Below are 72089 nucleotides of genomic sequence, written 5' to 3'. Positions count from 1 at the left end.
GTATTGATTATCGCAGGTTGAATTTGGTAACTGTGAAGAATAAGTACCCCTTGCCCAGGATTGATGATCTGTTTGATCAGTTGAAGGGGGCACGGTACTTTTCGAAGGTTGATCTGCAGTCAGGGTATCATCAGTTGCGCGTCAAGGATGGGGACGTGCAGAAGACCGCTTTCAGGACCAGCTTCGGTCATTATGAGTTCCTTGTGATGTCGTTCGGTCTGACGAACGCACCGGCCGTGTTCATGGATCTGATGAACAGGGTATTTCGGCCTTTCCTGTTTCGATTCGTCATTGTCTTTATTGATGACATTTTGATTTATTCGGCGAGCCGGGCAGAGCACGAGGAGCACTTAAGAGCGGTTTTGGGTACTCTTAGGAAGCATCAGCTCTTCGCACAGTTCAAGAAGTGTGATTTCTGGAAAGAGGAAGTCAAGTTCCTGGGACATGTGGTGTCCAAGGAAGGTATAGCCGTCGACCTTGCCAAGGTAGCTGCAGTGCAGGACTGCAGCCCGGTTCGGTTATCGAGGTGAGGAGTTTTCTTGGCCTTGCAGATATTATCGACGCTTTATTCAGACTTCTCGAAGATTGCCGACCGTTGTCGCAGGTGACACGGAAGGATTTGAAGTTTGCTTGGAGTGAGCAGCGGAGTTAGCTTTTCAGATCGAAGGACAAGTTGACGTCCCGCCCTGTGCTAGTATTGCCGAGCAAGGGGTTAAGTATATTATATATACCGACGCCTCTCGTGTGGTCCGGGTTGTGTCCTTATGCAGATGGACAGGGTGATTGCTTATGCTTCGCGCACTTAAGGAAACACGAAGAGAATTACCCTACGCACGACTTGGAATGGCAGCTGCCATCTTCGCATTACAGCTTTGGAGACATTACCTCTATGGTGAGGAGTTCGAACTCTTTTGCGACCACAAGAGCCTTAAGTATATTTTCATGCAGCGTGATTTGAATATGAGGCAGCGCAGGTGGATGGAAACATTGAAGGACTTCAAGTTCGATGTTTCTTACCATCCTGGTAAGGCGAACCTTGTGGCAGATGTGTTGAGTCGCAAGAAGGCTTTGGAGTTTGCGGCTCCGCCGATGATAGCAGAGTGGGAGATGTTGGAGTTCGTGCGCGATTTTGAGCGAAGCTTACGGTGGTTGAGCCGTATGAGGTTATCGCACACATTCGTGTACCCCGCTATCGACGAGAGGATCGTTGCGGCTCGGCAGATGATGAGCTTTTGGTGAAGATGAGGCAAGGGTTGGTACAGATGAGAACTCCGACCGGAGTGTTAGTTCTGATGGGGGCCTTCGTGGCCGGTTATGTGTTCCCGACATCCCTGACTTGAGACGTGAGGTTCTCGAGTTAGCCCATAGTTCTAAGCTTGCGATGCATCCAGTAGCACGAAGATGTATCAGGATATGAGGAGATCATATTGGTGGGACAATATGAAGGTCCAGATTGCTGAATTTGTTTCTCGTTGTCTCACGTGCCAGCAGGTCAAGGTAGAGCATCGCCGACCTCCTGGGTTGCTGCAGCCCATGCCCATAGCTGAATGGTAGTGGGATTTCATCTCTATGGATTTTATTTCTGGGTTGCCGAGGATGAGAAAGGGATTTGACTCTATTTGGGTGATCGTCGATCAATTAACGAAGTCGGCGCATTTCTTACCGATCGAGTCACTTACTCGCAGACGAGTTGGCTAGGTTGTATATCAAGGAGATAGTGCGTCGACATGGATCCCCTGGAGATTGTGTCCGATAGAGACACGCGTTTTACATCTATCTTCCGGACTCGTATCCAGGAAGCGATGGGTGTGAATTGAAGTTCAGCACCACTTTCATCCGCAAACAGATGGGCAGACGGAGCGCGTGAATCAAGTCCTGGAGGATATGTTGCGAGCTTGTGTTTTGGATTTCAAAGATAGTTGGGATGATTGTCTTCAGTATGCAGAGTTCGCGTATAATAATAGTTTCCAGGCGAGTATCGGCATGGCTCCCTATGAGGCGTTGTATGGTCGCCCGTGCAGAGCACCACATTGTTGGGCAGAAATTGGTGAGCGTAGTTTGCTTGGCCCAGAGTTGGTGCAGGTGACTTCAGAGAAGGTTGACATCATTCGACGTCGACTTCTAGCAGCGCAGAGCAGGCAGAAGAGTTATGCGGATACGAGGCGTCGACCGCTTGAGTTCATAGTGGGAGATCATGTGTTTCTGAAGGTCTCTCCTATGAAGGGAGTTCTGCGGTTCTGTAAGAAGGGGAAGCTGACGCCGAGATTTATTGGTCCATTTCAAGTTCTGGATCGAGTGGGAGCGGTAGCTTACCGCCTTGCTTTGCCCACACCTCTTGCGGGCGTGCATAACGTATTTCATGTTTCTATGCTGAAGAAGTACGTTCCTGATCCTTCGCATATTATCAGTTGGGAGCAAGTGCAGTTAAGTGAGGATGCCACTTATGTACTGCAACCGACACGTATTCTGGATAGAAAGGAGCAGGTACTGCGTAGCAAGGTTATCCCTCTCGTGAAGGTGCTATGGACGCATCATGGCGTAGAAGAGGCTACTTGGGAATCTGAAGCTGAGGTCAGGAAGACCTACCCTCTGATCCTCGAGGATTATATGAAGGTATGAATTTCGAGGATGAAATTTTCTTTAAGGGGGGTAGATTGTAACGACCTTGGAATTTTTGTGCTAATCTTTCCTTAAGTAGTTGTTTTTGGGGTAATTAGCGCTTTACTTGATTGCTTGTGAAATTCGCATCAATCACTTTAAATTGTATCTCGCATGGCTCTAAACGTGTAGATTAGTGAGCGCTATGTTACTCTGAATCCGGGATCCATCGCTAAATCCAGGTGTTCGGGAATTTTTGGAAGATCCGGATCGGACCTGGACCGTGCGCCGAAAGTCCGATAGCCGATGATCTTAGTCATGGTCCATCTAAGTTGGGCTTGGTCTTCACCTCAAAAATCAAGTCGATCCGATGTTCGGGTCGATTTGGTTGAGTTCGAGTGAAGAGTGTGAGAACGGTTGGAATTTAATAAGCTTTTTATGAAATTGAGTCGTGTCGCTTGCGACGATTTTAAGCATTCTCACCGTTGGATTTCGACCCAATTTCACCCTCTGATCAGGATGGTTGGCCCTGGCATATCCTAGTGCTTGTGGACTCGATCGAGTTTCCGTGACCGCTTGAATTGAGTGTGGTCCGCCACGGCTGATCCAAAGAGCCAATACGAAAACTCAGCTGACCTAGATCCATGGTCGGTGAGCTTAAGTCCGACCTTTCGTGGTTATAGGCCCACCGAAGTGCTTCGTTGGATCGAGAAAGGCGTGCTTTGGTTATAACCTAAGTATACCTTGACCCGGGTTATTTCCATCATTTTAAGGCCTATATATAGTCCTTAAACCCTAGCTCTCATTTCCATACGAATTTTCTCTAACCCTAGCTTGGAGAGAGAGTGGAAAAGAGAGAGTTAGTGAGAGAGATTGGTTGGTGAATCATCTTGATTCTTCCTTGTTCTTCTTCACCTTTGAACCTTCACTTTGAATCGTTCCTCTGACGATTCTGAGTTCTTTTGGGGTAAGTTAACCTAACCCTAACCTGTGTTAGAGCTTAGATTAGACTTGGTGTTGTTGTATCTCATTTCTATCTTTATTTTAGGGTATTCTAGCGCCGTTGACGAAGACAACTCGTCTAAATCAGTTCGACGGTTCTTTCTTCGCTTAAGGTGCGGACTTTAAGTGTATAGGTTATGGTTTTCAAGGCTTTCAATCCCAGTTAGTGATTTATTCTTGTTATGGATGAGATTTCACATGTCAAATGTTATGTTTGCATTGCTTTCCTGATATGCATGTGCTATATTGAGATTTGTGTATTCTAAGTGTATTTATAAAGTACCGTATACGTATAAAATACGCACTTGTGCTTGCCATGATTATTGGTCATGTATGTATGCTAGATGCATGTATGACAACTCCTTGGTAAAAGGAAATGTCTAAGTGCATGTGTTTCAACATACGTCATGTATGTTGTTCCATGAATGCTAAGTGTTTGTAGAAATGCATGAATGACCTAAGTGTAACTGATTACACTAAGTGTGGGCGTTGAGAAGTGATTCTCAATACTCCCATTGATGCGCATGTTTTCCTTTATGCAGAGTTACATTCCAAGTTATTTAAATTCAAGCAACTCCTATGCTTACATTTATGTTAAGTTGATATTATTCAGATGTGTATGTAACATGATTTGAGTTATTGTTCCATTACTGTTTTACATTCCATATGAATATCTGTAGTAGTGTAGGATATTTGGGACTATGCCTTAGTCCAGGAGATCGGTAATTGACCCTATATTCGTGGTTGAGATTGCTTTCGCCACGTAGGACGTATTAGACGAACCCGAGCCGTATTAGAGTTGGCGGCAGTGGTTTGGCCACGCGGAGTGTTTGCGCACTCTATGTCGCTCAATTCAACGTGCGCTCGTGCTAGTCGAGTTCGTCAAGTAACCCGATTGTCCGATGTATGTTCACCATGTATGGATGCTACTGCTTGAATCTAGGGTACCGAACTTACCAGTGAAATCCTAATAACTATGGTACCTGATCCGCTAAGACTCATGAGCCGGACATGGTGGTATGGGACACCGTGGTCGAGCTGTCGGCCTACGCTGGGGTGACGAGCCTCCCCGTAGTGACCAGTGAGCAACTTAACTCGTGAGCCGATTATGGTGGTATGGGACACTATATTCGTGCTGTCGGCCTACATTGATTGGTGACGAGCCCTTTGTAGTGACCTCGAGCATACCTGGATACCGCAAGGAGGTGACGAGCCGATCTGTGGTAGTAAGGGCATGAAAGGCGTACATTGATTGGTGACGAGCCCTTTGCTACGACCTTAAATATAAAATCGTATGAAATGTCTAGGATTGACGACCCTAATATGGATCACTGTTTGGATGGTGATATGAGGAAGGTATCTTAGCTTCCCAATCCTGTTGTGTGAAATGGACTAATAACAACTTGGTAATCATATCCATGCACCGCATTTGCATGTGCTTTGTAGATGTGGCGCACTTTGAGGCAATGTCATGCGTAACGTAAGATGAAGACGCTGAGGGTGTACGCGTGAGGGCACGCATCATACCGCATTCATACTTGCATTAATAAGAGTACTTAGGATTTATTTAATTGTCCTGCTTTATCATTACTGTTTGATTGAACCGATAACATGTTAACCAGTGCCTTATTGTTCCACTGAGTTGATCACTCACTCCCACGTTTGGGCGGTGTTACACACCCACCGGACTCTCTTAGGCCCCGATGTTGCAGATGTGGATGCGACGCCTCGAGGCAGAGCGAGGCCGGATGACGACGAGGCCGCTTCTCCTATATGCGTTCTGGGACGGGTTCTAGCGAGCCTCGATCTTGCGCGGGATCTATGGGATTACTATTTTGGGAACCGAAATGATGTAATTTGATACTTATAATTTTGTTAAATAACACTTTCAAATGATCTGGCTTGTATATGTAATTCAGGGATTTACACATGTACACATATTTTCCTATAAGTCTTCCGCTTGCTTTATTCACTTATCCCTGAATCATATCTGCGTTTTGGCTTAATCTATCCCATGTTTATGTGCTAATACAGTCAACATACATCATTCATTAATTATGTTGCATAAGTGATGTTTTGGAACTCGGGAGCTGAGTTATTCTCGACCCCCGAATTTCAGGGCGTTACACCTGGTGGCACACATGATGATCAAGAGTGAAAGATGCTTGAGGATGTGTCAGCATTCGACTTCGAGATTGGCTTGCAGTCTTCTATTATGCAGTTATCGAGCCTGTTGATTCAACCCTCTCTTGTCACAAGGGTGATCGAGGCTCAACAGGCAGATGAGTCGTTATAGAGTTTTCGGGCAGGGGCAGCATCTGACAGTAGTCAGATTGGCATATTGGTTCTGATGGTAGACTTCGCTTCAGAGGCCGATTATGTGTCCTGGATATTCCTGAGTTTTGTAGAGATCTTATTACCGAGGCACATCGATCGCGGTTTTCTATCCACCCTGGCTCGACGAAGAAGTACCGTGATATGAGGTGACAATATTTTTGGGCAAGGATGAAGCTCCAGATCACTAGTTTTGTGGCCAAGTGTGACACATGCCAGCGTGTCAAGGTTGATCATCAGAGACCCCCTTGTCTATTTCAGTTGATGAGCATCCCGACGTCGAAGCGGGAGCACGTGTCAACAAATTTTATTATGGACTTACTAAGGACTCACAACAGTCATGATGTCATCTAGGTTGCCATGGATCATCTGACGTAGTCGGTGCATTTTCTCACGATTCGTGCTACTTGGTCTTTGGACTGACTTGCCAGATTATTCATTGAGAAGATTATGAGACTGCATGGCATTCCAGTTTCAATCATTTCTGACCAAGACCCGAGGTTTATGTCTTAGTTTTGGGGGAGCTTTCAAAGAACGATGGGGTCTTTTCTGTAGCTCACCATTGCGTATCATCCGCAGACCGATGGGCAGACCGAGAGGGTCAACCAGATCCTTGAGGATATGCTTCGGGCCTACGTGATTGACCTCAGGGGTAGCTGGTATGAGCATATGTGATTAGCTGAGTTCACGTATAACAATAGCTATCAAGCGACCATTGGCATGGCTCCTTTTGAGGCACTATATGACAGACCGTGCAGATCTCCTAGTTGTTGGACCGAGGTTAGAGAGCGGTGTCTCCTAGGTCCTGAGCTCGTGCAGTAGACGTTAAAGGCTATCAATATCATCAGACAGAGGATGCCCACAACTTAGAGCCGATAAAAGAGTTTTGCTAATTATCAGCGTCGTCCCTTGGAGTTCGCTGTTGGGGACAGTGTATCTCAAGGTCTCACCCATGAAGGGCGTAGTTCGATTTGGAGCAAAGGGTAAGCTTGCCCCGAGATTTATTGAACCTTTCGAGATCACTAAGCGTGTTGGCGTCGTGGGCTATCGGCTTACCTTACCATCTCAGTTGTCTGGCGTCCACAACATTTTCCATGTCTTTATATTGAGAAAGTGTTGGTCAGACACCATTCCAGTGATTGATTGGCAGCCGCAGGAGATTCGTGAGGATGTTTCTTACATTGAACAGCTAGTTCATATCCATGATTGGAAGGAGCAGGTCCTCCGAACTAATGTCATTCCCTTGGTGAAGGTGCAGTAGGGTCACCATTCTATTGATGAGGTGTCTTGGGAGCATGAGGTCGAGATTCGAGAGCGTTATCCCCATCTCTTTGATGATTAATTATATGCTGTATCTTGTTTACTGTCTTCGACTTAATGTGATGATGTTATGTTTCCTCTTTCCTTATGAGTTATGTCTTGTTGCGCGATAATGTAAATTTCGAGGATGAAATTTTTATTAGGTGGGGAGAGCAGTAAGGTCCGTATCATAGTCCGTACCATTCATTAACCCACAATGCGTAGACAGTATTTGTGTGTGACCGTGAGTCGCACCCTATCAACCTAAATCAGCTTGACTCGAAACTTATACCCTAGTGACCGCGCTGTCGCGGCGGTTCCAACGCCGCATCTCGCGCACCAATGCGATACCCAAGTCAGGAGTTATGGGCCTGCGTTTATTTCAAGAAAAACGCCGCGTGTTGCGAATTCTGAGACAATCTCTACAAGCTATCACATCAATCAATCAAGTACACATCCCATCACAAGTCAAGTACCAACCCATCTCTCTCCCATTCCCAAAGTCAACTCTCTCTCTCTCTCCATCCATCCCTTTCTTACAACATACATTCCTCCCATCCCATCTCTCTTACAAGACCCTCTCCCCTCTCATTCTCTCCACCATTTCCCAAGCCTCCATGAGAGAAAAGCTCCAAGGAGAGTAAGGATCAAGGCCCACTTCCTACCACCCAATCTCCCATCCTAGCCATCCATACTTCATCACTTACCCTTAAAGAGTTAGCTTAGGAGCCAAGGAGTCTAAGGAGCTAAAGAAGAAGGTAATTGGTGGGTGATCCTAGAATTTTCACCATTAATTTTATTTGAGGGCCCACTAGTGATGGGACCCATTTTGATGTATGTGTTGTAAATAAAGAGGGGCCCATAGTGGCGGGGTACCTCCACTACATCGTCTCTCTCTCTCTCCCTCTCTCCTTCTCTCTCTCTATTTTCCCTTTTGTATGGTGATGATGATGAAGTGTATGGCCCACCTGATGTGTGTATGTGTGTCCCACTAGGATGTGTTATATCCATGTCATCTAACCGTGAAGCCCACCTTGCTAGATTGTCTAGCAAACGGGCTTGCTGCCTGTCTGTCTGGACAGTCCCATGCGAAGGGAAAATCAAATATCAGCTTTTTCCAAAGCTGGTGGGGCCCACACGTGTGGACCCACCTTAATGTATGTGTCATATCTAAGTTTTCCATCTACTAGATGCTATTGTGATGGCATCTGCAGGTCCTGTGGGCCCCACTGTGGCATGTGTTATATCCGATGGTCCATCTAGCAAGTGGGTCCCATGCACCCATATAGTTGTTGTTTGAAGACAACAAGCTCCATGGGCCTACCGTTGATGTATGTGGGTGTCCACACCGTCCATTACATGGACAATGGGCCACCTTAATTCATGTATTTTATCCAAACCATCCGTTCACCTGGACGTGGCCCCTACTCCAGTCGTATAGTTGTTGTTGATGTTAGCAGTATTGTGGGTTTGATCATGAGACATGTGTTATGGACAATCCATCTGCTAGACGGTCAGCCACCTTAGCTACTGTACTGCATGTTAGCAAGCTATGTGGGTCCCACCTAAAATTTGGTTCTATCCCATTCTCTTTGTAATGTGTACGTGGGGCCCACCACGATGGATGTGGGTATCAACACCATCCAATCTGTGGATGGGGGGAGCTGATTGGCTAGTGTACCTTACATAGCTATATAGCTACTATATTGAAATTAGCAAATTCTATTGGGCCCAGTAGCTGTTAGTTGCAGTTTACGTCAGTGAATTCTGTGGGCTCACTAGCTACCTGGCTGATGTACTGACATTAGCAAGTTTTATGGGTCCCACGCATGAGGTATGTGTTATATCCACACCGTCCAGTTGTCTGGACGGTGGGAACTACTTGATGTACGTGTTTTACTCTCACCGTCCATCTGAGCAAAGGGTGGGCCACGCATGTGAGGCCCACTTGCTGCTGGCACGTGGCCCTTGTGTTGTGGCCCATTTAACGTATATGAGACCCATGTATTGCGACCCATTTGATATATATGAGACCCATGTATTGCGGCCCATTTAATGTATATGAGGCCCATGTATTGCGACCCATTTGATGTTTATGAGGCCCATGTATTGCGGCCCATTTGATGTATGTGAGACCCTTATATTGTGGCCCATTTGATGTATGTGAGACCCTTATATTGTGGCCCATTTGATGTATATAAGGCCCATGTGTTGGGGCCCATTGTGATGTATATGAGGCTCATATGAGAGAGGCCCAATATGATGTATATGTGGCCCATGAGTGAGGCTCATTGTGAAGTAAATTTGGCCCTTGTGTGAGGTCATGGGCTCACTATTTGGCCCTATGTGGGCCAATCCTTAGGAGCAATGTTGGTTAAATGTCTACTTTGATGGGCAATGATGGTTAAATGTCCACATTGTAACCTTCCCTTAAGCCTTGTTAGGCCCATTCTCATCATTCTCTAAGTGGGTTAGCCCAAATCATTGGGTTCGATTGATGTCGCATGGTCCATCATTGTCGTAGACGGATGACTCCGTACTATCGAATTTGTCATATCCATGGTTGAGGGCCGATCTTTATATTATGGTTTAGATCGGTTGTTCATCTATGGACCTCGCCTTACTTATAGGCCGATTATCGATGCCGATTATGAGTATACAGCATAGCATCATGATACATGCCCATACATATTATCTACATGTTTTCTATGAGATGTGGTTGACCATTACATATGCCATAGGCAGGTTGTTCATTGGACTCCCTGATAGGTGGAGTCGTCCCACATGAGCGCATGGTATGCATAGGATTGATGCATTATTGTACTGTGTGACTCATGCATCTTGCATTATGTGTTGTGATTGTTGTACACCCTAGCACCATCAGGGCCATAGCCTCCACAGGCATATCATGGATGGCAGGTTTGGACATCAAAAATCTCCTCTTTACATGGGGCGCCATAGATGTCCCTGGGTTAAAGTCCCTAAACCTGACAGTACCGGAAGACGCTCCAACGTCGAAACTGAGTGGATACATGAGTGCACGAGGGCCGTATACCAGTAGGTCACGTATCCCACTATGTCGTGATTGGTTGGAAAGGGGTGTGGCCTTACCCACCCAACGGTAGGGGTAATTGATAGGCTGAGTATGACCAGCTCGTAAATGGGTCCACTATCGACGTGTCGAATTGGTATTGGCAGGCTATTGGCTAGGCGGATAGTGAGATTTCTTATGCACACTTGGACTAGGCGCATGGGAAAGGGGCAGTGTCATTTGGAGTGTACTAAACCCTGGTGATTATTTAGAGTGATAACTGTCCTGATATTTGATGCTCTAATGATGAGTTGCATTGATATGTGGATTCGGATGAGGATTGGTATGCTTAAGTGGCACCTCACATTGCATGGCCTTTATGTGGCCAATAGCATTCATGTCTTGCATCGCATAGCCTTGGTACGGCTGATATCATTCATGGACTTACCAGTATATTCCGCATTACTCTGATATTGCATTCTGAGTACACTTATATTGTGCACACACTCTCACCACCCTCTAAGCTTTCTATAAACTTATGCACGATTGATGCGTGTATGTGATGCCATAATGCAGTCATAGCTTAGTAGGAGCAGGAGCATGCATTCAAGCTTTAGGAGTTTTCGTGTCACGCCCCAAACTAAAAAACCGGGCTCACAAAATTCCCGATTGCTGAATCCTGCGTCGACAGCTTCCGTAGAACCCCATTCTCGGCTCCCGACACCCATTTACCAGGTTCCGATCTTGGGATCCTATAAGCAGGATTTTTAATATCAATTTAATTCATAATGAGCATAACCAAAAGCATAACCCACGAACCATAACCACAAGAACACCATCACAAAATCCACTATGATCAAAAACTTTTGAGTACAATGCGTATGAAAGGGAAATACAATATAGCGAAAGTAACAAAACTCCAGAAGCTTGGCTGCACGCTCCAACTGCGGCGAGACTATGACTGCGACTACGTCCTGGCGTCACCTACATGCATAGATTGTGCATAAGCTTATAGAAAGCTTAGAGGGTGGTGTAAGTGTGTGCGCAATATAAGCATGCTCAGAATGCAAGGTTAGATTAATGCGAAATCATGGTGATGAGTACATGAATGCATTCAGCCATACCAAGGCTATACAGTGCAAGATATGAATGCTATCGGTCATAACACGGACATGCGATGCGAGATACAACTCAAGCATGTCAATCCTCATCATGTATCAGTACAGTTCTCATTCTAGATAATCATCAAGGTTCAATACACTCCAAATGGCACTGCCACTCTCCTAGCCGCATAGTCCAAGTGAGCGTAAGAAACCTCACTATCCGCCTGGCCAATAGTCTGCCAATACCTATCCGGCACGTCGATAGCGGACCCATTCACGAGCTGGTCAAACTCAGCCTAGTATTGCCCCCTACCCTCGGGCGAGTAAGGCCACACCCCTTTCCAACCGACCATGACATAGTGGGAGACGCGGCCTCCTGATATTCGGCCCTCGTGTGCTCATATATCCACTCGGTCTCGATGTTGGAGTCATCCTCTAGTACCATCGGGTTTAGGATTTTTCACCCAGGGACATCTATGGCGCCCCGATCCTTCGTAACAATATTTTCGGTATCCAATCCATACAGTAATCACAATCACACTAATACAAGTGCATGAATCATACTATCAGACATACAACAATCCTGCGTATACCGAGCGCTCATGTGGGGCAGCTCCGCCTGTCAGGGAGCCCATAAAGGATCTGCCCGAAGGCATACGCTATGATCAGTCACTTCTCATATCAGGCATACATATGATGTGTATGATCATGAATCATGGATCTATACTATACATGTTACGTGGTGATGGGCTCTGATCAAAATGAAGATGGGCCTAGATGGCCTATATGCTACAGGTATGGGCTTATTAATGGGCCCTAGGGAGAGAGTGACAATGCAGACATTTAACCAACATCATCCTTACAATGTGGACATCAAACCATCATTGTTCCCAAGGTATAGCCCACTATAAAATCAACACATATACCAAGTAGGACCCACCATAATGTTTATTTCCCACCTAACCTGGGGCCCACCGAAATGTTTATTTTCCACCCAACCTAGGGCCCAACATAATGTTTATTTTCCAACCAACCTAAGGCCCAACATAATGTTTATTTTGCAATCCAACTGTTCATAAGGTCACGTGGACCAGGGTAGGGCCCACTGTAATATTTATTTATCATCCAATCTATTCATAAGGTCACGTGGACCAGGGTAGGGCCCACTATATTGTTTATTTGCATCCAATCTGTTCATAAGGTCACGTGGACCTGGGGGCCCACTATGATATTTATCTGCCATCCAACAGTTCATAAGGTCACGTGGACCTGGGTGGGACTAGGGCCCACCGTAACGTTTATTTGCCATACAACTTGTTGATAGGGTCACATGGTCAGGGAGCCCACCGTGATATTTTTTTTCATTTATTATAAATATATATATATATATATATATATATTTATCACGTGGACAGGGAGTCCACCCTGATGTGGTTCACAAATCTAGCCCACCCATTATGTGTATCCCACTTGGCTGAGGGTTCAGACCAAGTTTCAGCCACATCCAAATTTCAGGTAGGCCCCACCAAGTGATTTTACATGTTTTAGGCATGTCTTCACATGATTTTAGATGGTGTGGTCCACCTGAGTTCCGTATACGGTTGATTTTTGGGGTGGCCTCCTGGTCCGAGGGAACCCATCAAATGCATGGTGTTGATGTTTGAAACGCATCACGGTGGGGCCCACAACTGGGGCCGTGAGGGCCCTGCCAGGCCGTCCGCCCACCCACTGATAGCGGCAGCAACTGGTGCTGCTGCCCTTTATTTTTTTTTGAAATCATAATTCTTGTGGTTTTTGGTAGGTGGGGCCCACCTCAGACAAATCCAACCCAGCCAATGGTCCCTGTGGCTCGATACAAACCCATCAAGACCAATATTGGATGGTTTTTGATATACAGGAACATCAGGGAGGTATTTTAATGGTGAGAGTTCTTTTGTCCATATTATGGCCCATTAGGAAGTCAGATTGACCTCAAATTTTGGCCCAACGCCAAAAATGGCCTGAAGAAAAGGATGGACGGCTTGGATTGATTACATACATCAAGGTGGGGCCTGCATAAGTGGCCCACCACTGCTTTCTCTCTTTTTTTAGCCGATAGTACACATCCATGTCAGTATACACACTCCACATTAGCCACACCCGTCCAGTGTCCAAGGACGCTGGACAACATGGATAAGCACATGCATTGTGGGGGGTCCCACATGGACATGGCCCACCATCTATATATATATATGTATATTTATATATTAGCATAATATAAATATAATATATTGTGTATATATATATATATATATATATATATATATATATATATATATTGCAGGTGGGAATTCCCACCGGATGGTGGATTTTGCCTAAAATGTGGTGGGCCACACCATTGATGAATGGAGTGGATTTAACATGATTTGGTGGGGCCCACTTCATTCTAGGGAAAGGAGAGAGAGAGAGAGGGAGAGAGAGAGAGAGATACGGTGATAGAGAGGAGGGACCCCGCCACTATGGGCCCTCCATGATACAACACATACATCAAGTGGGTCCCACAACAAGTGGGTCCCACAACAAGTGGGCCCTTAAGGTTGAAATAAATGATGGATCACCCACCTATTGGCCTCCTCCTTACTCCCTTAGCCTTCTATGCTCCTTGCCTTTACTTTTAATGGTGGTTGATGGGATTTTGATGGTGTGGATGAGAGATGAGAGGGTGGGCCACACTTGGCTTTGGGGAGAGTTGGGGAGGCTTGGACGTTTGGGGTTCTTAGTTGCTTGGAAGTGAAGAGATGGAATGAGAGAGGAAAAATAATAAAAGAGATGGGATGATGTAAGGAAGGGGATGGGAGGTACGGTTGAGTTTGATTTTTTTGTAAAAAGGGGATGGGTTTGTTTGAAAATTGTAAGAGAGGAATGGTGAGGTGGAGAGAGAGTGGACTTTTGAAAAAAGTAGGGATGGGTTGTTGTACTTGGGGTAAGGCTTGTACTTGACATTGATTGATGGGACATATCATAGAGATTCCCTCGATATTCACAACGCGCGGTATTTCTTTGGAATGAACGCAGGCCCACATCTCCTGGACTGGGTATCGGTTCGGTGCGCGAGTTGCGGCGTTGGAACCACAGTGACGGTGCGATCGCTAAGATACAAGTTTTGGGTCGAGCCATCTTCGGTATACAGGACTCAGCTTAGGATTGCGTGCAATTGTTGGATACGGTGCGAAGGTTGCCGGAATTCGACTGAAAGGACCGCGGATGCCAACGAAACGGTATGGACTAAGACATAGGTCTTATAGCTCTCCCCTCCAAATAAAAATTTCATCCTCAAAATTTACACAATCATTGCAAGTAAGCATAACTCATAAGGATGAGGAAACATAGCATCATCATATAAAATCGGAGGCATCATACAAGATATAACATACAATCAATCATCAAAGAGATAGAGATAACGCTCTCGAATCTCGGCCTCGGGGTCCCAAGACTCCTCATCAATGGAATGGTGATCCCACTGAACCTTCACCAAGGGGATGACCTTGGTTCGGAGGACCTGCTCCTTCCGATCAAGGATATGAACTGGCTGCTCAATGTAAGAAGCGTCCTCACGAACCTTCAACGGCTACCAATCGATAACAGGAACTATGTCTGACCCACACTTCCTCAACATAGAGATGTGGAAAACATTGTGAACGTCAGACAACTGAGATGGTAAGGCAAACCGATAGGCCACGATGCCAATGCGCTCAGTGATCTCAAAAGATCCTATGAATCTCGGGGCAAGCTTGCCCTTCGCTCCAAATCGAACAATGCCCTTCATGGGCGAGACCTTGAGATACATATGGTCCCCTACATAAAACTTTAAGGGACAGCGTTGACGATCAGCAAAACTCTTCTACCGACTCTGAGCTGTACGCATCCTCTACCTGATGATATCGATAACCTCTGACATCTGCTGCACAAGCTCGGGACCTAAGAGATGCTTCTCTCCAACCTTAGTCCAACAACTCGGAGACCTGCACGGTCTGCCATACAATGCCTCAAAAGGAGCCATGCTAATGGTCGCCTGATAGTTGTTGTTATATGCAAACTCAGCCAATCGCAGATGCTCATCCCAGCTACCCTCGAAGTCAATCACACAGGCCCGAAGGATATCCTCAAGGATCTGGTTGACCCTCTCGGTCTGGCCATCGGTCCATGGATGATACGTGGTGCTGAGCTGCAAATCAGTGCCCATAGCTCTCTGAAAACTACTCCAGAACCGAGACGTGAACCTTGGATCTTGGTCAGAAACGATCGAGACTGGTACGCCGTGCAGTCTCACAATCTCCTCGATGAATAACCTCACAAGCTGGTCCAGAGGCCAAGTTGCACGAATCGCAAGAAAATGTGCCGACTTCATCAGACGATCGACGACAACCCAGATGACGTCATGACCTCGCTGAGTTCTCGACAAACCCATAATGAAATCTATAGATACGTGTTCCTACTTCCATGTCTGGATGCTCAATGGCTGCAATAGACCAGGGGGTCTCTGGTGATCGGCCTTGACATGCTGGTATGTGTCACACTCGGCCACAAAATTGGCGATCTGGTGCTTCATCCCTGCCCAAAAATACCATCGCCTCATATCACGGTACATCTTCGTTGAGCTAGGGTGGATAAAAAACCGCGATCGATGTGCCTCGGTTATAAGATCTCTGCACAACTTAGGAATATCTGGGACACATAATCGACCTCTGAAGCGAAGTCCACCATCAGCACCAATTTGCCAATCTATCTGACTCTCAGATGTTGCCTCTCTCGATAATCTTGTAACGACTCATCTATCTGCTGAGCCTCGATTACCCTTGTGACAAGAGAGGGTTGAATCGACAGGCTCGATAGCTGAACGATAGAAGACTGCAGACCAAACTCAAAGTCATACTCTGATATGTCCTCGATCATCCTCCACTCCTGAATCATCATATGTGCCACCAGGCCTCGTGGCTGACGGCTGAGGGCATCCTCCACCATGTTTGCCTTACCTGTGTGGTACTGGAGGTCGAAATCATAATCCTTTAGGAGCTCCATCCAGCGTCTCTGCCTCATGTTCAGCTCGGACTGAGAGAATAGATACTTCAAGCTCTTGTGGTTAGAGAAGAGCTCGAACCTGACCCCATAAAGATAATGTCTCCACACCTTTAATGCGAAGATGACTGCTGCCAGCTCCAAATCATGCGTGTGTTAGTTCAGCTCATGGATCTTGAGCTGATGAGATGCATAAGCCACAGGCCTCCCGTGCTGCATTAGGACAACACCTAAACCAATACGTGAGGCATCGGTAAATACAATAAATCCATCACTCCTAGGGGGGAGAGTGAGGACAGGAGCGGATGTCAAACGGATCTTCAGCTCCACAAATGCTCACTCACAGGTGTCACTCCAAATACACTCTGTGCCCTTCTGAGTTAACCTGGTCAGTGGGGCTGCGATACGGGAGAAGCCCTCAATGAAACATCGATAGTATCCCGCTAAACTAAGGAAACTGTGAATCTCGGACGCAGTTGTGGGCTAACCCCACTGATGCACTGCCTCAACCTTCGAGGGGTCCACTGCGACACCCTCCCTCGTCACTACTTGAATCTCACCTCCTCCTACCAGAACTCGCACTTCTATAGCTTCGCATATAGCTGGTGGGTGCGAAGGGTCTGCAAAGCGATCTTGTAATGACCCTGAAAATTTTGTGCTAATCTTTCCTTAGTAGTTTTTTTAGGGTAATTAGCGCTTAACTCGATTGCTTGTGAAATCTGCATCAATCACTTTAAATTGTATCTGCATGACTCAAAACTTGTAGAATGGTTAGCGCTATGTTACTCTGAAATCTAGGATCCATCGCTAAAGCCAGCTACTCTTGGGATTTTTTGGAAGTTCTGGGTCGGACTTGGACCGCGCGTCGAAAGTCCGATAGTGATGATCTTAGGCTGTCGCGGTCACCATGTTGGACTTGACCATCACCTCAAAATTTAAGTCCAGATGATGTTCTGGGTCGATTTGATTGAGTTCGGAGTGAAGAGTGTGAGAACGGTTGGAAATTTAGTAAGATTTTATGAAAGCTGAGTCGTGTCGCTTGCGTGACGATTTTAAGTAATCTGACCATTGGATTCTGACCCAATTTCACCCTCTAATCAGGGAAGATGGCCCAGGCATGTCCTTATGCTTGTGGACCTGATCGAGATTCGATGACCGTTGAATTGAGTGTGGTCCGCCATGGCTGATCTGAAGATCTGGTCGGTACGAAAACTCAGCTTGACCTAGATCCATGGTCAGTGAGCTTAAGTCCGACCTTTCGTGGTAATAGGCCCACCGAAACTGATTCGTTGGATCGCGAGAGGCCGGTTTTGGTTATACCCTAAGTATACCTTGGCCCTGGGGTTATTTTCATCAATATTAGGCCTATTTATAGACCTTAAAACCTAGCTCTCTTTTCCATACGAATTTCCTAACCCTACCTAAGAAAGAGAAAGGAAAAGAGAGAGAAAGTGAGAGAGAAGTTGGTGAATCATCTTAGATTCTTTCCTGTTCTTCTTCTTCCTTGAACCTTCACTTTTGAATCATTATTCCAGCGATTCTGAGTTCTTCTTTGGGTAAGTTAACCTAACCCTAATCTGTGTTAGAGCTTAGAATAGTCTTGGTGTTGTTGTATCTCATTTCTATTCTTGTCTTAGGTTATCTTGTCGCCGTTGACGAAGACATATCGTCTGAAATCAGTTCGGTGTTCTTTTCTGGCTTAAGGTGCGGACTTTAATCGTATAGGTTATGGTTTTCAAGGCTTTCAATGCCAGTTCATGGTTTATTCTTGCTATGGATGAGATTTCACATGCTAAATGTTATGTTTATGATGTGTTCCTGATATGCATGTGTTATATTGAGATTTGTGTATTTTATGTGTATGTATAAAGTACTGTATACGTATAAAATATGCACTTGTGTTTGCCATGATTATTTGTCATGTGTATGCTAATGGTATGTGCGGCAACTCCTTGGCAAAAGGAATTATCCAAATGTGTGTATTTCAACATACGTCATGTATGTTGTATTATGTATTCTAAGTGTTTGTAGAAATGTCTGAATGATCTAAAGTGTGATATTTCAACCTAGTATGGGCGTTGAGAAGTGATTCTCAACTCTCCCACTAGTGTGTATGATTTCCTTCATGCAAGTTACATTCCTTGTTGTTTAAGTTCAAGCATTACTTATGCTTTCATTCATGTTAAGTAGATATTCTTCAAATGCTTGTGTACCACATGATTTGAGTTATTGTTCCTTTACTGTTCTACATTCAATACGAATATCTGTTGTAGTGTAATGTGTGTGGGACTATGCATTAGTCCAGAAAATCGGTAATCGACCTTAAGATCGTGGCTGAGGTTGCTTTCGCCACATAGGACGTATTAGACGAACCCGAGTTGTATTAGAGTTGTCGGCAGTGGTTTGGCCACACGGAGTGTTTGCGCACTCTATATCGTTCAACCCAACGTGCGCTCGTGCTAGTCGAGTTCGTCAAGTAACCCGATTGTCTGATGTATGTTCACCATGTATGGACGCTAGTGTTTGAATCTAGGGTACCCAACTTACCAATGAAATCCTATTAACCATGGTACCTTGATCCGCTAAGATTCATAAGCCGGACATGGTGGTATGGGACACTGTGGTCGAGCTGTCGGCCTACGCTGGGGTGACGAGCCTCCCCGTAGTGACCAGTGAGCAACCAAACTCGTGAGCCGATTATGGTGGTATGGGACACTATATTCGTGCTGTCGGCCTACATTGATTGGTGACGAGCCCTTTGTAGTGACCTCGAGCATGCCCGGATACCGCATTGAGGTGACAAGCCTTAGTGTAGTAACGAAGGTGTGATAGGCGTGCATTGATTGGTGATGAGCCCTTTGCAACGACCTCAAACCATATGATCGTATGAGATGTCTAGGACTGACGACCCTAGAATGGATCACTGTTTGGATGGTGACATAAGGTATCTTAGCTTCCCAATCCTACTGTATGAAAAAGATTAATAACAACTTGGTAATCATGTTCATGCACCGCATTTGCATTTGCTTTGTAGACGTGGCGCACTTTGAGGCGATGTCATGCGTAACGTAAGATGAAGACGCTGAGGGTGTACGCGTGAGGGCACGTATCATTCTGGATACATCCTTGCATTAATAAGAGTACTTAGGACATGTTTAATTGTTCTGCTTTACCATTACTGCTTGATTGAACTGATAACATGTTAACCTGTGCTTTATTGTTCCACTGAGTTGATCACTCACTCCCACGTCTGGGATGATGTTTAAACACCCACCAGACCTTGTCTTAGATGTCTGAGGCAGGGCGGGAGATGGATGATGATGAGGCCGCTTTCTCTTTGCAGTTTTCTGACGGGTTCTAGTGAGCCTCGTTCATATGATGGGATTTCTTTTGGAAAATTAAATGATGTAATCTAATACTTGTAATTTTGATAGTAACACTTGTCAGGACGACCTGGTATGTATATGTACTTCAGGGATTTGCACTTGTACACATATATTTCTATAAGTCTTCCGCTTGCTTTCTTCACTTATCCTTGAATTATATTTGCTATTTGGCTTAATCTATTCCATGTTTTATGCACTAATACAGACAACATACATCCATCATTAAATATGTTGCATAAGTGATGTTTTAGAACTCGGGAGCTGAGTTATGCTCGACCCCCGAATTTCAGGGCATTACATATCTCTAGATGCTGCATATGGTCCTCACGGGTCCTTGAATATATTAGAATGTCGTCAATGGAGACCACCACAAACTGATCGAGATATGGACGGAAGCCTCGTTCATCAACTGTATGAAGACCGCGGGTACATTGGTCAGCCCGAAGGACATGACCTGAAACTCAAAATGACAGTAACGCGTCCTGAAAGCCGTCTTCGAGATGTCCTCCTCTCAGATACGAATCTGATGATAACCGGAACGTAGGTCAATCTTCGAAAAGAATTATGCACCCAACAGCTGATCAAATAAGTCATCTATTTTCGGGAGTGGGTACTTGTTCTTAATCGTGACCCTGTTGAGCTCACAGTAATCCACGTAGAACCTCAACGAGCCATCCTTCTTCCTGACGAAGAGTGCTGGCACTCCCTAAGGTGAACTGCTCGGGCGAATGAATCCCAACTCACGCAACTCGTCCAACTACCGCTGCAGCTCATGCAACTCCATCGGTGCCATACGGTACGGGGCCTTCGAGATAGGCGCGGTACCAGGCACAAGGTCTATCTGGAACTCAATATGACGGCGCGACGGCAATCCCAGAATCTCCTAGAACACATCGGGGAAATCACAAACAACCAGCCACTGATCAATACAAATGGCAACAGGCTCCTCAACTACGCAGGACATGAGGCAAGATAGCGACTCTCCTCTAGGCTCGGTAATGAACTGGAACTGTAGCAAGCCGGGTATAAAGAATGTGACAGTCCTCACGGAACAATCCAACATTGCATGGTACTCGGCAAGCCAATCTATGCCCAAGATAATGTCGAAGTCTGACATCGGCAACACAAATAGATCGGCGGGAAAAAAGATATCACCGACCAGGACCAGGCAAGATGAACAGAAGCGACCTAACACTATAGTCTTCCCCAAGGGCGTCAACACGGTCAACCCTTCGCGAGCAGACTCTGTCAACAATCCAGTCGAATGACAAAAATCCTCGGATAAGAATGAATGCGATGCACCATAATCAAACAGTACACGTGCGATACAAGCGAAGATGGAGAGAATATCCTCAATGGCTCCTCCAGATGATTGCGGATCCTGCTGAGCCACGTAAAACCTAGCCTGAGCTGGCTGGGGAGGTGCCTATCCCCTCTGAGGTCCCTGGTGTTACTGCTACCTCTACGGTGGCCTATACTGCTATCTCTGCTGCCGTTGGGGCCTCGATGGCTGAGGTGGTTGTGGTCACTGCTGATGGGGTCGCTGCTGTGCTGGAGGCTGCTGCGGTGCTCTCGGCTACTACTGTGAAGGCTGTTGTGGTGCTCTCGGCGGCTGTAGATGAGGGTGAGGGCACTCAGACAGGAGGTGCCCTGTCCCACCGCATCCAAAACAGGTCCCTATAAATGGCTGCTGGGGTGGCGCTGGAAGTGTTGCTGGTGCTCTAGCAGGTGGGTGGTTCTTATACCTATGTGACCGTCGATGCTGTTGGGAACTATTGGAGGGGGCCTACCTCTTCCGATTCTGACCCCTCCTCTGATCTCGGTCACTCTGCGAGCCGGCCCACTCAGTCTCGTAAATCTGAGCCCTCCGCACTACTGCATGAAAAGTCAAGAGCTCGTACCCAATCACACGGCCTCGAAGACCGTAACATAAGCCGTTCTCAAAACGGCGGGCCTTCCGCCCCTCATCATCAACCATATATGGTGCGAACCTTGATAGCACCATAAAACGGGCCGCGTACTACGCCATGGTCATGTCCCCCTGCACTAAAGTCTTGAACTCCAGTGGTCTCTGACGTCGAATGTGGTTAGGGTAGTACTGCTCCTCAAATCGGTCGATAAAGTCCTCCCATGTCCAGACATAGTCAGGTCTTGTGACATGGGTAACGGAGGTCCCCCAGTGCTCGGCCTCTCCCTGGAGAAGAAATACAACCAACCGGACTCGCTGCTCGGTCATACATGACATGGTAACAAAGATCTTCTCCACATCGGACCGCCATCTCACAGCTGCAGTCGGATCTGGCTCACCCTGGAAACGCAGAGGATCAAGCTATCTGAATTCTCGAAGAAGGGCACTCGCGCGCTCCTGCTCGGCCTGGGCTGGAGAAACAACTGGGCGCCTGCCCTACCCCTGAAGCACAGCAATCACAGCCTGCAACATCTGCTGTAACTGCGAGGCACTCACAGGCACAGTCGGATCCGCACCGGCATCAGGTGGAGGAATGTCATCCTCAAGCAGGGGAGTAGGGATCTCTGGCGGTAGAATGGGAGGCGCAAGTGGTAAAGCTGGAGCCTCAAGTGGTGGAGCGGGGTGCACTCGGGTCTCTCTCCTGGGTGACATGTCCTATAGGAAAGAACAATGGCACCAATCACCCTTAAGAATCACACGTTAGGGAATTTAATTAGGAGGTTTCGCACTCGGAACTTAATTGTCCTAAACTCATAGCAAACATGTGATGTTGTTCTCGGTTATTCCCAAGTTATGCTCTGATACCAACTTTTGTCACGCCGTGAACTCGAAAACCGGGCTCACAAAATTTTTGATCGCTGAATCTGGCGCCGACAGCCTTCGTAGAACCCCATTCTCGGCTCCCAGCACCCATTTACTAGGTTCTGATCCTAGGATCCTATAAGGAGGATTTCTAATATCAATTTAATTCATAATGAGCATAACCAAAAGCATAACCCACGAACAATAACCACAAGAACACCATAACAAAATCTACTATGATAAAAAAACTTTTGAGTACAATGCGTATGAAAAGGAAATACAATATAGTGAAAGTAACAAACCACCAGAAGCTCGGTTGCACGCTCCAACTACGGCGAGACTATAGCTGCGACTGCGTCCTGACGTCACCTGCACGCATCGATTGTGCATAAGTTATAGAAAGCTTAGAGGGTGGTGTAAGTGTGTGCGCAATATAAGCGTGCTCAGAATGCAAGGTCAGGGTAATGCTGAATCATGGTGATGAGTACATGAATGCAATCAGTCGTACCAAGGCTATGCGGTGCAAGATATGAATGCTATCGGCCATAACACGGCCATGCAATGCGAGATACCACTCAAGCATGCCAATCCTCATCATGTATCAATACAGTTCTCATTCTGGATAATCATCGGGGTTCAGTACACTCCAAATGGCACTGCTGCTCTCTTAGCCGCACAGTCCAAGTGAGCGTAAGAAACCTCATCATCTGCCTGGCCAATAGTCTGCCAATACCTATCCGGCACGTCGATAGCGGACCCATTCACGAGCTGGTCAAACTCAGCCTAGTATTGACCCTACCCTCGGGCGAGTGTAACGCCCTGAAATTTAGGGGTCGAGCATAACTCAGCTCTCGAGTTTCAGAAACATCACTTATGCAACATATGAAATGATGAATGTATGTTGTCTGTATTAGTGCATAAAACATGGAGTAGATTAAGCCAAACTGTAAACATAATCCAGGGATAGGTGAAATGTGCAAGTGGAAGACTAAAGAAACACATATGTAGCTATATAAGTCCCTGAGATATGTATGCTCTGCCAGGTCATAATTACAAGTGTTTGTTTGAAAATATAAGTATCAAAATGAAATCACCCATTACAAAATAAACCTTGAATCCCCGTAGCTCAGGACACGGCTCACATGAACCCGCCTGAGAACTGCATAAAGGAAAACGCCTCCTCGTCATCCTCATACTCCTGCTCTGTCTCGCGGGTCGCATCATCATCTGCATCTAAGACAGAGTCTGGTTGGTGTTGAAACACCGTCTCAGAATGTGGGAGTGAGTGATCAAATCAGTGGAACTATACAGTAAAAGTTAACATATTATCAATCCAATCAAGTAGTAATGATAAGGCAATATAATCAAACATGTCCTAATTTCTCTTGTAATGCAAGGATGTATGTAGAAATGATGCATGCTCACGCCTACACTCCCTCAGCGTCTTCATCTTACGGTACGCATGACAACCTCCCGCAGTGCTCCACGATGCCAAGGCACATGCAACGCGGTGCATGAACATGATTACCAAGTTGTTATTAGTCCTTTTCATATAGTAAAATTAGGAAGCTAAGGTACCTTCCTCATATCAATTTCCAAACGATGATCCATTCTAGGGTCATCAGTCCTAGACAATCTCATATGATATTATGGTTCTAGGTCACTGCAAAGGGCTTGTTACCATTCAATGCATGCCTATCATACCTTAGTTACTACCCTAAGGCTTATCGCCTCAACGCAGTATCAAGCTATGTCGAGGTCACTACAAAGGGCTCGTCACCAATCAATGTAGGCCGACAGCACGAATATAGTGTCCCATACCACCATAATCGGCTCACGAGTCTGAATTGCTCACTAGTCACTATGGGGAGGCTCGTCACCCCAGCATAGGCTGACAGCTCGACCACGGTGTCCCATACCACCATGCCCGGTTCATGAGTCTTAGCGGATCGAGGTACCATAGTTAACAGGATTGCACTAGTAAGTTTGGTACCCTAGATTCAAATAATAGCTTCCATATATGGTGCACATCCACCGGGACAATCGGGTTACTTGACGAGCTCAACTAGCATGAGCGCACATTGAGTTGAACGACATGAAGTGCGCAAATACTCCGTGTGGCCAAACCACTGCCGATAATCCTAATACGACTTGGGTTCGTCAAACACGTCCTACGTGGCAAAAATAACCTCGGCCACGAACTCAAGGTTTGTTATCGATTCCCTAGACTATTTCATAGTCCTAAACACATTCAAGTATAACAGATATTCATACCAGCAATTCAGAACAGTAATGGATCAACAATTCTAAATATACAGCATGTGAGCATTTGATGAATATCAACTTAACATGAATTCACACGTAAGTAGCGTCTAAGTTAAGCAGACAAAGAATGTAAATTGCATGGAAGAAATCATACACATCATTAAGATAGTTGAGAATCTCTTCTCAACGTCCATAAAAAGTACAATATATGACACACTTATTCATTCAGACATTTCTACAAACACTTAGGCTACATATCCCAACATACATGACGTATGTTGGTGATAGCTCACATTAGGACAAATCCTTTCGCCAAGGAGTTGATACACATACAATTAGCACAAACACACGACGATTAATCATGGAAAACACATGCTCATATTTCATGTATACAATACTCTCAACATGTACATGGAATACACAAATCTCAATATAGTTCATATATATCAGAAACGCAATACAAACATCGCATTTGGCATGTGAAATTTCACCCATAACAATAATAAACCATTAACTGACATTGAAAGCCTTGAAAACCATAACCTATATGAGTATAGTCCGCACCTTAAACCAGAAAGTGCGCAATAGATCTGATTCAGACGATAAGTCTTCGTTAATGGCGACTTGATAACCGAAGGCATGATTTAGATTACCTACATCAACACTTGGACTATTTTAAGCTCCAAAACAGGTTAGGATTTGATTGACTTAGCCAAGAATGAACGTAGAATCGCCGGAATAACGATTCAGATGCAATGGTTTAGGTATGTAGAGTAACAGGGAAGAATCTCAAGATGATTCACCAACTTCTCTCTCACTTTCTCTCTCTTTTCCTCTCTCTCTCTCTCTCTTAGCTAAGGTTTAGAAAATTCATATGGAATTTGAGAGTGAGGGTTTAAGGTCTTTATATAGGCCTAATATTGATGGAAATAGCCCCAGGGCTAAGGTATACTTAGGTTATAACCAAATTGGGTCCATTTCGGTCCAACGGAGCTCTTCTGGTGGTCCCTTTTTCATGTGCTGTCGGACTTAAGCTCCCTAACCATAGATCTAGGGTAGGCTGAGTTTTTGTACCGATTGGATTTACAAATCAGCCGTGGCGGACCAGTTTCAATTCAACGGTCACCGAAACTCGATCAGGTCCACCGACACTTTGATATGGATGGGCCATCTTCCTTAATCCGAGGGTAAATTTGGGTCAGATTCTGACGGTTAGAATGCTTAAAATCGGCACGCAAGTGACATGAATCAGATTTCTTAAATTCATATTTAATTTCTAAATAATTTCACCTTTCTTACACTCTTTACTCCGGACTCAAGCAAATCGTCTAAGGACATCATCTGGACTTGATTTTTGAGGTGATTGTCAAGCCCAACAAGGTGATCATAATTGTCTAAGATCATCGCTATCAGCCTTTCGACGCGCGGTCCAGGTCCAATACATAGTTTCCAAGTACTCCCGAGAGCAACTGGATTTAGCGTTGAATCCTAGATTTCAAGGTAACATAGCGCTAACGATTCTACAGGTTTTGGGTCTTGCAGATCAAATATAAAGTGATTGGTGCTAATTTCATAGGCAATCGAGTTTAGCGCTAGTTAATTGACATTTAACTTCTAAAGGCTTGAGTCCCAAGAGAATCCTGATTGAGGTGGTGCTCGGGTCTTTGCATAAAATTTTTCAAAATGTTACAACGAGTAAGGCCATACCCCTTTCCAACCGACCATGACACAGTGGGAGACGCGACCTCCTGGTATTCGGCCCTCGTGCGTTCATATATTCACTCGGTCTCGACATTGGAGTCATCCTCTTGTACCATCAGGTTTAGGGATTTTCACCCAGGGACATCTATGGCACCCCGATGCTTAGTAACAATATTTTTGGTATCCATTCCAGCCACCCACAATGTGTCTGTGGAGGCTATGGCCTTGATGTCACTAGGGCATACAGTAATCACAATCACACTAATGCAAGTGCATGAATCATACTATCAGACATGCAACAATCCTGCGCGTACCGAGCGCTCATGTGGGGTAGCTCCGCCTGCTAGGGAGCACATAAAGGATCTGCCCGAAGGCATATGCTATGATCAGTCACTTCTCATATCAGGCATACATATGATGCGTATGATCATGAATCATGGATCAATACTATACATGTTACGTGGTGATGGGCTTTGATCAAAATGAAGATGGACCTAGATGGCCTATATGCTATAGGTATGGGCCTATTAATGGGCCCTAGGGAGAGAGTGACAATGCGGACATTTAACCAACATCATCCTTATAATGTGGACATCAAACCATCATTGCTCCCAAGGTATAGCCCGCTATAAAATTAACACATATATCATGGTGGAATCACACTACAATGGGCCTTATGTACGTCCTATTAGGCCTTGACCCATGGGCCTCCAATACATCAAATGGGCCTCATACATGGGTCTCATATATATATATATATATATATATATGTATATCAAGGTGGGCCTCAACAACAGGCCACAAATGCATCAAGATGGGCCTAGTCACATGGGCCTTGCATACATCACAGTGGGCCTCATAATATGGCCCTTATACAAATCAAAGTGGGCCTTGTATGTATCAAGGTGGGCCTCGGCGGACGGCCCACAAATACACCAAGATGGGCCTTATCACATGGCCTTAAAATATCCTCCAAAATGGTTAGATGGTTAGGATGAAACATATGCATCATGGTAGGTCCCATAGGGATGGAAGGCATAGATAAATCACATACTTCATGGTGGAGGTCCACACTGATGAAAGGTATGGACACAATTCATACACTAGTGGGTCCCAAGTAGGACCCACTATAGTATTTATTTCCCACCTAACCTGGGGCCCATCGAAATGTTTATTTTCCACCCAACCCAGGGCCCAACATAATGTTTATTTTCCAACCAACCTAGGGCCCAACATAATGTTTATTTTGCAATCCAACTGTTCATAAGGTCACCTGGACCAGGGTAGGGCCCACTGTAATATTTATTTATCATCCAATCTATTCATAAGGTCACGTGGACTAGGGTAGGGCCCACTGTATTGTTTATTTGCATCCAATCTGTTCATAAGGTCACATCGACTTGGGGGCCCACTGTGATATTTATCTGCCATTTCTTTTAAATATCATGCCCTTTCTTTTAGACTTATCCTTCTTAGGACATTTATTAGTCAAATGCCTACATTCATGATAGTTGAAACATTGAGTGTTCTTTATTTTAGATTTCCAATAATTAGATTTTCCTTTTCTTTTTGTAACGCCCCGAACTTTTCAATACCAAGTATTGAAAATTCTCGAGCATTACCGTGAAAAGTAACATAATATTTACATGTGTGTGACACTAGTCTAGCTATCCTAACCTTACACCCACTCCCTGACATGAATCTAACCATCGAAAATTATCCCCATTCATAGATCCACCAATCTGACCGTCGATTTTGAGACAAGACTATTCATCTTTCGATTTGACGTGTGTGTCTTCCCTTAATGGAATTGGTGAATAAATCCTTATCCATAATGATTTTGATGTAAGTTCTTTTGTAGGAATTGTTTAGAAAGGTGCATATAACCATGTAGAATTGTTAGATTTCACAAAACTCTTAAAACAATAATAATTATGAAAATACCACTAACCTAGACCCCTAAATTTTAGATCATGTGGTTCCCACTATCCGTTTAATATGAAATTTTATACCATGCCTATGTATCATAAATTAACTATACACGTTGAATTTCAATCCTTAGATCATTGTAAAAGTGACCCAATTGCCAGATCAGCCTCTTAACCGTTGATTTTGGTGTCCATCGAGTGAAGAAACCTCTTGGGTAGTCGTAGTTGGATATTTCCCTTTATATAAATGACTTGGATTGCACATCATATGGACCAAGTGTGAAATATAAAGACCCCACTTTTGTATGCCTTTCCTTAGGTGCGAAGTTATCCTTTCAAGGCTTATCAACTTGTTACGAATCTCGATCTTCAAATCTAACCACTTTCTACCGTACATTAAAACTCAAACTTAGACCACAATTTGGACTCACATGACTAGATATCATACAAAATTTGGACCCCGATCTATGATCTTACACCATTGAACGCTAAAGTCGGTTCCTTCCTTTTGACGCAAAAGGTGATATTTTAAATTTATACTTGTTACCATCATCCATCAAGCACCAAACTTTGTCCAATTGGTTGCCTATCTTGACTATATGCTTCCTCCCAAATTGGTCCCTGATCATTAAGCATTGACTGCTAATTAAGATTAAGTCTGTTTCAATGCCTGCTAAGAGAATTCCATGATAAGCTTATGTAAAGCTTGGATCTACTTCATATTTGGGCTCATGGGCCAGCACGACTTGATTTGACTAATGAGCATAATAGATTCTCATAAGAACCTCGTAGTGGACCCCACTTAGCCCCGTATACATGTTACGTCCCGATGAAAGAAAATAATACATGTTACGTAAGTAGTCTCTTATGAAATTTATCTCCCTCACATTGTCTGATGGTGTGGCCCACCCCAAACTTCGATCCACCTCAAATTCTGGCCCTTGGACTAACACCACACTACAAAACCGATGAAGGGAATAGATTTCCCAAGAACTCACTATAGTGGGCCCCACCTGACTCGTCAGATGAACCCATGGATACCGTACCCGCGACCTCTATAACCCCGGCTGAAAATAGACTGTTAACAAAGGACTTCGTTACCAAAGTTCTTAGATCCGATACCCAAGGACGAATCTAGTCCATCCAAATCCTAGGAAGAGAAATTCTGATTCTAACAGGAAATGTCAGGATGAACAGAGACGCCCACAATGCCAAGAAAACCAGGAGTTCTCCCGTAAAAACTATTAGAAGAGCTAGATTCTGCAACCTCACATGACCCATCACCCAAACCAGATAGTGAGATCATCATTGATCCATCCAAAGATCCAAAACGTTAAAAAAAGGTGGGCTTCTAAATTCGATTGGATCCACGAAGAGATAAAGGAGAGATTGGGAAGAAATTTCTTGAATGCGGATGACGATCTCCGCTACGAAACAAGGTTGCATAAGTCCCAGCCACTTCTGCTGTAAAATGGCAACTACGTAAGAATTACGCACAGGACGTCTAAGAGCTGTGTAAGGAAACCTACACGATTTCTCCCACTTACGCAGACAGACTTGTGTAAGGTTACGCAGGAAGAGTCTATAGACTCTTCTGCCTATAAAACGATCCGTTCGGAGATGGGAAAGAACCACTCAGCTCCTAGCTGATCAATAACAAGAGAGAGGGAGAGAAGGAGGAAAAGAAAGAAAGGAAAGAAACGCAGGAGAGGAAGGAGAGAGAAGGAAAGAAACGTGAGAGAGAGAGTAATGTCTAGTAGCCTCTGCTGGACGTAGCAGCAAGAAAAGGAGAAAGAGGAAAAAATGGAAAAGAAACGAAAGAAAAAAGAAAAGGGAAGAAAAAGAAAGGAGAAGAAAAGAAAAGAAAATAAAAGAAAGAGAAAGGAAGAGAGAGATCGAGTGTTGCTCGGGTCCAAGTGTCAACTCACTGAGTTGCTGAGTTTAGGTTCGAATTTGGGGTGGACCCCTTTGAGGAATTGTAAGTGCTATAGTTTATATCCCTGTCTGTTGTCAAATTTATGGTGCCAAAGTCACTGTTATATATAACTTGCATAAGTGAAGCTCTCTCAAGGTTCAACATTCATAAACAAGCTAAGCTCACAACAAGCAAAGCTCACAAGTACAAGGATCGATCTTGAATGCAAGAACTGCTCACAAGACAAGACTCAAGCTGCAAGACTTCAAGAAGAGTACAAGGCAGTTTGTAAAGAACTCAAGACTCTTTCAAGATTGAGCTACATCAAGATTTCAAGATTGAACTACATCAAGACTTCAAGGCTCATACTTCAAGGTCACTAATTCCTAATGTTTCAATGTCCTTACTTCATGGTTGAGGTTTGACTGACCTTAGGTTGACCTTAGAAGTAGGTCACTTTGGATACATAAATCGAATGTTTATTTTACATGAGTTTGGTCTGTTCTTCGACTAGTCCTAGGCCTTCTTCGACTAGTCCTAGAGTTGCTTCGACCAGTCTAAGAAATTCCTCAATCAGTCGTGAGTTTGTTACAAAGTTCGGATAAAATCTGTTAGGCTTCGACTAGTCCAGGAATCTGTTTGACTAGTCGAAGGAACAGTGTCGACTGCATCTTCGACCAGTCAAAAATCTTCGACTCAAAATCCAGTGATGTTTTTCAGGTTCTTCGACCAGTCGAAGGAGACCTTCGACCAGTCGTAGAACGGTCAAAGCTTATCGCGCCTGATTTTTCAAATATCTGTTATTGCTTCGACTAGTCGAAGAGCTCCCTAGACGATCGAAGATGCGATCTGCTCACCTATAAATAGTGCACGAATCTCGGAAGAAATCATCGAATTAATTAATCCATTCAAGCCAATCTTCGTCGAACTTCAGAGATAATTCCATGCTCCATCTAAGCTAAGTGTGCTTATTTAATATTCTCTTTCCTTAGCTTTATTTAATTGATTTTGTTTAGTTATTCCAATCTAATTTGATAAGAAGAATTTTTATTCCCTATCTTTGGAATCAAAATCAATTAAGGCAAGCCTTATTTGGTTTAATTTAAAATCTATTAGAATTAGAACCATTGTAATTGAGTGCTGGACATTGAACTTGGACATTCAATCATCTACTCGACTTAGTTCTACTCTGCTGCTACAACGAAGGAGATAATCAGGTATTTTACATTTAATTGTAAATTCCTTTCTGTTTTGGTTTCTTTCAAGATTTGCCAGAAAAATCTTGTTGTATTGGTTATCTGAGGAGAGCCAAGAAACTCAGAAGTGGGGTTTTTTTAATTGTGTAAGCCCACAGACAAAGACACAATTGTAAAGGTTTTTGGGTGAACCTGGGAAAACCTATTTTGTTAGTGAACACTAATATCCCTTGTGTGAAGATATTAGGAGTGGAGTAGCATTCTGTGTGGCTGTTGTTTAATAGTTGGTGAACACACAGGCGAACCACTATAATCCCTTGTGTTGTGGTTGAATGATTTATACTTCTGATCTTTAATTATTCTTTTGTGGGATGTATGTATGGTGGTGAATGTTGTAATCATTTAATTCAAGCATTGTGAGAATTTTGTAATAGTTTAGAATTTATTTTCTGCTATTCCTTTATCAGCTTGATATTCAATTTCCTTTAAAAGTTGTTCCAGCAAGGTTGCCCTGCCATTTTTATGGTGTATGGCTGTCCCTAGAACAATACATTTGTGATTACAATTTATTTCAATTCAGTTTGTATTTCTTTCTGTATTCCTCTTTGGTTTGAGATTTGATACAAAGATCTTTCTAGAAATAAGGTTGTCCTACCATAAACTCTGGTTTTTGGTGAAAGGTTGTCCTTAGAACAACATTTGTATCAACCTCTCAAGATCTAAATTTTGAGGCTGTTTTACTTTCCTGCATTGTAATTTACTTTGGCTATCATATTCTTTTTAATTCCGCTGTTATAAGTTTTATTTGGCATTGTCCTATTCACGCCCCCTCTAGGACATATAGCTAGGCCTTTTCAGGAATAGAGAATTCAATCCTATGGTATATACTCACTCGTAAGAGAGAAACGACACTAGGGTTTTATCCTTTAGGCTTACATTAATTTAAGTTATTATATTTACCTTGCCTTACATGTCATCCTGTTGTTTCATCTTGCCTTTACATGCCTTCGTGATTTTTCTATCTTGCCTTTAACATGCCTTCAAGTTACTTTGAATTCTTCCTGCAATTATATGTTTTACTATCAATTATTTTCCCTTAGAGATTGTAGTATAATGTTATTTACATGAGATCTTTATGAATTTATGTGGGCCCATGGATGCAAGCCTTGCCCTTGCCTTTATCAATTTATTGAGTTAGCCCTTGCTACCCTTCTTTTATTGAGTTGACCATTGTCACTCTTCTCTTTCTCATATTGGCCATTGCAACTTTTATCTTTGATGAGTTAACCATTGTCACTCTTCTCTTTATATTAGCCTTATGTTATTTATCTTTAAGGCTTGGGTATATGTCTTGATATTCTAGAACTCCCATAATTGAATCTATGTAAGGCCTATGTCCTAGTACCATTCTATTCCTTAGGATCCCGCTATCCACCCGTCAACTTTCGGTGACCTACGACCTGTAGATGACATTTGCGAGCGACCTCAAGTCGCATTTTATAGGCTCAACCTAAGACCTACGCCATTGCGACTGCGCCATTGCCGAGCTTCTAATACCGCGTCTCGTGCGCCAATGCGATGCTTAGATTGAGAGATATGGCCCGTGCATTATCCTGACCATAGACTGCACGTTGCGGGGCCGTGGAATTCCATATAAAGTACATCCCTAGAATTCATCATTAGGATGATGTCATCCTAGGCTACTAGCCTATTGGTGACATCACCCCACCCCATTGCGAGCATGCTAGTAATGATGTCAAGCATGCCTACCCTCCTTCCCATGTGTAATCATTCTCTTACAAGCAATCATTCTTCTCTCTAATCTCTCTCCCTCCCTCTCTTCTTTTCTCATTTCCCTTGTTAGCTAGAGCTCCAATGTCTAAGAGAACCTCCATTTCCAGCCACCTTCAAGCCTTAGCCCTCCCAAATCCATCCCTTAGGAACCCATCGCCACCATTGAAACACCTCCCTTGAAGCTAGAGGATCCGAGGGTGGAAGTAGGAGAAGAAGATTTGAGGTGGGTGCTTTTCTAAGATTTGATTTGTTGTTTTCTTACTTAAATCTCTAGGTTTTCTTGTTTGGTGCATGTAGGACCCACCAATCAATGGTGGGGATCCTATTTTGACCCCTAGGTGTGGTCAATGGCCCACCTTAGTTGCATGCACAAGCCATGATGGGGCCATTCTCCATGGACCCTGTTATGATGTATTGTTTGTTCTAGATCACGAAGGAGTCATTTAGACCTTTGGTTTCATGGTGAGGATGGCATCCCCACCTCAGATTTTCTGATGTAGGGCCCATGCATGCATGGGACCCATGTGATGATCATGATGTAGGTTTAGATCTTTTAAGGGGCTCATAGTTGTGGAGCCCCTCCCTTTGGCCGATCTTCTCTCACTCCCCCTCTCTCTTTCCCTTCTTTCAATGGTGATGTGCGGCCCACCTGATGATGCATGTAATATCTAGACCATCCATCTAGTGGGATGCCCATTGTCCAGCAAAATCAAGCTCATCTGCTGCCCATTTCTGGGCCTGTGTGGCCACTCGGTCACACAAGCTCGGATGAGAAGGAAAACACAAATATTAGCTTGATTCCAAGCTCAGTGGGCCACTACGTGGACCCATCATGATGTATCTGATCCACACTGTCTGTCCAGCGGGCAGGCCCTGCTGCCTATCTGTTTGGACAGGCCTGAGCACAGGGAAACATAAATATTAGCTTGGTCCAGCTGTTAAACCACCCATGTGGGCCCCACCCTGACGTATATGTTATATATTCCCATTGTCCAGCTGGGACGGTGGGGCCCACCTTGTTGTGATGTATGTGGTGTCCACACCGTCCGGCAAAGGATGGTGGGACCCACCTGATGTGTGCATTTTGTATCCACACCGTCCGTAGGATGGGACCCACGTGATGTATGTGTTTCATCCCCACACCGTCCAGCTGGGGACGGTGGGACCCACCATGCACGTGCTATACATGTGGCATCCAGCTCCGTCCAGCTGGGACAATGGGGCCTACCATGATTATGTTTTGCACCGTCCAGTGCATGAACGTGGGGTCCACCACAATGTATGCATCCTATATCCCTGTTGTCCATCTAGTGGGGCCCATTCGACAAGTGTAGGCCCACCATGTAGTAGGTATTTCATCCATACCGCCCATTTGCTGGACGCCTGGGGAGGGCCAGCAGCCAGCATGGGCTAGCCATCCAACCCAACAAGACCCACCTGCTATATGTGCAGGGCCCACTTGCTGTATATTCTATATACATGTTGCCCCTTTATATTGTGCAGAAGCCCACCTTCCAACTGTATGTATGAAGATTAGACAGTCCCTATTTTTGGACGTCCAACAAGCCTAGATGGGCTGGACATCAAGCCATTGAAGCCCACTATGATGTATGTGTTACGCACACTATCCACCCATTGTGCATAGGTCATGGGCTGTTTCATAAGGCCCATTATGATGTATGTGAGGCCCATGTGATGAGGCCCATTGTGATGTATGTGAGGCCCATGTGACGAGGCCCAATGTGATGTATGTGAGGCCCATGTGATGAGGCCATCATGATGTATATAAGGCCCATGTGATGAGCCCATTGTGATGTATATAAGGCCCATGTGATGAGCTGTCATGCCCCAAACTCAGAAACTGTGCTCACAAAATTCTCAATAGCAGGATCCGGCGCCGACAGCCTTCGTAGTACCCTATTCTCGGCTCCTGACACCCATATACTAGGTTCCGATCCTAGGATCCTACAAGGAGGATTTTCAACGTACATTTATCTCGTAAGAAGCATTACCATAAGCATAACCTGCAACAACAACAACAAAAAACATCACCACATATCCACTATAATATAAAAAAAACTTTAAGTGCAATGCATAAGGGAAATACAATATCAATCATCAAAACCTTTAAAAGACAGTTTGTTGCTGCGACGTCCTAGCGTCACTTGCATGCAACGATCGTGCATAAACTTATAAAAAGCTTAGAGGGTGGTGTAAGTGTATGGAAGGTAAGTGCCAAATATGCAGTATCAGAGTAATATGGAAATTTGCTGGTAAACCCATGAATGCTATGCAGAAATATTGGCCAGTCCATAAATGCTATCAACCATACCAAGGCGATGCGATGTAAGGCCTACATGGCTAAATGCAAGATGCAACACAAGCATACCAGTCCTCAGCTAGATCCATATATCAGTACATTTCCTCTCTTGTCAATCACCAAGGTCTAATACACTCCACGCGAGCTTGCCGCCCATCTAAGCGCACAACTGGGCGAGTGGGTGAGACCTCACTATCCGCCTACCAATATCGGCCTGGCTCATCGATGGTGGACCTATTCCTCAAGCTGGGTCAGACTCAGCCTAATCATTGCCCCCCTCACTCGGGCAGGTAAGGCCACACCCCCTTCCAACCGTCCATGGCACAATGGGAGATGTGGCCTCCTGGTATTCGGCACTCGTGCGCTCATATATCCACTCGGTCTCGACATTGGAGCATCCTCCTATTACCATAAGGGTTTAGGGACTTTCACCATGGGACATCTATGGCACCCCTATACTAGTAACCAATATTTTCAGTGTCCAATCTGGCCATTCACGACATGCATGTGGAGGCTATGACCCTGATGTTGCTAGGGCATACAGTGACCATATCACACAAATACAAGGTACATGAGTCACATATCCAGTCATGTATCAATCCTGCGCGTACCGTGCACTCATATGGGCAACTCCATCTATCAGGGAGTCCCAAAAATAATCTACCCAATAGCACATGCTATGATCAATCACTCCTCATATCAAGCATACATATGATGTGCATGGGCATGAATCATGAAGTTATACTAAGCGTGATCTATGGTAATGATGTACTCACACATACACACACACACACACACACACACACACACACATATATATATATATTGGTGGCCTAAATGCCATACTACATAAGGATTTGACCTCATGGGGTGAATCATACAATAGTGGGAGTCAAGATGATGACCCTAAGTATATTAAGTGGGCTTCCTCACCCACTCTATCATATGGTAAGTTGGGCTTTCTTATGGGGCCCGTGTCACGCCCTAAACCGGGAAATCGAGCTCACAAAATTCTCGATTGCTGAATCCGGTGTTGACAGCCTCCGTATTACCCCATTCTCGGCTCTCAGCGCCTATACGCTAGATTCCGATCCTGGGATCCTACAGGGAGGATTTTTCAATGTACATTTGTCTCATAAAAAGCATAACCACAAGTTTGCCCAAATCACAAAGGCAACATCATCATCACATATCCACTAATATAAACAGTCGAATACAGTACTGGAAGGGAAATACATATATTGATAATCAAAGCTCCAGGAGTCCGTTGCATGCTTCAAGTTCAACGTTGCTATGACATAATACCACCTACACGCATCTATCATGCATAAGCTTATAGAAAGCTTAAAGGGTGGTGTAAGTGTGTACGATGCACATGCTAAGCAGATAAATATTAGAGTAAGTGAAAATACTGACAATCCATAAATATATCATCAACCTTGTCTAGGACATGTGATGTAAAGACATAATAAGCTAATATAATATATTGAGGAAGAAGATCATGTAAGCCAAATATCATATACTGAGGATGTAATGCAATATGTGATGCGAATGAAATGACCAAGCTAGAGTGTGAAGTTGGGATGATAGTACGTAGTATCGCAGGCTATGGGGTCCACCACAAGCAACTTCTATCCAAACCAGTCTCATACCTAAATTTGGATAGTCAAACTCAATGTGGTAAACTCCTGATCTCAGGTTAGTTGCGCACCCCAACCGAAATCCTGGCCATTATGAAGGTACACATAACAAATAATTGTGCACCACCATCCTGAGTGGATAGTGAATGAATGAATGAATATGCAACTCCTGCTCAATAAGTCCACATATCAGTACTGTACATCTCTAGGATCATCAACAGGGTCTAGTACACTGTACATGTAATCACCGCCCATTGGAGGCGCAACCGTGCAAGTGGAAGAGACCTCACTATCTGCCTGGCCAGTAGTCAGCCAATATCTATCCGGCACATCGATAGCGGACCTAATTACGAGCTGGTCAAACTTAACCTAGTTATGCCAAATACCCTCGGGCGGGTAAGGTTAAACCCCCTTTCAACCGACCCGACACAGTGGGAGATGCGGCTTACTGATATTCGGCACTCGGGTGCTCATGTATCCACTTAGTTTAGACGTTGGAGCATCTTCTGGCCATGGAGGTTTAGGGATTTTCACCCAAGGACATCTATGCCACCCCGATGCTAGTAATAGATTTTTGGTGTCCCATCTGGCCATCCACGACATACCTGTGGTGGCTACAGCCTTGATGTCGCTAGTGCGTAAGTAATCACAACACACAATGTAAGATGCATGAGTCAAACAATCTAGTCATGCATCAATCCTACGCATATCGTGCGCTCATGTGAGACAATCTTCGCCTATCAGGGAGTCTCATATCAACCTGCCCAATGACATATGCAATGGTCAACCACATCTCATAATAAACATGTAGATGATGCATATGAGCATGTATCATGAAGTTATACTATTATATACTCATAATCGGTATCGACAACTGACATCGATAATCGGCATCGATATTTGGCCTCGATAATTAGCCTCAACAATCAGAATTGGCCTTGATAATCAGAATCGGCCTCGACAATAGGAATCGACCTTGATAATCAAAATCGGCCTCGACAATCAAAATTGACCTCGACAATCAGAATCGGCCTCGATAATCGAAATTGGCCTAGATAATCGAAATCGACCTATTAAAGGGTCTAAGGGAAGGTCACAATGTGGACATTTAACCATCATTGCCCATCAATGTGGAAATTTAACCAACTTTGCTCCCAAGGGGTGGTCCACATAGAGCCAAACATATAGTGGGCCCATGGCCTCATATAATGGCCCAATACACATCACCATGAACCTCTTTCAAGGGCCCGATACACATCATGATGGGCCTCACTTATAGACTACATATTCATCACATTGGGCCTCGCTCATGGACCTCATGTACATCACAATGGGCCGCAATACATGGGCCCCATATATGTCAAATGGGCCACAATATATAGGCCGAAAAATATATCTCATTGGGCCTTACCAAATGGGCAGGTACATCACAATGGGCCTCATCATATGGGCCAAAAATCTATCACAATGGGCCACGTCACATGGCCTACTACACACCACAATGGGCCTCATGACATAGGTCATAATTGCATCAAGGTGGGCCTTAATGGATGGGCCATAAATACATCAAGATGGGCATCATGGATGGGCCGCACCAATGGGCCTCAAGTGAGAGCTTGGATTACACAAAAAATCATTTCAATAGTTGCAGGTGTAACATGTGTATCACTGTACACTATCATTCTATGGGGTAAATGGCTCACTAATGATAATCAGCATGGTCCAAACATTGTCCATGTAAATCAGCACTGTCCAAACATTGTCCATGTAAATTAGCACTGTCCAAACATTGTCCAGCACCGTCTAAACATTGTCCAGTACAATCTGGACAATGTGGATGAAGTAAATACATCATGGTGGAGTCCATGGTCCAGATGGGACCCACTGAACTTGCTGTGTCAAAGAAACAACTATAACTACTGATGTGGGGCCCACCGTTTGGACGGTGTTGATGAAATACATACAGCATGGTGGAGTCCACACATGTGTGGGTCCCACGGCTGTAATGCAGCAGGGATAAAACACATCTATCATGTGTGGCCCATGGATGCATGGTGTGGATATAACACGTACCACATGATCAGAACCACTAATCATGTAGACGTCAATACAACAACTATTCTGCTGCTAGGGCCACAGATGGACGGTGTTGGAACAACACATAAATGATAGTAGGCCCCACGTACATCATGATAGGCCCCACCGTCCACGTGGATAGTGAGGATACAACACATACATCTAAGAAGGGGCCCCACCGTCCCATCTAGACGGTGGGATGAAATAGATACATCATGGTGATCCGGCACCTGGATGGTGAGGATACAATGCATGTAGTAAGGTGGGTCCCACGTGGGGCCCACCACATAATATATATTATATTATATTATATATTATATATATATATACACTAGGTGGGTCACACTGTCCAGGAGACTGGACGGTGTGGAGTGAGGGACACCAGCCAACTAGCTTCATCTCACCATCCATCTGATGGTGAGTATGAAAATAAATAAATAAGGGTGGGACCACATCAGCGTGGCCCACCAAAGTTCTGAATCAAGCTGGTATTAGCATTTTCCCATTGTCCAGACCTGCTGGACAGTGAGGATTAGGCACATATATCACAGTGGAGCCCCATGTCCGTCAGTTGGATGGTGTGGGTGGCATGGATAGAAAGTATACATTAGGTGGGCCCACGACTTGTACGGCGTGGATCAAGTGGGCCACACCCATCACAAGAGAGAGAGAGAGTGACAAGGAGATAGAGGGACCCCGCCACTATGGGCCCCTCTTAATACAATGCATACAACAAGTGAGTCCCATTACAAGTGGGCCCTAAATAAAAAACTGAGATGATGAACACCCTCCATTGGATCTCCTCTTCCTTCTTCCGCCAATGCATGCTAGAGCTCCAAGGGTTGCATTTCAACGGTTGAGATGATCTTTAGAGGGTGGGATTAAATGGTAGAAAGGTGGGCCATACAAGCTTTTCCTCTTCTCCCATTGAATGCTTGGACGTTGGGTTGCTTGGAGAATGAGAGAGAGAGATGAGAGAGAGAGAGGTTGTAAGAAAGAGAGAGAGAGAGATGGGTGAGTGATGGGTGTGAGTAATGGGTGTACTTGATAGGTAAAGGTTGTAAGAGAGAAAGTTGACTTTGGGGATGGTGTTGTAGTTAACATTTGATGGGTGATGTGTACTTAATTGATGGGATATATTCTCTTGGGATTTGCAACGCATGGCATTTTCCTTGAACTGAACGCGGGCCCACATCTCCTGGCCTGAGTATTGCCTCAGCGCGTGAGACATGGTGGCAGAACTGCGGCGATGGCATAGTCGCAAGGATACAAGTCTTGGGTTGAGCCAACTCTGGAATATGGGATACGACTCAAGATCACGTGTAAAAGGCGGTTATAGATTGCGGGTCACCGGAATCGACCGGGAGGACCGCAAAAACCTAAGGAACGGTATTTGCTAGGATACGGGTCTCATAGCTCGATACAAACAAGGTGAATCTACAAGTTATGGTGATTCCTACAAGGGTGGTAGAGAGCACTAACATGAATGGAGGCCCAGTGGTTTGGGTTAGCCTACTAGGGTAAGATGGGTAACAATTATAAGGGCCCAATGATTTGGATAGCCCAATAAGGTAAGATGGTCACGGGCTTAACAACGAGCCCTAGGGAGATGTATAACGGGGACATTTAATCACCGTTTACAATGTGGACATTTAACCACCATTGCTCCCAAGGTGTGGCCCAATTGGAACCTAAAATCTAATTACAATGGGGCCCAAGGCCCTTATACTAGCTAGAAAATGGATGGGCTACATAAATATTATCACATACATCATGGTGGAATCATACATCACAATTGGGCCTCACTCAAGGGCCTCATATACATTAGGATGGGCCTCACACAAGGGCCTCACACACATCACAATGGACCTCACACAAGGGCCTCATCTGCATCATATTGGGCCTCACCACATGGGCCTCATATACATCACAATAGACCTCATCATAAGGCCTCATATACATTACAATGGGCCTCATCATAAGGGCCTCGTATACATCATATTGGGCCTCACACAAGGGCCTCACATACATCATAATGGGCCTCACATAAATCATGGTGGGTCCCTTGGGTCAGCCCCTATGGCCTAGGAAAATAGATGGACAACTTGCATATAGAACACATACAACATGGTGGGCTTGTACATTATAGATGGGCCCCACCAAATGAACAGTGTGGATGGAATACACGCAGTAAGGCGGGCCCTGCACATATAGTAGGTGGGCCCTACGTGTACAACAGGTGGACCCTGTACGTCCAGCAAATGGATGGATGACGTGGAATGAAACACATGCATCATGTGGGCCCACTGTCCATGGCCAGATGATGTGGATAGAGTAAATACACCAAGGTGGATCCCACCGTCCAGAGATGCTGGATGGTGAGGATATAAACATATACATCAGGTGGGTCCACACGTGTAGCCCACTAGTCCAGCAAAATAGAAGGACAGTGTGAATACAACACTTACATCATGTGGTTCCCACCATCGAGGGACTGGACGGTGGACGATGTGGATATTCACATACATCATGTGGGCTACACTGTCCCTTACTGGACAGTGGACAACATGGATGAAACTCATACATCTCGATGGGCTGTCTGCCGTGAACGGCGTGGATAAAATACATCAGGGTGGGCCGCTGCCCTGGACAGTGTGGATTACATACATCACGGTGGATCTCATCATCCCAAACAGTTGGCCGGTGTGGTTGATACACATACATCACTATGGGGTCCATGTCACGCCCCAAACTCGGAAAACGGGCTCACAAAATTCCCGATCGTGGAATCTGGCGTCGACAGCCTCCGTAGTGCCCCATTCTTGGATCCCGGCACTCACATGCTAGATTCCGATCCTGGGATCCTACAAGGAGGATTTTCAGTATGATTTTTTTTTTGTAATGGAGCATAACCACAAGTATAACCAAGTCACAAAACAACATCACCACATATCCACTATATCAAAAACTTTAAGTACAAATGCGGAAAGGGAAATACAATGTTATCAAAAGGCTCCAAAATAAACTGATGTGCACTCCTGCCTCAGCGCTGCTGCTGTCCAACGCTACCTGCACGCAACTGTCATGCATAAGCTTACAAAAGCTTAGAGGGTGGTGTAAGTGTGTGCGCAAGACAAGTGCCATGTATATAATATCAGAGTAATGCGGAAAGATGCGGTAAGTCCATGAATGCTATCAGGTGTACCAAAGCTATGTGATGCAAGGCATGAATGCTATCGGCCATACCAAGGCCATGTGATGTGAGGCCTATGTAACCAAATGTCATATGCGAGATGCAAAGCAAGTGTGTCAGTACTCATCAAGTACACATATCAGAATAGTTCCTCTCTAAATATCACCGGGGTCTAGTACACTCACAGTGACTGCCTCCTCCTTAGCTGCACAGCCAATCAAGTGGAAGAGACCACACTATCCGTCTGACCAGTAGTCTGCCAATACCTACCCGGCTCGTCGATAGTAGACTCATTTACGAGCTGGTCAAACTCAGCCTAGCTTATAGCCCCCTCACTCGAGCGGATTAGGCCACACCCCCTTCCAACCGACCACGACACAGTGGGAGACGCGGCCTACTGGTATTCGGCACTCGGGCACTTGCATATCCACTCGGTTTAGACGTTGGAGCATCTCCTGATACCAAAAAGGTTCTGGGATTTTCACCCAAGGACATCCTCAGTGCCCACAATGCTAGAGCCATTATTTTTGGTATCCGATATGACCATCAACGATGTGCATGTGGAGGCCACGACCCTGATGTCGCTAGGGCATGCAGTGAATCACGACACACAATGCGAAATGCATGAGTCAAACTTTCAGTCATGCAGTAATCTCGTGTATACCACGCGCTCATGTGAGGCACTCCGTCTCATAAGGAGTCCTATAAATGTCTCAACCCAACGACTTATGCTATGATCAAACATTCCTCATATCAAGCATACATATGATGCGTATGCGCATGAATCATGGGAGTGTACTAAGCATGTTATAAAGTAATGAACTATCCTTACACTGAAGATGGGCCTAGACGGCGTACACATAACCAGTATAGGCCTATCAATGGGCCCAAGGGAGAGTCATAATGCAGACATTTAACCAACATTATTACAATGTGGATGTCAAACTGACATTGCTCTCAAGGCATGGCCCGCCATAAAACATCATTACACAAACCATGGAGGAATCACACATTGCAATGGATCTTAAGGACATCCCATTAGGCCTTAAATACATCAAATGGGCCATATCACATGGGCCTTATATTCATCAAGTGGGCTACATCAATGGGCCGCACCAATGGGCCCTATATACATTGCAACGGGCCATAACCCATGGACCTTGAATATATCACAATGAGCCTTATAACATGGGCCTTACATTCATATTAAGGTGGGCCTCAACAATGGCCTCATACACATTAAGGTGGGCCTCAACAACGGGCCATAAATATGGCCTAATCACTTGGGCCTTATATATATACCAAGGTGGGGTCCTCTTGAACTATAGATATGTCTTATTTTTAGTCTCAAGCCTTAAAATGGGCTTTCAAAATGATTTGACAGCTTGGATGCAACACATGCATTATGGTGGGGTCCACTGAAGGCCCACCATCATGTATAATTATATAATATAATATATAATATAAGGGGGGTCCACTTGAACTATGGATCTGACTCATTCTTTAGCTCATGCCATAAAATGAGTTTTCAAAGTGGATGGATGGTTTGGATGCAGCACATACATCATGATGGGTCCCACCGTCCAGGTGTGGACGGTGTGGATAAACACATAAACATGGTGGGGTTCACTAGCCGTCCAACAACTGGATGGCATTGATAAAACACATACATCTAGGTGGGATCCACCGTCCACAGCAGTGGACGGTGTGACTAGAACACATACATCACTGTGGGTCCCATGTGGGGCCCACCATCATGTCTATATGTCATCCAATCCATTGATAAGGTCACATGTACCTGGCTGAAAGGGAAAAACAAATTTCATCATGATCCAAAACTTCTGTGGCCCAGAAAAGGGTTTCAAAGGTAGCCATTCAATCTCACTGTTTCGTATGATGTGGGCCACCTGAGCCTCAGATAGGGCTGATTCTTGGGGATGGCCCACAGCCATAAGGGCCCCAAAGAATGGATGGAGTGGATATACAACAAACATCATGGTGGGGCCCACCGCTGGGACCATGGGTCCCTGTCGTCTGCCCGCCCGTCAGCGCTGGCACTGCCTACGCCTCTGACAGCAGCAACGTCAACTGCTGCTTGTAAGCTTTTTTTTTTGAAATCTCATTTTTTAGAGGTTTTTCGTACATGGGGCCCGCTCCAAGTGAATCCGCCCCACCCACTGGTTCCCATAGTTCAAGACAAGCCAAACAAGCCCAATATCTGATATTTTTTGGTGTATAGAAAGGGCAGGATAGTTTTCAATGGTAGGAACCAGAACCTCGAATTGACTCCATTTTTCGGTTCAACGCCTAAAATGAGGTAGGAAAGGGGGTGGACGGATTGGATGAGATTGATACATCAAGGTGGGGCCTACACAAGTGGTTCAGCCCAAAGGCTTGTAGAACTAAGCTAATATTTGTATTTTCTTTCCACGTCCAGCGTCCCTAGATGCTGGACGGTCTTGGCGTAACACATGCATAAGGTGGGCCTTGGTTCGGTGAGCCACCAAATGGATGAATGGTATGGGTAAAACATACGTTAAGGTGGGATCCATCCAAGTGGGCCACACCACTACATCATCACATACAAGAATAAAAGAAAGAGAGGGAAAGAGAGAGGAGGAGAGAGGGACACGTGTGATGGAAGGACCCCAGCACTATGGGCCCTCCCTTACATAATTTAAAACATACATCAAGTGGGTCCCAATACATATGGGCCCACCAAATCAAGGATCAATGGTGGAGATCACTTCTTTAGCAAAATGAAAGGTCTAGATGACCCTATTTATATAAGGAAAATAAACATCATGATGGGGTCCATGGAGGATGGCCCCATCATGGAATGATCATGGAATTTAAAGTGAGCCATCAGCCACATCTAGGATCCAAAGTGAGATCCATACCATCAATCGGTAGGCCTCACTTGGCCCATCATCAAAACAATGAAATCTAGCCTATGGAAGCACCCGCCGTTCGGTCTTCTCGGTCCGTTGGAAAGCCAATCTCCTCATGCTTCACTTTGATGGAGGGTGATGAGGTTTGAATGGCTAAGATGATGGTTTTTGGGGTGGGAAAGGTGGGCCACACAAAGTCACTTTTCTCCTTCACATGGAATGCTTGGACGTGAGTTCTCTTGCTAGCTTGGGAGTTGTGTTGAGAAATGAGAGAGAGAGAGAGAAAGGGTTGTAAGAGAAGTGAGGGATGGGTGTGACAGGTGAAAGGGTGAGTGATGTGTGATGTGTACTTGAAATGTATGATTGTGTAAGATAGAGGGTGGAAAGAGTTGACTTGGTGGTTGTTTGGGGATGGGGTGGAAGGTGATGTGTACTTGACATGAAGTGATTGATTAATGGATTGATTGATTGATTGATGGAACATGTTGTAGAGATTCTCTTGGGATTGCAAACACACGGTGTTTTCTTCGAAATAAACACTAGCCCATATCTCCCTGCCAGGGTATCGGATCAGTATGCAAGACAAGGCGTTAAAACTGTGGCAACGATATGGTCGTAATGGGACAAGTCTCGGATTAAGCTAACTCAAATCTATGAGATTCGACTTACGGTCGCGTGCAAACGTCGATTATACGTCGCAGGTTGTCGGAATTCGACGGGAAGGATCGCGGGAGTCGATGGAACAATACAGACTAGGATACGTGTCTTATAGTCCACGTCCACGTGGCTGGACGGTGTGGAATAAAATATATATATCATGGCAGGCCCCATGATCTGGACGGTCTGGATGATCCATTGTCCCTACTAGATGGTGGGGATATAACAGATACAGCAAGGTAAGTCCACTCGTGTCGATAAAACAAGTACATAAGGTGGGTCCATGTGGTGGCCCACCAACATGGGATACAAGCTGATATTTGTATCTTCCCTCCCGTCCAGGCCTCCCCATATGGATAGCCAAGTGGCTGGATGAACGACATGGATAAAAAGGCTCACATAACATGAGTCCCACGTCCAGCCATTGGACAGTGTGGACATCACACACTCATCAGGTGGGCCATCATGCAAGGAAAGGATGAAATTGCAAGTACCGCAGTAGTAAAAGTTGGAATAGGTGAAAGTGTCCTGGGGGGTGAATAGGAATTTATAAACTTTTCTCGATAATTAAAAATCTTATTAACCCGATCTTAATATAATGTGCAACTATCAAGATATACTTACTTTAACTCTAACGACTTCCATGCTAAGTAGAGGATCCAATCACAAGACTACTTAATATTTCAACATGATTTAGTAATTAGTCTATGAAGGATGAATAATGTGAAAATGTGTGCGGGATGTGATTCTTAGCAATTGCAAACATTCATGTTATCATGTTTCATGTAATCATTCATAGTAAGCATAATAAATGAATACGCAAATATCAATCCCAAATACAGTCGTTTATAGTGGTTCAACTATGTGCTTACTCCACTCCCGGCGGACACACTCAACCCTTGAGTGTATCGGATTTCACTAACAGAGGTTTTAAATCAGGTTCACCTTTAACCTTTACAACCTACACAAGGTCGACTCTAGGACCTACATAAGAAACCTAGACATGCCTACACAAGGCACAAGTTTATGCCCTATACAAGAGCAAAGGTCAACACGAAGCACCTGAGTTTTATGCCCTACACAAGAGCAAAGGATACACATAAGGAACCTTAGTTTTAGGCCACACTGGCCAATGGTCCACACAAGGAATCTAGGTTTTATGCCACACAGGCCAACGACCTACATAAAGGAACTGAGTTTATGCCCTACACAAGAGCAAGGGTCAACATACAACACCCAAACGTACTCTACCGTTGGAGGCCTCCTATGAGGGCTTGAAAGGGTGAGATGTACCCGTGACCTAATCCTGCACAAGGAATGATCAACAGGGTCTCTGGACTTTAATGACTTACAGATAAGTAGATGAGCCCCGTTCTACATGTTGATGAAGATCTCCTCCTTTGATGATGAAGATTCTTCAGTTCCCTTGATCCGCAACACTGATGATGCTCCATTGTAAGGCGACGGGTTGGGTCAAGGTTTATTGAAATCCACTCTAATAAATGTTAATCATTAAGAGACGGAGTGATTCTAAGGTTTTAAGCATTCAAGGGATCCTAGCTCAATGATTTTCCATTATGATGGTAGCTGGATGATCCTTGAATGAGGAAGTTCATTCACCAATCTACTCTATTGAATGTCAATGATGAGGGTAGATTAAAGGATGAACTCCTATTAGAAAAAGTGTAACGCCGTGAAATTCGGGGGTCGAGCATAACTCAGCTCCTGAGTTTCAAAACATCACTTATGCAACATATTTAATGATGGATGTATGTTGTCTGTATGAGTGCAAAAAACATGGAATAGATTAAGCCAAACTGCAAATATAATTCAGGGATAAGTGAAGAACGCAAGCGGAAGACTTAAAGAAATATATGTGTACATGTGCAATTCCCTGAAATACATATACATACTAGGTCATACTTACAAGTGTTACTATCAAAATTACAAGTATTAAATTACATTATCTATTCCCAAAAGAAATTTCAGAATCCCACGCATCAGAACAAGGCTCACTAGAACTCGCCTGAAAACTGCATAAAAGAGAATGCAGCCTCATCATCCTCGATCTCCTGCTCCGCCTCAGAGGTCGCATCAACATCTGCAACTAAGACAGAGTCTGGTGGGTGTTTAAACACTGCCCTAGAACGAGGGGATGAGTGATCAACTCAGTGGAACAATAAAGCAAAGGTTAACATGTTATCAATTCAATCAAGCAGTAATGATAAAGCAGAACAATCAAACATGTCCTAAGTACTCTTATTAGTGTAAGGATGTATGCAGAATGATGCGTGCCCTCGCGCGTACACCCTCAGCATCTTCATCTTACGTTACGCATGACATCGCCTCAAAGTGCGCCACCTCTTCCAGGCACATGCAAATGCAGTACATGAACATGATTATCAGGTTATTATTAGTCATTTTCATATAGTAGGATTGGGAAGCTAAGGTACCTTCCTCATATCAACGTCCAAACAGTGATCCATTCTAGGGTCGTCAGTCCTAGACAATCTCATACAATCATATGGTTTTAGGTCGTTGCAAAGGGCTCGTCACCAATCAATGCACGCCTATCATACCTTCGTTACTACAATAAGGCTCATCACCTCAATGCGGTATCCAGGTATGCTCGAGGTCACTACAAAGGGCTCGTCACCAATCAATGTAGGCCGACAGCACGAATATAGTGTCCCATACCACCATAATCGACTCACGAGTTTGGTTGCTCACTGGTCACTACGGGGAGGCTCGTCACCCCAGCGTAGGCCGACAGCTTGACCACGGTGTCCCATACCACCATGTCCGGCTCATGAGTCTTAGCGGATCAAGGTACAATGGTTAACAGGATTTTCATCGGTAAGTTTGGTACCCTAGATTCAAACAATAGCGTCCATACATGGTGAACATACATCGGACAATTGGGTTACTTGACGAGCTCGACTAGCACAAGCGCACGTTGAGTTGAACGACATAGAGTGCACAAACACTCCGTGTGGCCAAACCACTGCCGACAACTCTAATGCGACTCGGGTTTGTCAAATCACGTCCTACGTGGCGAAAGCAACCTCAGCCACGATCTTAAGGCCGATTACCGATTTCCTAGACTATTTCCTAGTCCCAAACACATTCCACAACAACAGATATTCATATTAACAATCTAGAATAGTAATGGAACAACAACTCCAATCATGTGGTATGTAAGCATTTGAAGAATATCAACTCAACATGGATTTTCACATAAGTAATACTTGAAATTAAACAACAAGGAATATGACTTGCATGTGGTAAATCATACACATCAATAGGAGTGTTGAGAATCACTTCTCAATGCCCGCAATTAGGTAAATATATTACACTTTAGATCATTCAGACATTTCTACAAACACTTAGAATACATAGTGCAACATACATGACGTATGTTGAAATACACGCATTTGGACAATTCCTTTTGCCAAGGAGTTGACACACATACATCTAGCATAAATACACGACAAATAATCATGGCAAACACATGTGCATATTTTATACGTATACGGTAGTTCCTATATATACATAGAATACACAAATCTCTACACAAGGCATATATATCAGGAATACAATATAAACATAACATTTAGCATGTGAAATCTGATCCATAACAAGAATAAACCATTAACTGGCATTGAAAGCCTTGAAAACCATAACCTATACGATTAAAGTCCGCACCTTAAACCAGAAATAGAACACCGAATTGATTCAGACGATATGTCTTCGTCAACGGCGACAAGATAACCTAAAGAAAGAATAGAAATGAGCTACAACAACACATAGACTATTTTAAGCTCTAAAACAGATTAGGGTTAGGTTAACTTACCCAAAGATGAACTTAGAATCGCCGGAATAACGATTTAAAAGTTGAGGTTAAAGGATGAAGAAGAACAGGAAAGAATCTAAGATGATTCACCAACTTCTCTCTCACTTTCTCTCTCTTTCTTAGTTAGGGTTATGAAATTCGTATGGAAAAGAGAGTTAGGGTTTTAAGGTCTATATATAGGCCTAACATTGATGAAAATAACCCCAGGGCCAAGGTATACTTAGGTTATAACCAAAACAGGCCTCTCTCGATCCAATGGAGCACTTCCGGTGAGCCTTTTTCCACGAAAGGTCGGACTTAAGTTCACTGACCATGGATCTTGGTCAGGTTGAGTTTTCGTACCAATCGAATCTTCAGATCAGCCGTGGCGGACCACACTCAATACAACGGTCACCGAATCTCGATCAGGTCTACAAGCACAAGGACATGCCTGGGCCATCTTCCCTGATCCGAGGGTGAAATTGGGTTAGAATCCAACGGTCAGATTGCTTAAAATCGTCGTGCAAGCGACACGACTCAGATTTTATAAAATCACATTAATTTCTCACCGTTCTCACACTCTTCACTCCGGACTCAATCAAATCGACCCAGAACATCATCTGGACTTGATTTTTGAGGTGATGGTCAAGTCCAACATGGTGACCATAACAGCCTAAGATCATCGCTATCGGACTTTCGATGCGTGGTCCAGGTCCGATCCAGAACTTCCAAAAATTCCCAAGAGCAACTGGATTTAGCGATGAATCCCATATTTCAGAGTAACCTAGCGCTAAGGATTCTACAGGTTTTGAGTTATGCAGATCAAATTTAAAGTGATTGATGCTAATTTCATAAGCAATCGAGTTTAGCGCTAATAACCCAGAAATAACTTCTAAGGAAAAATAGAGGTAGTACTTGGGTCTTGGCACAAAATTTTTCGGGTCATTACAAAAGGTCTTAGGGTAAGTGGCATGCAATTACTCTCTCAAAGCTCTCTCACTTTTTCTCACTCTAGCGACCAAGAGCAAGCCTTCCTTATATAAACAAAAAGTTCTAATGGTAATAATGTTGTTAGAGACTGACTAAGTTCGATGTCATTGGACCTTATTCGATATCATCAAACATATACTTTCGATGACATCGAATCTAGGCTCGATGATATGAACTCAAATGAAGATAAACTTGGAACTTTTCTGACTGAGGATCGATGACATCGATCCTATCTCAATATCATCGATTTCTAAATTTTAATAACATCGAGACTCTATCGATTCCTCAATCATTTCCACATGATTTTCCTCATAAACTTGCTAGAATAGTTTTGACCAGATTCGATGTCATCGAGACTCCCTCGATATCATCATGATTTAAATTTTGATGACATCGAGTAATGTGTCGATTCCTCAAACATTTTAGATGATTTTCCTTTGAAGCTTGCTAGACAAAACTTATCTCAATTTGATGTTATCGAGATCCTATCAATGACATCGTGATGAATATCGATGACATCGATTCCATTTTGATTCCTTGAGCAGTATCAAAATATTTTCCAAGACTTTGCTGGATAATGCTCTAAGTCTATCGATATTATCGACTGTCCTTCGATGTCATTAATAACTGATGGTCGATATCATCAAATGTATGTTCGATTTATCGAACATTCTGTCCAAATTACATTGTGGTTGTTAGACATAAAAGACCTAATTCGATATCATCAAGAGCTTTTCGATGTCATCGAACATGAGTGTTCAATGACACTAACACAGACTCTCTGTCAATTACATTGTTCTAAGTCTTTTAGGGCTTTTGTTTACCTGGGTGTTTTGGGATTTGGGATTTGAGGCTTAAATTACCTGTGATGGGCTCAGAACACACATTTAGTTGAGGGGATAGCTTGATCAATCTTCATATGAGGCTCACCTAACTCACCGACTCAACTAACACGCTAATTGACAAACCAGGGCACTTTTAATCTCCCTATTTATCAATTATGTGACAAAATACAAAACACCTAGAACAATACCTATAACAACACCTTAAATTGTGTTTACAAGAACTTTTACGCAATTTTACATATAGTATATTTGAGTTCACACATAAAATAAAGTCTTCATGTAGCTGCTCCCCCTATCTTCTTGTAGCTGCTCCCCCTATCACCTGTATCACCATGCATATAAATCATACACAATTGTTCTCATGGTGAGATTTGTTCTCCCCCTTTTTGTCAGTCATTAGTAAATGTTAGAATAAACCAATCGAAAACATATTGACTGAAGTTGAATTGGAAAACATTGGGAAAATCAAGACAGTAGGAGGGCCATGAAGTGAAGCTTCATACCATAAAGGCGACAGACTTCACTCTAGAATATGTAATCACATCTTCAAAAGGCATAATACAGATAGTAGGAAATACAACATTTCGTAAGAGGCATTATAAGTACATATGCATTTGGAAAATGGAGCATTAAAAATCATCATTTAACAAATATTTAAATACTACCACGAGCATAAGGAGAAAGTAAACAATCATCATTCACTCCATTAACATTCAATCCTTTCATGAGCATATAAACAGTGATAAACTAATCATCATCCCATTGTTAGTATTCATTTCTACAAGCGTATAATATGCAAAATTCAGCATATTGCATACAAGATTCATTCTCATAGATAACTTAATTTCGAGCTTGAGAAATATCATCATTCATGAAAGCACGGAAACTGCCCAAGCTTAGAAGTATGAATAATTTAAAGCATCCAAAAAGAAATGTTAACAGGCCCAACCATGGGCATATGTCATATCCATATGTCAAATCCAATATATATATATAGCCCATTCTTGGGCACATTTACCCTAAAAAATCCAACTATGTTGCCCATCCATAGGCAATCTCCCAACCAATCAAAAATATCCCAATACCAATGACCAGATAAACACACTAAACTGTCAGACTATGCAAGTCGGTAGACCATCGCATACACTCATAAGTACTTATGATAATAAAAAAGATACCCATGTTGTCATGCCCCAAACTCGGAAACCGGGCTCATAAAATTCTCGATTGCCGAATCCGGTGCCTAAAACCTCCGTAGTACCCCATTCTCAGCTCCCAATGCCCATTCGCTAGATTCCAATCCTGGGATCCTATAAGGAGGATTTTTCAACGTACATTTAACTCATAATAAGCGTAACCAAAAGTTTACCCAAATCACAAAGGAAACATCATCATCACATATCCACTAATATAAACATTTGAATATAGTGTTGAAAGGGAAATACATATATAAAAAATTAAAGCTCCAGTAGACAGATTCACGCTCCAAGCTCAATGCTGTTACGACCTAATGCCACTTGTATGCATCTATCGTGCATAAGCTTATAGAAAACTTAGAGGGTGGTGTAAGTGTGTGCGCAAGGTAAGTGTCAAGTATGCAATATCAGAGTAATGCGAAAACTTGCTAGTAAGTCCATAATTACCATCAGCCTTATGCGATGCAAAACATAATAAGCCAATATCATATACTGAGGAAACAATGTAGATCAGCTATGCAATGCAGAGTCATAGTAAGCCAAATATCATATACTGAGGAAACAATGTAGATCAACTATGCAATGCAGAGTCATAATAAGCCAAATATCATATACTGAGGAAACAATGTAGATCAGCTATGCAATGTAGAGTCATAGTAAGTTAAATATCATATACTGAGGATGCAATACAATATACAAATCCTGATGGGTCCACGAATACCATAAACCTCATCTAGGCCATATAAATGCATAAACATAGCAACCCAAAATGTCATATGTCGTGGATGTAATGCAATATGTGGTGCGAATGAAATGACCAAGCCGGAGTGTGAAGTCGGGATGATAATACTTAGTATCATATGTTATGGGGCTCATCACAAGGGACTTTTATCCAAACCAATCCCATACCTAAATTTGGATAGCCAAACTCTATGTGGTAAACTCCTAATCTCAGGTTAGTCGCGCACCCCAACTGAAATCCTAGCCACTGTGAAGGTACACAATAATTAGTTGCACACCACCAGCCCGAGTGGATAGTCAATGAATGAATGAATGAGAAAAATGCTGAGTATGTAACTCCTGCTCAATAAGTCCAGATATCAGTACTGTACATCTTTGAGATCCTCATTGGGGTCTAGTACACTCCACATTGACCGCCACCTCCCTAGCTACACAGCCCAGTGAGTGGAAGAGACCACACTATCCACCTACCAGCAGTATACCAATGCCTACCCGGCTCATCGATAGTGGACCCATTTGCGAGCTGGTCAAACTCAACCAGCTTACAGCCCCCTCACTCGAGCGGATAAGGCCACACCCCTTTCCAACCTACCACGACACAATGGAAGACGCAGCCTACTGGTATTTGGCACTCGGGCACTCATGTATCCACTCGGTCTAGACGTTGGAGTGTCTCCTGGCCATGGAGGTTTAAGGACTTTCACCCACAGACATCCAACGTGCTCAGATGCTAGAACAAAATATTTTCGGTATCCCATCTGGCTAACCACGATGATCCTGTGGAGGTCACAGCCCTGATATCGATAGGTCGTCAAATGATCGCGTCACACAAATGCGAGATGCATGAGTCATACAGTCCAATCTTACATCAATCCTGCACGTACCGTGCACTCATGTGTGATGACTTTGCTATCAGGGAGTCCCATAAACAACTTGACCTGTGACATATACAAGGGTCAATCACATCTCATAATAAACATGCAGATGATGCATATGGGTATGTATCATGATGCTATATTGTCACATACTCATAATCGGCACCGATAATCGGCCTCGACAATCGACCTCAATATCTGGCCTTGACAATCAGCCTCGATAATCGACCTCTACAATCAGCCTTGATATCCGTCCTCGATAATCGGCCTCGATATTCAACCTTGACATTTGGCCTTAATAATCGGCATCGATAATCAGCCTCGACAATCGACCTATATGTAAGGTGGGGTTTGTAGATGAACAGTCGATCTAAACCATAATATAAGGATCGGCCCTTGGCCGTGGATATGCCAAATCCAGTAGCACAAAGCCATCCGTCTACGGTGATGATGAACCTCGCAACATCAATGGGGCCCAATAATTTTGGTTGATCCAGAATAATGAGAATGGGCCTAACAAAGGCCTAAGGGAAGGTCACAATGTGGACATTTAACCATCATTGCCAATCAGTGTGGACATATAACCAACATTGCTCCCAAGGAGTGGCCCACATAGAGCCTAACATATAGTGGGTCCATGGCCTCACATAAGGGCCCAATACACATCCCATTGGCCATATCACATGGGCCTCAAATACATCATAATAAGGTGGGCACTGCACATTCCAAATAGGCCTCAAATATATCGCAATGAGCCACTTCCATGGGCCTCAGATATATCACAATGGGTCGCACAAGTTGACGGCATAGATGAAACACGTACAATATAGTGGGCCCGGCGTTCACACAGCAGGTGGGCCCTACATCCATGGCCTAAGTATGAGTGATGAACATGTGTATGTGATGGGGTAATTAACAGAACTATAGTGCTGCGCTGGCTGGAGCAGTGTCGTCATGCTAGAAAGTGAGTAAATCAACTATATGCTGAGTCGTGCGTTGCAAAGCAGCCACCATCTGTTCCAAGCCTGAGATTCGCTCCCCCTGTTGATCGAATCTATCTTCAAGATGCACCACCCCTCCTAGAGTTGCCCTGACCCGATCTTGATGCCGTGTATTAGAGTGACTCGTGGTCCCTACATCTCTCCTTCATTTGGTGTTGTTGCCTCCCCTATGTCAGTGTCACCTTGAGTCTCTTCCCCAGTCTTTCCTTTTGTGACTAGATGGAACTTGAGGTCCATCTTGCGAATGTTAACTTTGTTGAAATGTTGTAAAGGACGCTCAGGATCATCCGTCATAGGTAGTTCCAACTCATTACTCAGTACATGAAGGATATGAGGAAATGAGAGATAAGTTGCGTGGGAAGTGTGGACAACAGTAGCCAACTGATGGACTATAAGGGTGGTCAGGCACAGTTTGACACTAGATGCGATGCTGTACAGAATGAGGACCATGAAGCTGGTAAGATCAGCTCGATTAGTTCCCCTTGGATACACATTTGTAGAGAAGATCCCATGCAGAACCCAGTATTTTGGTTGCATGTATTTAACATTAAGTGCATTTCCTTGATACTAAGGAACATCTCTTCCATGGCACAGGAATTTGGTGGCCAAGGATCGGATAGTGGGATCGTCCATATCAAGGTTAGACATACCGATCGGAGAAAGAGTGAGACCAAACAGATTTGCGACAGACTCAACAGTGATTTGCACATTCATCTCCCCAACTGTGATTGTGATTGAGGGAGGCTTAAGGACTGGAGAACAACAATAGGCAAGAAAGCAATAGGTCCTTTCATCATCACATGGTCCACCAAAATCTAAGATAGGTGACCAATCAACTACAGACAACAAGGATTCCAGGTCGAAAGGTTGACAGCATTCCCTATCTACCCGACATTCATGTACAAGACTCCTCCCCAAATATTTCTCCAATACATTGCCGTGTGGCAGAGGAAATGCTGCAGCTGGAGGAGGTGCGGGCGGTGCAAATGGAGCATTACCACATGACGACTATCTAGTGGTGGTTCCACAGCGGCGTGCAGGTGATTCGGGAGCTCTGGCTCTTTCTCGTGGAGCCAGAGACTTTTGTTGGGTAGGTCGATAGGATTCTCCAACTATTTGGGCTTTTCCTTTGTCTCTTGACATGATAGATTAGGCACTTAAAGATAATGCAATATGATAAGATAAATGGAAACTAAGTGAACTTTTGAGACAAGGAAGAATCGATGAAGATCAACAAAAGAGAAACCTCTATCAACCTAAGATAAACCAATCACAATGAGGAATAACTTGAAAAGATGTGAAGTAGACTTAGGAATCCTTTGGATTTGAGGTGCAAACGATTGCCCAAACCGTTAATGGGGTCAAGAAAAACTAGGGAGGAGGAAACACCTAAAAATCGGAACCCCAAAAAAATTTCCTACTCGCCTGCCTTTTATTAGGCGGTCAAATTCGATATCATCAAATTAGATTCGATGACATCGATAGACCCTAATCGATGCTATCGAAGAGGTGTTCGATGACAGACTATCGAGGGTGACATTTTTGATTCTGAGAGGTCGTCGATGACATCGAGATGTTCTCAATAATATCAACAAGACATTCGATTCATTGACTAACTTATCGAGGAGAAGAATATGACGTTGATCTGCGAACTTCGATAACCTCTCAGATATGCATATCATAAAGCGTTTTCTTATCAGCTTCTATACACAGCAAAATTTGTATAAAAAGTTGTGAGACTCAAACTTATGAACATTTTTTATGTTCATTATCAAAAAGAATTTGATGAGGTATACAAACCTCGAATATAACATCATAATCACAAAAGTGCATCATTTCACACACATGTCCGGGCCTTGATGCCATGACCTGAACTTATTATCTGTGCTCTGATGATATTAGGCAGAGGGATCATCCTTGCTCTTGCCTTTGACAACATAGCAGTTGTCACTAGTGCGAAGACCCTTCATAATTAATTTACCCGATAGGTCTAAGATCTTGCACTCCTATTTGGAGAATGTCCACATGTTTGTTGTCACATACTTGAGAAATGCTTAGAAGATTGTGAGTCAACCCTTCTATGCATAGAGCATTCTCATTTTTTAGCATTTCTAATCCAGTTATAGTCCCATGTCCTATTACTTTAGCGGTGCATCCATCTCTAAAGGTAACCTTCCCATCATTAATATTAGAATAATTTGAGAGAAGTGATTTTTCACCTATGACGTGCCTCGAGCACCCACTATCAAGGTACCACTTAGCATCATTGTCTATTTTTGAAAAAGAATGAGTTACTAGACAATTTCTCTTATTTTCACTACCCATTTAGTGACAGTTTTCCTAGGAGATGTTGTTTTTCCTTCACTATGGGCTTGTCTGGGCATGTTAGGTAACTGAATCACATTTCTTTGTTTCATTAACTCTTTTGTTTTCTGATTCAGTTGAGCCACTTGACTCAATAGTTCTTCCATTCTTTTTGTCATTTCGGGTGGAGACAAATATTTCTTACTCCTTGGCATGTATTTTGGTAGACTCTTGAAGTTTTGCATTGTTCTTCCGGTTGGTTTGTATTTATCAGAAATGTTCATATTGGAATCAAATTAAGTCTTGCCAATAATAAGGAATTCAAACTTATAATGTCCTGAGTCTCCACATGAGTGACAAATAGGAGTAACCCTTGTATTACTCCCAGATGCAGCAGTTTTCTTAATCATTGGAGGTGCATGAGTGGCACTTGGTTTGAAATGTTCATATCCCAATCCTCTCTTGTCTTTTTGTGGTCTCCCCATCCCTAAAAATCTTTCTAGTTTTTCACTACTTTGGGAAATTTTGTAACCAAGCTTAATAGATTTTTAAGATTTTTCTGCATAAAAAATAAGTGTGTGATTTTCATTCTTAAGATGCATGTTTTCATCTTTTAATAATTCAATCTGTTTGTTTAGTTTTACTAACTCAAATTTGAGAAATGAATTGATTCTTTCCAACCTATCATTATATGAGTGGTATTGCTGAAGGTCATTGATCAAATGAGTATTCATCTCTAAAGTTTTGTCTAGATCTATTTGCAACAATTTATTCTTATTTTCATTGATACCTAGTCTTTTGAGGATATTGATGCTATGCATATAGAGTTGATCATAGGCATCTTGTATATTATCCTTTTCTTCTTCTTCTTCTTCTTTTTCATCATTTGATGGAAATGTCCCTTCGACTCATGGTTCATCAATTTTCTCAGTTTCTATGGGAATGTTGGAGAATGTGGAGGCCATAAGAATTTTCAAGGATTTCTAGTCACCATTACTCTATGAGTCACTAAATTTTAAGTTTGATTCTTCAGTGTCATCCCATGTTCCTGCCATTGCCTTTTCCTTTGTCTTTTTGGTAAGGCATTTAATGGACAAGTGCCCAAATTTCCTACAGTTGTAAGACTGAGGCTCTTTGGACTTTTTAGAAGATTTGCCTATATGATGCTTGTTGTCTAAATGTTTGCCTCTGTATGGCCGCCCATAGTTTTTTTTTTTTAAAAAAAAATTCTTGAACCTTTGAGCCAAGAGAGCCACTTCTTCATCTTCATTTTCCCTCTCACTTTCCTCCTCCTCATTTGTGGTGATGTGTTTTGAGGTTTTAAGGGCATTATTTTTGGATTTGGGAGGTGGTTTGATGTGTAGTTTAAATGTTTGTAGAGAACCTATTAGTTCTTTTACTTTCATTTTGTCCAAGTTTCTACACTCTTCATTAGTTGTAACTTTCGAGTTGAAACGTTCCGGTAGGGATCTTAGAATCTTCCTACAAAATTTTGAGACCGGAATTTTCTCTCCCAATCCACTCATGGAATTACATATGATGTTCAATTTTGTAAAGAATTCCACGAATGTTTCATATTCCTCCATCATGAGATGTTCAAACTGTGATGTTAAAAGTTGCAACTTGGATCTTTTCACTGTGCTGGTTCCCTCATGGGTTGTTTTCAACAAATCCCATGCATGTTTTGATGTGCTGCACATACTAATTTGATTAAATACTTCTTGACACATAGCACAGTAAATAACATTCATTGCTTTAGCTTCAGAAGTTTGTTTTTCTTTTGTCCACATTTCTTTGGATTTTGGTTTGGAGATAGTTATCCCATTTTCAAGTACTATTTTTTCAGTTGGTGGCACATATCCATTTTCAACAATGTCCAAAACATCATGATCTAGGGATCTTAGAAAGTAGTGCATCCTAGCCTTCTAGTATGCATAGTTTGAACCATCAAATACAGCGGGTCTAGTCACAGATGAACCCTCCCCTTTGGCCATAATTCCAACTTCAGTCAAGATCACTCTCTAGGAGGTTAAGCCCTTAAGAGAGACCCGCTTTAATATCAATTGAAATTACGATAAGTACCACAGTAGTAGAAGTTGGAATAGGTGAAAGTATCCTAGAGGGGGGTGATAGGACTTTATAAGCTTTTCTTGATCACTAAATATCCTATTAACCCGATCTTGATATACTGTGTGACTATCAAGACATACTTACTTTAACTCTAATGGCTTCCAAGCCAAGTAGAGGATCCAATCATAAAACTACTTAATATTTCAACATGATTTAGTAATTAGTCTATGATGGATAAATAATGTGACAATGTGTGTGGGATGTGATTCTTAGCAATTCTAAACATTCATGTTATCATGTTTCATATAATCATTCAAAGTAAGCATAATAAATGAGTACGCAAATATCAATCCCAAACACAGTCATTTATAGTGGTTCAGCTATGTGCCTACTCCACTCCCGGCGTATGAACTCAACCCATCAGTGTATCGGATTTCACTAACGAAGGTTTTAAATTAGGTTCACCTCTTACAACCTAAACAAGGTTGACTCTAAGACCTACACAAGGAATCTAGACATGCCTACACAAGGCACAAGTTTATGCCCTACACAAGAGCAAAGGTCAACATGAAGCACCTGGGTTTTATGCCCTACATAAGAGCAAAGGATCCACATAAGGAACCTCGATTTTAGGCTACATAGGACAAGGATCTACATAAGGAACCTAGGTTTTAGGCCACACATGCTAATGATCCACACAAAGAACCTAGGTTTTAGACCACACAGGCCAAGGATTCACACAAGGACCCTAGTTTAGGCCACATAGGCCAAGGACTCACACAAGAACCCTAATTTAGGCCATACAAGCCAAGGACCTACACAAAGGACTTGAGTTTATGCCCTACACAAGAGTAAGGGTCAATACACAACACCTAAACATACTCTTCCGTGGGACGCCTCCTATGAGGGCTTGAAAGGATAAGATGTATATGTGACCTAATCCTACACAAGGAATGATCAACAGGGTCTATGGACTTTAATGACTTACTGTCACGCCCCAAACTCAGAAACCGAACTCACAGGAATCCCGATCACCGAATCTGATGTCGACAGCCTCCGTAGTACTCCATTCTTAGCTCCTAGCGTCCATACGCTAGGTTCCGATCCTGGGATCCTATAAGGAGGATTTTCCATTGTACATTTGTCTCATATGAAGCACAACCACAAGTAAACCCAAATCATAAAGGAAACATCATTATCACATATCCACTAATATAAACATTTGAATACAGTGCTGAAAGGGAAATACATATATCAAAAATCAAGCTCTAGAAGACGGCTACATGCTCCAAGCTCCATGCTGCTACAACCTAAAATCACCTGCACGCATCTGTCGTGCATAAGCTTATAAAAAGCTTAGAGGGTGGTGCAAGTATGTGCATAAGGTAAGTGCCAAGTATTTAATATAACGCCATAATCATACAATATCGAAAATACTGGTAAGATCATGAATCATACGATATCACAGTAAAGTGGAAATACTGACAAGTCCATGAGTCAAACAATATTAGAGTACGCAAAACAGATTAACTATGCAAATAAGGAGTTATAAAGATCCAAATATCTGATGCTGAGAATGCAATACAATATACAATTCCTGATGAGTTCACAAATACTACCAGCTGTATCTAGACCAAATAAATGCAGAAACATAATAACCCAAAATGTCATATGCTACTGATGTAATGCAATATGCGGTGCGAATGGAATGACCATACTAAAGTGTGAAGTCAGGATAATAGTATGTAGTATCACAGGCTATGGGGTCCATTACAAGGGACTTCTATCCAAACCAGTCCCATACCTAAATTTGCATAGTCAGACTCAATGTGGTAAACTCCTGATCTCAGGTTACTCCCGCGCCCCAACCGAAATCTTGGCCATTGCGAAGGTACACGTAATAAATAGTTGCACACCACTAGCCCAAGTGGATAGTGAATGAATGAATCTGTATGCAACTCCTACTCAATAAGTCCACATATCAGTACGGTTCCTCTATGGGATCATCACCGGGTCCTAGTACACTTTACATGCAAATCGCCGCCACTGACGTGTGACCATGCAAGTGGAAGAGACCTCACTATCTGTCCGGCCAATAGTCTGCCAATATCTACCCAGTACGTCAATAGTAAACCCATTCACGAGCTGGTCAAACTCAGCCTAGCTATGCCCCCTACCCTTGGGTGGGTAAGGCCACACCCCCTCCCAATCGACCACGACACAGCGGGAGATGCAGCCTCCTGGTATTCGGCACTCGGGTGCTCATGTATCCACTCGGTCTCAATGTTGGGACATCTCCTAGCCCGGAGGTTTAAGGATTTTCACCCAGGGCCATCTATGACAGCTCGATACTAATAACATATTTCCCGTGTCCCATCTGGCCATCCACGATATGCCTGTGGAGGCTACAACCCTGATGTCGCTAGGGCATACAGTAATCACTTCACACAATGCAATATGCATGAGTCATACAATCTAGTCATGCATCAATCCTGTGCATACCGTGCGCTCATGTGAGATAATCTCCGCCTATCAAGGTGTCTCATAATAACTTACCTAATGATTTATGTAATGGTCAACCACATCTCATAACAAACATGCAGATGATGCGTATGGCCATGTATCATGATGCTATGCTGTCGCATACTCAAAATCGGTATCAATAACTGGCATCGATAATCGATTTTGACAATGTGGACATTTAACCAGCATTGCCCTCAAGAAATGACCCACATAAAGCCTAACATATAGTGGACCCATGGCCTCACACAAGGACTTAATATACAACACCATGGGCCTTACTCAAGGGCCACATATACATAACAGGTGGGCCCTACTCATGGGCCTGAAATACATGACATGTGGGCCCTACACATGGGTCTCGAATACATCAAATGCGTCATGCATCATGGGCCTAATACATATCATAATAGCCTTGCCCATAGGCCACGAATACACCACAATGGGCCTTGCCCATGGGATATGAATACATCACAGTAGGCCTCAACTATGGGTTGCATATACATCATATAGGTCTTGACAATCAGAATCGACACTCGAAATAGGCCTCAATACTCGGCCTCGACAATCAGAGTCAGCCTATACAATCGACCTCGACAATCAGAATCGGCTTCGTTACTTGGCCTCGGCAATCGGAATCGATAATCGGCACCGATAATCATCATATAAATAAGGCGGGGTCCATAGGTGAACAGCTGATCAACCATAATATAAAGATCGACCCTCGGTCGTGGTTATATCAAATCCAATAGCACGAAACCATCAGTCTATGGTGAATGGGGCCCACCTATTTGGGTTAACCCACTAAGAGAATGATGAGAATGTACATAACAAGGCCCACGGGAAGGTCACAATGAGGACATCTAACCATCATTGCCCATCAATATGGCCATTTAACCAACATTACTACCAAGCAGTGGCCCACATAGAGCCAAACATAAAGTGGGCCCATGGCCTCACACAAAGGCCTAATATCCATCGTAATGGGCCTCATACAAGGGCTACATACACATCACTATGGGCCGCATCACATGGGCCAGAAATACATCTCAATGGGCCGCATCCATGGGCTGAAAATATATCATAATGGGCCTCAGCACATGAGCCATAAATTCATCACATCAAGCCTTGCCCCATGGGCCTCGAATACATCACAACGGGCCTCGCCCATGGGCCTCGAAGACATCACAATGGGCGACGACCCATGGGCTTCAAATACACAATAGGTGGGCCCTAGACATGGGCCTCAAATACGACGCAAGTGGGCCTTAAATATACATCACATTGGGCCTCATGGATGGGCTGCAAATACATCAAGGTGGGCCTCATGGATGGGCCACAAATACATTAAGGTGGGCCTTATAGATGGGCCATAAGATACATCAAAGTGAGCCTGACGGATGGGCCACAAAATACATCAGGGTAGGCCTCAAGTGGGAGCTTGGATTACATCTAAAATCATTTCAATAGTTGCAGGTGCAACATGTGCATCACCGTACACTATCATTCCATGGGGCACATGGCCCACTAATGATGATCAGCACTGTCCAAACATTATCCAGTTAAATCAGCACCATCCAAACATTGTCTATACAAAACAGCACTGTCCAAACATTGGACAGCACCGTCCAAACACGTCCAGCACCGTCCAACACAATCTGAACGGTGTGGATGAAACAAATACATCATGGTGGTGTCCATGCTGGCAAACACATGGACAACATATATATAAAACACATACATTAGAGAGGGTCCCACCCAATCACCGTCTAGATGGACAAATTGAATAAAACACATACCGCATCTGGTGGGCCCCACCTCCACACGTGCAACACGTGTGGGGTGGGTCCCACATGGACTGAAAGGATGAACGGTTTGAATGTAACACATGCATCACATGGGACACACAGAACCTATTGTTGTCATCACAGCAGTAGGTCCCATCGCCTGGACGGTTAGGATGAACACATACTTCAAGGTGGCCTCCTCACATGTGGTAGGTGAGTGCCACAGGTACATCACAACGGGCCCACATGAATAGACGGCTGGAGTGGATGTCACGTACATCACGGTGAAACCCCACCATCCCACCCATGGACGGTGTGGATAAAGACCACGTACATTAAGGTGGGCCCACCCTGCCAATGGATGGACAGTGTGGTATATCACATACCTCACGATGTTATACATCAGGTGGGTCCCATGTGGGGCCCATCAATGCATATATATATAATATTATATGTTATATTATATTAACACTGTCAGAAGCCTGATATATATATATATATATATATACATGTATATATGTATATTATATTATATTATATTATATTATAAACATCAACGTCTAGCCCTAGACGTTACTGATGGACGACATGGATTTCACATAAAACGTGGTGGCCCATAGAACTTTACTGACATCAATCCAGCTGCGGTAAGGCTGGTGGATGGACGGTCTGGATTAAACTCATAAATCATGTGGGCCCCCACGTTGTAGGTATGAAACACATACATCATGCGGTGGTCAGCATGGATGGAACACACCTCACGGTCAGCAACTGTATGATGCTCGTCCAGCAGATGAACGTGTAGATATAACACATGCTTCATGATCAAGGTGGGGTCCATGTAGGTGGGCGGTTAGATGATTTTCACCATCCAGCGAGTATGGATGAGACATATACATCATAGATGGGGTCCACCGTCAGATGGACGGTGTTGATAAAACCCATACATCATGATTGGCCCCACCCAGCACGTCCAGATGGACGACTGGACGGCATGGATTTACGGATCAAGTGGGCCACATCATCTAAAAAAAAAGAAAAAGAGAGACAGATATCGGTTATGGGAGAGGCCCCGCCACTATGGGCCCCTCTTTACATACAGAACATACATCAAGATGGGTCCCACCACAAGTTGGCCCTTGAAATAAAATCAAGTGCTTAAGAACACCCACCTTTGATCTCCCCTTCCTTCTTCCGCCAATGCATGATAGAGCTCCAAAGGTACGATTTCAACAATTGGGGATCAATTTTGGAGGATGGAATTGGGTGGTAGGGAGTGGGTCACACCTAGATTTGGGAGAGAGGAGCTTAGATGTTGGAGCTCTAATGGAGGATGGGAATTTGCTAAAGAATGAGAGAGAGTGATGTAAGAGAAGTGATGGGAGAGAGGGATGGTGAGGTGATGGGGAAAGTTGACTTTTTGGGGTTACTTTTGTACTTGGGAAAGGGGAGAGTAATGGGTTGAGTGATGGGTGTACTTTTGATAAGTGAGGTAATTGATGTGATCGATTCTCTTGGGGTTTGTAGCGCACGACATTTTCCTTGAAATGAACACGGCCCACATCTCCTGGCTTAGGTATCAGATTGGTGTGCGAGTCGCGGTGTTGGAACCGCAGCGACGGCGCGGTCGTACTGGTACAAGTCTCAGGTCGAGTCGACTCAGATATGCAGGACTCGGCTTAGGATCGCGTGTAAACATTGGTTACAGGTCGCGGGTTGTCAAAATTTGACCGGGAGGACCATATAAGTATATGGAACGGTACAGGCTAAGATACGGGTCTTACACTTACAGTTAAGTAGATGATCCCTGTTCTGCAAGTTGATGAAGATCTCCTCCTTTGATGATGAAGATTCTTCAGCTCCCTTGATCTGCAACACTGACGATGCTCCAATTTAAGGTGACGGATTGGGTTAAGGTTTATTGAAATCCACTTTAATAAATGTTAATCATTAAGAGATGGAGTGATTCCAAGGTTTTAAGCATTCAAGGGATGCTAGCTCAATGATTTGTCATTAAGATGGTAGCTGGATGATCCTTGAATGAGGAAGTTCATTCACCAATCCACTCTATTGAATGTCAATGATGAAGGTGGATTGAAGGATGAGCTCCCAGGAGAAAAAAGGGCTTAGTGTAAGTGGTATGCAATTACTCTCTTAAAGCTCTCTCACTTTTTCTCACTCTAGCAACCAAGAGCAAGCCTTCCTTATATAGACAAAAAGTTCCAACGGTAATAATGTTGTTAAAGACTGACTGAGTTCGATGTCATTGGACCTTATTAGATATCATCGAACGTATACTTTCGATGGCATCGAATGTAGGATCGATGATAGGAACTCAAATGAAGATAAACTTGGAACTTTTTTGACTGAGGATCGATGACATCGATCCTATCTCAATATCATCGATTTCTGAATTTTAATGACATCGAGACTCTATCGATTCCTCGATCATTTCCACATGATTTTCCTCATAAGCTTGCTAGAATATTTTTGACCAGATTCGATGTCATCGATACTCTCTTGATATCATTTGATTTGAATTTCGATGACATCGAATAATGTGTTGATTCCTCAAAATTTTACATGATTTTTCCTCCGAAGCTTACTAGACAAAACCTATCCCGATTTGATGTTATCAAGATCCTATCAATGACATTGAGATTTGAATATCGATGACATCGATTCCGTTTCGATTCCTCAAACAGTATCAAAATATTTTCCAAGACTTTGCTAGATAATGCTCTAAGTCTATCGATATTATCGATTGTCCTTTGATGTCATTAATAACTGCTGGTCGATATCATTGAATGTATGTTTAATTTATCGAACATTCTGTCCAAATTACTTTGTGGTTGCTGGACATAAAAGCCCTAATTCGATATCATCGAGAGCTTTTCGATGTCATCAAACATGACTGTTCAATGACATTAATACAGACTCGATATCATCGAACTTTGCTGAAAAAATTAGAAGATTTTCCTGTTTGAAACTTAAGTTTTCAGACTATTTCATCCTATGTTTTTCTAAGTCTTTTAGGGCTTTTGTTTACCCGGGTGTTTTGGGATTTGGGATGTGAGGCTTGATTTACCTGTGAAGGGCTCGGAACACACATCTAGTTGAGGCGATAGCTTGATCAATCTTCATATGAGGCTCACCTGACTCATCGACTCAACTTACACGCTAATTGACAAACCAAGGCACTTTCAAAGGGGAGAGAGAGAGAGAGAGAGAGAGAGAGAGAGAACAGTCGAGAGAGGAAAATGTGTTGAGGGGAGAGACTTTGCCACTATGAGCCCTCCCTTTAATCAATACAATGCATACATTAAATGGGTCTCACCACATGTGGGCCCTCAAATCATCAAAATCATTGGTGGAAATCCCTTTCCTACCAAAAATGAAGATTCACCCACCGATTACACTTCTTCTTGGTTCCTTGGGATGATAAGCTCATTAGCTTCTTCTTTGATGGAGGATGATGAAGATTGAAGGGTTAGGATGAGAGATTTGGGGTAGAGAGTGGGCTACAAACTTGGCTATCCTTGGTGCTTCTCCTTCTTGGACGGTTGCTTCCTTTGGTTGCTTGGAAATGGTAGAGAGAATGAGAGGGAAAGGGGATGTGATGGGATGAAAAAGGATGGGTTGTGTAAGAGAGGGATGGGTGTGTGTAAGAGAGAGTTGACTTTGGGGATGACTTGTGTAAGAGAGGGATGGGTGTGTGTAAGAGAGAGTTGACTTTGGGGATGGCTTGTGTAAGAGAGGGATGGGTGTGATGGGTGGAGTGATGGGTTGTACTTGACTTGCACTTGATTGATTGATGTGGTGAGTTGGGTAGAGATTCTTCTCTCGAGATTCGTAACATGCGGTGTTTTCTCCAAATATGCATGGGCTCACCACTCCTATCCTGGGTATCATATCAGTGTGCAAGACGTGGCATTAGAACCACGGCGACGGTACGGTCGTTAGGGTATAAGTTTCGAGTCAAATCGACTCATATCTACGGAATGCGACTTAGGGTCGCGCACAAATACCAACTACAGGTCGCGAGTTGTCGAAATTCGACGGGGAGGATTGCGGAAGTCTAAGGAATTATACGGTCTAGGATACGTGCCTTACAACTCTCCCCTCTTAATAAAAATTTCATCCACAAAATTTATACTATCACACAATTAGATATAACTTGTAAGGGAAGAGAAAATATAGCAACATATATAATCAGAGAAAACATACAAAATATATTCAATCAATGAAGACATGGGGATAGCGCTCTCAACTCTCAACATTGCTCTCCTAAGACGCCTCCTGGACATTATGGTGACCCCACTAGACCTTCACCAAGGGAATGACCTTGATTTGGAGAACCTGCTCCTTCTGAGTAAGGATACGAACTGGCTGCTCAATGTAAGAAGCATCCTCGCAAAACTTTTCTGCTGGCTCTGAACTGTACGCATCCTCTGCCTGATGATATCGATGACCTCTGATGTCTGCTGCACAAGCTCGGGACCTAGGAGACGCTGCTCTCGAACTTCAGTCCAACAACTCGGAGATCTACATGGTTTGCCATATAATGACTCGAAAGAAGCCATGCTAATGGTCGCCTGATAGCTATTGTGATATGCGAACTCAGCCAATCGTAGATGCAATTCCTAGCTACCTGAGAAGTCAATCACGCGGGGTCGAAGCATATCCTCAAGGATCTAGTTGACCCTCTTGATCTACCCATCGGTCTGTAAATGATACACAGTGCTGAGTTGCAAAATAAACCCCATCGCCTTCTGAAAGCTCCTCCAAAACTAAGACATGAACCTCGAGTCTTGGTTAGATACGATTGAAGCTAGAATTCCATGCAGCCTCACGATCTCATCAATAAACAATTTGGCAAGTCAGTCCAAAGGCCATGTTGCATGAATCACGAGAAAATGCACCGACTTAGTTAGTTAGTCCACGACAACCCAGATGGCATTATGACCGCACTAAGTCCTCGGCAAGCCCATAATAAAATTTGTGGATACATGCTCCCACTTCCACGTTGGGACACTAACAGCTGCAACAGACCAGGGGCTCTCTAATGATCGGACTTGACACGCTGGCAAGTGCCACACTTGGCCATAAAAATACCGCCTCCTCATGTCGTGGTACATCTTTGTCGAGCCAGGGTGGATAGAAAACCTCGATCGATGTGCCTTGGCCATAAGATCCTTGCATAAATCTAAAATATTTAAGACACATAATCGGCCTCTAAAGCGAAGTCCACTATCAGAACCAATCTGCTAATCTGACTGACTCTCAAATGCCGCCTCTACTCGATAACTCTGTAATGACTCATTTAACTATTAAGCCTTGATCACCCTTGTGACAAGAGAGGGTTGAATTAACAAGCTCAATAACTACACGATTGAAGATTGCAAACCAAACTCGAAGTCACACTCTGTTATATCCTTGAGCATCCTCCACTCCTTAACCATCATATGTGCCACCAGGCCCCGTGGTTGATGGCTAAGAGCATCTGCCACCACGTTTACCTTGCGAGGGTGGTACTAAAGATCAAAATTGTAGTCCTTTAGGAGCTCCATGCAAAGTCTCTGCCGCATATTTAAATCGGACTATGAGAAAAGATACTTTAAGTGCTTTGTGGTTAGAGAAACATGACCGAGGAGCTTCACCTCCTCCTACCAAAACTCACACTTCTCTAGCTTCACATAGAGCTAGTGGGCATGAAGGGTCTACAACACAATCTCCCGATGCTTCTCATGATCCTCGCGGGTCCTCGAATAGATCAGAATGTCGTCAATGAATACCACAACAAACTAAACGAGATAAGGACAGAAGACCTCATTCATCAACTGTATGAAGACCACGGGCGAATTGGTCAGTCCGAAGGTCATGACCTAAAACTCAAAGTGACCATAGCACGTCCTGAAAGCTGGCTTCGGGATGTCCTCCTCTCGGACCTGACCATAGGTCTATCTTTAAAAAGAATTGTGCACCCTGTTGCTGATCAAATAAATCATCTATCCTCAGAAGTAGATACTTGTTCTTGATCATGACCCGATTGAGCTTGCAATAATCCACGTGGAGCCTCAATGAGCCATCCTTCTTCTTCAAGAATAGTACCGGCTCTCCCCATGGTGAACTACATGGACGGATGAAGCCAAGCTCACGCAACTCATCCAATTACTACTGCAGCTCTCCCAACTCCATCGGTGCCACACGATACGGGGCCTTCGAGATAAGTGCGGTACCAAGCACAAGATCAATCTGAAACTTAATATGCCAGCATGGCAACAACCTTGGAATCACTTGGAATATGTCGGGGAAATCACAGACAATCGGCAACTGATCAATGCTCCTCTACGACACACGACATCAAACAAGATAACGGCTCTCCTCTGGGCTCGGCTACGAACTGGAACTAAGGCAAGCTGGGTATACAGAATGTGACTGTCCTAGCAGAGAAGTCTAATACGACATGGTACTCGGCAAGTCAATCCATACCCAGGATGATGTCGAACTCTGAGATCGGCAACATAAACAGGTCAGCGGGCAAGAAGATCTCTCCCACTAACATGGGGTAAGACGAACAGAATCGGCCTAGTGTTGTGGTCTTCCCCAAGGCGTCGACACTGTTAACCCCTCACTAGTGGACTCTAATGGTAATCCGGTGGAATGGCAGAAGTCCTCAGACATGAAAGAATGAGATGCATCAAAATCAAATAGAACTCGAGCTACGAATCCAAAGACAGGAAGAATACCCTCAACGACCCCTCATGATGACTGTGGGTCCTACCGAGCCACATAGAAGGTTGGAGAGGTGCCTATCCCCTATGAGGTTTCTACTGCTGCTACTGTTGAAGGCAAGGGCACTCCCACCTACGGTGTCTTATCCCACCACATCCATAACAAACACCAAGGAGCTGTCTCGGAGGTGGTACTGGAGGTGTTGCCAGTCCTCGGCGGGTCGCACACCTCTTCTTCTATCGACGCTACTGCTGATGGGAGCCACCGGAGGGGGCGTGCCTCTTTCGGTCTCTCCTTTGACCACGATCACTCTGAAAACCAGCCCACTCAACCTCATAAACCTAGGCCCTCTATACAAGCTCCTCGAAGGTCTGAAGCATATGACTAATAACATGGCTCCTGAGACCATAACGCACGCCGTTCTCAAAACGGCGGGCCTTTCGCCCCTCATAATCAACTAACTACATCGTGTATCTGGACAACGCGACAAAATGAGCCTCATACTGTGCCATGGTCATATCTCCCTATGCTAGAGTCTTGAACTCCAGTGCATGCTGCTAACGAATGTGGTCGGGGAACAACTTCCAGTCAAACCAATCCACAATGTTCTCCCAAGTCTAAATAAAATCAGGCCTGGTAGCACGGGCAAGGGAGACCCATCAAAGCTTGGCCTCACCCTCAAGCAAATACACTTCCAATGGGACCCGCTACTGGGTTGTACATCTCATAGTCTTAAACATCTTCTCCACCTGGGAGCGTCATCTCTCTGCCACTAACGGATCGGGCTCTCCCTAGAATCGAGGGGGATCGAGTCGAAGAAAATCTCGCTGTAAAGCGCTCGTGCCCTACAGATCTGCCTACTCTGGGGTCTCAGTAGGACGCCTGCACTGCCAATGGAGGGCAACTGTCACAGCTTGAAGTATCCGCTGTAACTGGTCGGCACTAACTGATACTGTAGGGGCTATGCTGGTACCAGACAGAGGCGCAGGATCTATAGGAGTCTCGGGCATAGGAACAAAGGCTTAAGTGGGGGAATGGG

This window comes from Magnolia sinica, chromosome 1 (genome assembly GCF_029962835.1).
Source record: "Magnolia sinica isolate HGM2019 chromosome 1, MsV1, whole genome shotgun sequence".
NCBI lineage: Eukaryota > Viridiplantae > Streptophyta > Magnoliopsida > Magnoliales > Magnoliaceae > Magnolia > Magnolia sinica.
This window is presented reverse-complemented; position numbering follows the sequence as displayed.